The sequence below is a fragment of the Sander lucioperca genome, chromosome 16, assembly GCF_008315115.2.
Source record: "Sander lucioperca isolate FBNREF2018 chromosome 16, SLUC_FBN_1.2, whole genome shotgun sequence".
Lineage (NCBI taxonomy): Eukaryota > Metazoa > Chordata > Actinopteri > Perciformes > Percidae > Sander > Sander lucioperca.
The window spans coordinates 28,083,026-28,155,114 of NC_050188.1; the positions used below are offsets into that span (position 1 = coordinate 28,083,026).

The 72,089-nt window shown below is 40.8% G+C and overlaps 1 protein-coding gene and 1 long non-coding RNA gene across 2 annotated transcripts; one reads left to right on the top strand and one right to left on the bottom strand.

The window, feature by feature from the left end:
* Positions 1-40,500: 40,500 nt before the first annotated feature.
* Positions 40,501-42,167, bottom strand: LOC116035696. The gene is made up of 2 exons (XR_004101432.2): positions 42,103-42,167; positions 40,501-41,654 (listed from the first exon to the last, which is right to left on the bottom strand). It is a non-coding gene; the product is annotated as an uncharacterized LOC116035696 (long non-coding RNA).
* On the top strand, positions 40,504-46,097 carry LOC116035695 (cbp/p300-interacting transactivator 3-like). The gene is made up of 2 exons (XM_031278968.2): positions 40,504-40,719; positions 43,320-46,097. The coding sequence occupies exon 2, from the start codon at positions 43,333-43,335 to the stop codon at positions 44,050-44,052; it is 720 nt and encodes a 239-aa protein (XP_031134828.1). The 5' UTR covers positions 40,504-40,719; positions 43,320-43,332; the 3' UTR covers positions 44,053-46,097.
* The last annotated feature ends 25,992 nt before the right edge of the window (positions 46,098-72,089 follow it).

Sequence of the window (72,089 nt, forward strand, 5' to 3'; positions counted from 1 at the left end):
TGCTTTGAAGCGCAAACATTTGTAAAATTGGTGCTACATGTGGATGATACGAATATGAACACGTCAAGCTCGCCCGTATTGACACAGAATGGTGGCCGGCTTATGTGGCCGCCACCACAGATGCGTCTGGTGAAATTTAGGGGTCAGGCTGCTGTCTGGCTGCTGTAAGCTAAACGTAAAACGATATCCTTCTTTGTGCACGTTCAGGTAAAAACAAAAATCAATTTCAGAATTCTGAAATAAAATGATTTAATTAGCTCTATGAATGTGTACTACGTAGATGGAGAATAACATTCTGAATGGATAATGCACAGACAAGGGGCCAGGTTTAGACAATGTAAAGGTTTGTTTAGTTTTTTTTCATTGTGACTTCTGATCTTTATCACCTTCACGCTGCCAAACGTTGCTCTGCTAACTCCACAGCAACTGTCGCCTCTCTGAATCTCCATCTGTTTTAGTCCCTGCAGGCTCAGTACCTGCTGGAACAAATCAGTCTGCTTAGATAAAGTACTGCCCGACAACACAGTGTTCCTGTGTGTCATTGTTTGGTGCTGCATAACTGCTGCCCTACATTGCCTAAGTGTTTTGAAATTGGAGGTAGAAGTGGGTCACAACACAAACAGAGAGCAGGGACGCTGCCTGTAGATAATCAAGACAGCGCATTGCTGTGGAAAGCAATTAATCAAACAGTGTGCATCTCCTTCTAAATTATTTGCTATTTAACCCTGTGGAAGCATGTTCTACCAAACTTACTGATAAAAGCCATTTATTTACTATATGCCTGGTAAGAAAACAATGTTTCTATTGTTGTAGCTTTAGCAATTGTGTGTGTGTGTGTGTGTGTGTGTGTGTGTGTGTGTGTGCGTGCGCGCATGTATGTGTGCTGAATAGCTTAATGTGAATGAGTACTGGTTACCATAGCTACAAAAACATGCAAAAATATGCAATATGCAATGCAATGCCTGGCATGTGTAAAAACCAATATTATGTGTGAATGTGAGCATCAGAAAAGGTAATATGGGGGGGTGGGGGGTGGGGGGTGAAATGTGATAATTAATTAATTAATTTCCTATAATGTGTATGCTGGTAAAGATGGAAAATATGACTTCGTAGTGTATGTGTTTCTGAAGATTTAGTTACCAATGGATACAAATGGGCAGACAAAAGTAGACAATCAAAGTTAAATCACTACCTGCAAATGACAGAAAAGTTCTAGGTCACTTGAGTAACAGCATAATTGTGAAATGGCATTATTAAAATGTTGTCAAACTGTTATATATATCATGTCACATGACCATCCCTTCAACAACAGCTAGTATGTGCTATAAGAGCAGGTGATAGCATCAACCAGGGCTTCTCAAAGTCTGCATACGGACTGAACGGTAAGTCAATCCAAAACCAGACCATACCTTATGAATACCATATGTTATGTGACAGATATATATATATATATATATATATATATAGATAGATATAGATAGATAGATAGATAGATAAATAGATAGATAGATAGATAGGTAGATAGATAGATAGATAGATAGATAGATAGATAGATAGATAGATAGATAGTGGTGTACAAAAAAATGTATTCACATTTGAATTGCGATTTAAGCTCTACCGATTCAAAATCGATTCATAGAATTTAAAAAAATCTATTCATATTTTTTAATTAAAAAAAATATATATATATATATATATATATATATATATATATATATATATATTATATATATATATATATATTTTTTTTTTTTTTTTTTTTAATTGTGTCTACTGCAATCAGATGGGAAAAATAACTACATTTACATACTGTGAATCGTTTTTTTAATCGAGAATCCTTTTTTAATCGAAAATCGATTTTGAATCGAATCTTGAGCCTGAAAATCGATATTGAGAGAGAGAGAGAGAGAGAGAGAGATAGATAGATAGATAGATAGATAGATAGATAGATAATTGGGAAATTACTGTGTTACAGCAGCAAGTTACAAGGACACACACAAAGAAAATTCAAGAAATATACTAGAAATAAATAAGATAAAAAATAAGATATATATAAAAACTGAACACCTACTCAAAAATAGTATAGATAAATAGGTTTGGACTTAATTTTTGTTTTTTTACAGCGAGAAAGTAGCTTACCGGGGGTAAAAAAGTACCATATAGGTACTGGTATCTGTACAAAAGTTGACCGGTCAACATGAATGTATGCTGCACAAAAGTTATAATTAAGTTGAATAAATGTTATTTATTATCCAGACCTCTGACCTTAAATAAACCCCAATGAGGACCTTTGAGTAATATGTTTGCAAAACCCTTGGCATAAACAATCACAAAACATGACAAACAGCTTGTGACATGTACCAAGATGAACACCTGACCATGATTACGTGGTTTGAGAATGAGCAACTTAATGACTGTATGACTGATGTCACCTTCTGTCATACTAAACAAAAACAAAAAAATCCTGTTAAAGGGTACCTTCGTTTTTTTTTTTTTTTTTTTCAACATGTACCTTATTTTGCCAAGTCTTTGTGTCTAAGTGACTGATGGGAACAACAGTCTCTGAAATTGGTCCAGTATTAAGCAAGACCGATGCAGTCAGCAGCGGGGAAACAAGATACAATGTAATGTTATTGGGCAATTGCGCACCTTTAATTTACGTCCTCTAAAAGTGCTTGTTTTATACTGACAGGCTCAGATTATTATTCCAAGTTTCTGACAACATTATGGAAAGGATCCCTACAGCGGTTGACCTTTTAGTTAAAGAGTAAGATCTTTGTTTACCAGAGGTTGACCTTTTGTTTAACATGAAACAGCCCCGAAATCTCTATCCCCAAAACCACCATATTCCATTTAAAGGTACAGTAATAAAAAACACACTTCATTCAAAGTCGACAGAGACAAAATAAAAAGCCGCCTTGGTTCGTCTAACCACTGTTCCAACAATCACCACTCTGGTTTGATTTAAATAAACACATTATTTATAGATTTAAAGGTGCAGTAGGTAAGACTTCTAAAACTACCTTTCTGTCATATCTGCTGAAACTGACCCTATGTTCCAGTAGAACTACATGAAGCAGGTCATTTAAAATAAATCCAGCTCCTCTGGCTCCACCTACAGTCTGGAGTGAGAGTTACAAAAATCCACAGCTCCCTGTTCAGATGCACCAATCAGGGCCAGGGGGGGTGTCTAACTGCGTGTCAATCACTGCTCATGCACACACATTCATTCTCCCTTGTGGGGGGAGGGGCTTAGGAGACCGTTTTGGGCTTTAGCAGAAAGGGGGGAGGGACTGAGAAGTTGTAAACCTCTATATATGGGCGCCTGCTCTACCAGGTGAGCTAACCAGGCGCCCAAACAAAAAGGATCTTACTCTTTAACAAAAAAGGTCTATCTCTGAAGGAGTCCTTTTGATAATGTTGTCAGAAACTTAGAATAATCGGAGCCAGTCAATGGAAAAAACAGAACTTTTAGTGGATGGCAATGACAATGCACATTGCCCTATAGGATTACACTGCAGCCCGTTTTAGTGGCTGACGATTAGAGCGAACAGTCTGGAAATATCGGCTCCTATAAAGCAAAGTGTTATTTTGACAAGTAACAGCTTATTTACACAGCCCTCAGCTTTCAACTCCCAAACACAACACAGCCAGACCTATAGCTTCAACGTCACTGCAATCAATATAAAAACCCTGAGTGTTGAACTCCCTGCTGCGATGTACATATTTTGGTTGTGTGTGATACGTGCATGTCTAATGAGAGACGACTGTTCTGCCTCTGTCAGATAACGACGGGGAGCAGAGTGTATATAGAAGTCAAGTTGATTTTCTCGGCTGTGATTATATGCAAACAAACCTTAGCTTTATTACTGTCAGCATCACTTCTGTGATTCTGACATTTTTATGTTCTGCTTCAGGACATGCGAACAGTCCGTGTGAATATTTTATAATATATTCTGTGTGAATATTTGACATTCTTTTAGTAATTATATAATATGCAGCCTTTATATCATTTATAATCTATATTTTAATATATGTTGAATGGGGTTGTGCTATTTAAACTTACCTTGAGTGCTCGGCCAGATGGTGCTACTGTGAAGTTGATCCACGTCCTTGGGAAACAAAAACAGGTGGTGCTGGGTGACTTCCTGCTAGCTACCTACATATCAACAAGGCAAAAACTATTTACTGATACGGTTCTTCAAGACTCAAAAGGTATAATATGTAACATTTACTAGGGATTTCCCGATCAGCTTTTTTGACCCCTGATCCGATCTTTTAAACAATAAATATATCTGCCAATACCGAACCTCGATCCAATACTTGTATTTTGCTCAGACAATAGAACCAGAAGTAACCAAAGTAACCAAACTATGTCTTAAGTGCTCATATTATGGTCATTTTCAGGTTCATAATTGTATTTAGAGGTTATATCAGAATAGGTTTACATGGTTTAATTGTCAAAAAGCACCATCTTTTTGTTGTACTGCACATTACCGCAGCTCCTCTTTTCACCCTGTGTGTTGAGCTCTCTGTTTTAGCTACAGAGTGAGACCTCTCACTTCTGTTCCATCTTTGTTGGGAGTCACACATGCTCAGTACCTAGGTAAGGACTACTAGCCAGTCAGAAGCAGAGTATGAGGGCGTGCCCTGACAGTACCTAGGTAAGGACTACTAGCCAGTCAGAAGCAGAGTATGAGGGCGTGCCCTGACAGTACCTAGGTAGGACTACTAGCTAGTCAGAAGCAGAGTATGAGGGCGTGCCCTGACAGTACCTAGGTAGGACTACTAGCCAGTCAGAAGCAGAGTATGAGGGCGCTAGCAGCTAGGCGAGCATTATAACGTGTGTTCCAAAGTGACCACGTTTGTCTCTGAAGTAAAGGCTGGACTACAATAGAGCTGTTTGGAGCAGTTTGTGAACAGTGTTTTCTGTTGGAGATGGTAAGTCCCTTTGGAGTGGACTTTGGGCTTTTTACCTTTGTAAACCTATAACGTGCACAAAAAAGATATATAACACTATAAAGGAAAGGGGAAAAGCCAAAAAGCATAATATGAGCACTTTAAGCTTAATACATTTAACTTGTAGTGCAGTAAATTAATCTTTTCTCTCAACACCAGAACAGTTCTCTTTAGGATCCCAGCAAACCCCCAACCAAAACATATACAGTGTCAAGTTCCCCGCTGGACAACGGAAATTAAACTTTGTGACGCCTCTTGCGCTTAATAGTCAATCTTTGATTGTCTTCTCGTGTTAACCGATGTCGGCTCCAGGGAATAACGGTCTGAAAGCGTGGTTTCCTGGTGGAGTCACGGAAGAAGTGCAGAGAATTAGAGTAATCTGCTCCTGTATAAACGGGTGACTAAGAAAGACTTTTTTACGAGACACTCAAACCAATGGTGAGTTGCCGCGCAATCTTGGTTTGAAAGTGGCGGCATCTGGCGTCTGGCGGTGCGTTTGTGGCGCAGGGCATGTGTGATTAAAGGTAGTGATCACTACAAGCTGATGTACACGATCGGAGAAAAGAAAACGGGATGAATGATGATCCCCGATCAGTTAAAAAATGCCTAAATTGGCTCCAATTCGATACTGTGATTGGGAGATCCCTAACATGACCCATGTTAGATATTTTGTTGAGATGTCATGATGGCCACACAGCCATCTTAAAAAGTTGTAACCTCATTCCCTCACACTTTATTTTCTGTGGCTTATACAGTTCTTTTTTTCTTAAGATTGGTTCTTATATTTTCTTAAACACATTACACAGTACATACATACTTTTGTTTCAAACATTTGCTAATTACAAATAATTTACAGGACACATGGTTTTCATTTCATGTGCATATACTTAATTTATTTAGTTGACAGTGCCAAAGTATATTTTGTACGGGACACATTTATTTACTTCTGTATTGTTGGCTTCTTTCTTACAACCTTTATTTCTTTGAGCTCACCAGTGTTGGAGGTTCCACCTTCTGGGATGGTGCCATGCAGCCTGCTGGGCAAAATGGTGGCACCTGGAGCCAGAGCTGCAAAGGGTGGCCTAATTGGACTATACCGCTGCTCGTCAAGTCTAGGCATGGGCCTGTTACCTGTTTCAAGGTATGCAGACGTTTCAAAAAGTCATGGTTTGAAAACCACTAAAATTTTCGGTCATATCATTCCTAAGGTATGAGTTGTTTTTTACGAGTCGTCATGGACAGAAGGTGCAGTTTAGAAATCCATCTCCCTGCCAGTGTGCAGTGTGTTCAAAATAAAAAAAATACATTGTGTTCAATGGAAAAAAGTTGTTTGTTTTTTACCCAGACATTTGAAAAATAATACATTTATAGCTGTCATTGCAATACCGTAATACCGTGAAACTGTGATATTATTATATTATATTATCGTACCGTCAGAATCTCAGACCGGCCTATGCCTAGTCAAGTCATGGGGGGAGCTTCATTCTTTCGGAAGATATCTTGTCACTTGATACACACTGTACAAGTATTTTGTTTTAGTTAATGTTAAGTGGGAGATTAGCCTGACAAGCCAGACCCACATCCAGATGTTGGGTCTGGGAACTCACCATTGACGGAGCTCGATCCGAGGGGCGAGATAAACGGTTGTCTTTCAAATTCCCTCTGCACGCAATAGGATAGCGCTACAACCAACCAGAGCAACGAAGAAGGTAGAGGAGCTAGTTGATAGATTAAACTTTTGCCGTATCTGGTCGACAAAACTCCGAACACATCTTCCTTTTTTAAGAATGACTTCAGTGCCGTTCTTTGTTCTTTTCTCAAAGAAAAGCTGAACTCCAAGTCTGAGAGAAGAAGACTGCTGTTCCCAGCAGCAGCAGCCATAAGCCCCGCCCACCGACTCTATACACGATGTGATTGGCTTGACTAGAGTTTGGTTTTTCCATCTCGCAAGCCAACGGAGAGTGCCTAGACCCCTCTGGCTGCAAATTACATTTGCTGTCGCTAGGGTGCGGCATACATTTTTTTTAGAAATAAGTGTCTTGTTTTGTTTATGTTATTTGTAGTGTTTTATTGTTAGTTTCCCCTGTGTGTCAGAAACTGATCAACCAGTATATACTGTATGTCCCCTCTGTTTCTTCTTTGTTAGTTCAGTTGTATGTTGAATTTGTTGTGTTAAGTGCTTTGTTGACGTTCTGTTTAGTTGAACTCTTTTATGGGACCAAACTTTATCTTCATTTTAGTTTGTAAACCGCCTAAGTTGCTATTTTGTGTCTAAATAAAATCCTTACTTTTTCAAACTTAACCTGTGACTCCTCATGTCTTACTGCTTGGTCCCTCACAGTTAGGCCTGCATGATTAATCGCAATCTCGATTCACCCCTGTTCGCAATTAAATTTTTAAATGACTTCGATTTTTTATTTATTTTTTTGGGCATTTTCGGCCTTTATTTTGATAAGACAGCTGAAGACATGAAAGGCAAGCAGTTAGAGAGTGTGCTAAGAAATCATTCTGTTTTTGATACTGTACTTAAATCGGCAATTGACAAACTCCATTTCTCTAGAGACTGAAGCTGTAGCTGCAGCATGTTGATTGACATGTTTTAATGATGTAAAGACATGTTCAAGGAGTTCAGATAGAGCCTGTATCAGGGCCATATTTAATTCAATGTGTTATATGTCACTATGTTTGGTAGCCTACTGTACCTAAATGGCCAGTAAGTACTTTATTTTCTTCATTCATTGAAGCCTCTATGTTTACAGGCTTGTGGTGATACACAATGTGCTATAGGTGCCAAAAAAAATCTACAAACAAAGTTTGGTACTGCAAATTTGTTTTGTTTTGTCATGGTTCATGTGTGCAATAAAAATTACACTTAGTAAGAAAAAAAATTGTGGCAGAGAATTGTGATATCAATTCTAAGCTAAAAAATCGTGATTCATACTTTTCCCCGAATCATGCAGGCCTACTCACAGTTGTGGACTTACATTATCGGAAATGTTAAAAATGTGAGAATGATGTCATTTTATTCCAAGCTTGTCAGTTGGTTGCCTGTCAATGGTGACATGTCCCCTTTGCACATGAATCACTGTTGTGGTTGTCTACCAGAAGCTGTCATAAATTGACCTTTTATTCTGTTTTAAGCCATATTTTTACGATACACTTTTTAGATTTTGTAACTATATATTATATATCAAAAGGATTCCAAAAACACTTAACTAAACCTCCCCCTCTCAAACATGATTAGTCTCTCTGCCCAGGCTTCATAATGGAAAACGAGCCTGAATAATGTAGTTGTCTCATGTGTGTACACTGCAATAAATACAGATATCTGTTACCAGAGATAATCAGTGTACATTTGATGGAAAAATTAAAAACCAATGAATGAATAAATTAATATATAAAGCTTTATTGCAGACACAGGTCCATATAACACATAATACAGTATACATAGTATAAAAAGGAGATACAAAAACACATAAAAAATTGCATATTAACCTATAGGATACACAATAATACATAAAAATTACATATGAGCCTATAGGATATAAAGGCTATTGCACCAATGTCGTCTTAACCTAGAAGTGTATCTATAACAGCTTTTCAGAGGGCTGACGAGAGCTTCAATTATGTGGTTAATGAATGAATGTCAGAGATGAAGGTTTTTCACATTCACTTTGCTTCATAGTTGGAAGTGAGATGTTCACTCTGAACAGAAATAAATTAGCAAGTGCTAAGTGGGCAGATGTGTCTTGTTAACTAAACACTTGTAAAAATTGGGTAATGTTTTTACTGCTTTTAAATGGACTAGGAGTGCTCGTCACTGACTGGATTGCCAAACTAAAATTGCTAGAGGAGCTGATATCTCACCTGATAGAATATAATGAGGATGAGCTTCAGTGGAGGGTTTCAATATTCATCATTTTTTTGACATATAAATGTCAATTTAAAGATACTGAATGTCCGCTATTAGCAGCTTTGTTCCAAAAAAACATGAGCTATCAACCCCTTAGAAACATTAATCAGTCAAAGCTGTATTGTGCACAGCACCAACCAGGGGGCTGAGGAGCTTTGTGAAAATGACCCTCTGAAAGAGTAAAGTTTGAAAATGAGCCAGCTGAATGATGACCAGTATGTGCTAGCGAGTCTCGTGTCATCAGCATCAATAGCCAATGTGAAGACCTTCAAACATCCCAGCCGGGCGGCTTATGACCTTTCCCCAGGGATCGCCATGGTGACAGTGTGCTGAAGCAGCAGACCATACTCCCACAGCACTGGGAATTTAAAGTTAGCTTTATTATCTACATGTAAGATCTCCTAAGGCCCTCATTTGAGATATAACACAAAATAGGCAACACTGTCTGTAAATGGAATATGTCGGACAAAATCAATTGTGTTCTATATAAATTCCCAAGTTCATGGGCTTGTTAATGTGAATATACCAGATGTATTTATGATATCAATTAATGTGTGGCTTTATATGTCACTATTCTTCTCATTGTTATGTACACTAAGGCATGCATACAGTTGTATTTTAGCATTTTAAGATTGCTTACCTTCATAACAATGGACTGGAGCCAGGCATGTGGCGGTTGATGGTCAGCAGCTTTACACCTAAGCTACGGGGGCGCCCAGACATTCATGTTTTTTATTTAAATATCTCAACAACTATTGAATATATTGCCATGACATTTAATACACGATTCATGTTGCACTCAGGATGAATTGTAAAAACTTTGGTGATTCTCTGGCTTCAAAACAGTAGCCAACAAACGAGTGGGTGACGTCACAGTGTCTGTGTCCATTATGGTATGGCGCTTTTCCATTACATTTTTAGTACCTCCTCAGTGGAGGTTCCAAGCGAGCTGAGGCGAGCCGAAAAGGTGACGTGAAAGCGACAGACGGGGGTGTCCTGAACAAACCCGCTATTTTTAAACAGTTTAGCCAGCTGTTTTTTTTTTTTTGCTGCCTCCAGCTTCTTCTGAAACAAAATGTGTCTTCTGGCAACACACATCTTCGACGTTCTGTGTGTGTGTGTTGCGTTAGGTCACAGTAGTTTACTGCGGCGCTGCTTGTTTACATTCTGCGGAGGCTCCGGCAGAGCTTTCGCCGTAGCCTAACTACACACACACATGGCCGGCTCCACGCACACACCAGCGCACAAGTATAAACATCAGGCCACTTTTACATAGGCTACACAGGCTATGGAGAAAGCTCTGCGTGGAGCCTCCACAGAACTGTAAAACAAACTCAAGTGGCCTGATGTTTATACTTGTGCGCTGGTGTGTGCATCGATACGGCATAACGACCAGCCACGCTGAGGCGGTACTAAAATCTGCAATGGAAAACGGACGCACAGTGTGTCGAGTCGAGGCGAGTAGAGTCGAGGCGAGTCGAGCAGGTACCATGTAATGGAAAAACGCCATTATTGTTATACAGTCTATGGTTCAGATAGAACACAAAGCCAATTTAAGAGTTGGTAAGAGTGCATACAAAGACAAAGGAAAGACTTGATTACGAGCTAAATCGCCCCAGGGCGGTGCACATTGACACAAAGCGTACGTGCCAAGCGGCAACTCTGTAAAGTGAAGCCAATGCGGAAGCTCCTTAAAACTGCATTCTATCTAATTTCCAGCAGGGGGGTGACTCCACTGGCTCCAAAAAGAAGTCTGTTTCCATAGTCAATGGGGAAATTACACTACTTCTGCCTTTATTTATTACCTCACTAAACATTTTCCTAATGAGTTTATGGTCTCAATCGCTAGTTTCATGTCTTCTTCAACACAGCATGATGTTCATTTTGTAAATTATGGTCACATTTTTTTTTCTTCTAATAGATGATAAAGCAGAGGATGCTTTAGAGGGCGGAGCTACACGCCGACCTGTCAGTCATGATAGATTGAGAATTCATCAAAGTTAATTGGAACCCTTTGGTTGCATAAAAAAGTCTTGTTCAGCGTTCTGCCATCCAAGCTAGCTGGCTAGCACTAGCTGGTTTAAGAAAAGTTCTCAATGCTTCAGTTAACATTTAGGGACCCTTATTATGCTACCGTTGAAGTGTGGTGATATTTTGAGCCTTTTTAGTGGTATAAATACCGATTTATTTTTACTTTCCCTGAGCCTTGAATACTAGCGTTGTAAGCTAATCAGCTAGCTTAACTTGTTTCAAGCTACAAACACATTTGATTAGCATGAAAACATGTCCCAGAGAACAGAGTGGGTACACATTTGTTATTAACCCCTAGGTTCGTTTTGCGCCGGAATTGTCCTTTAAGGTAAACAGTACAGTTTAACCACATTGTGTTATTGTGCAGAGTTGTCCCCAACTCTGTGAAGTTCCTGTCTTCCTGAAGGAGTATTGGCAGTCAATTTGGCGTGAAGGACTTCAAAATTTGCTTTGCTTTCTGTCTGTTCTTAGTATTGTTAAAATGTCTATCCTCACTCATTGCTTACTTCAACTATGTAATTTTAAGAAAAATGTCATGTTGTGGTTATTATTAATACAGATAGTATTCATTTTGTCTTTGTCACAACTTTAGTGCTGTGACTCTGGACAACATTATTATGTCTACAGTTAATCTATTTTTATTTATGTTCCCTATTTCTTGCTTGTGTTTAGGAACTATCTGTTCCTACAGCCACGGATCAAACAAAGGCATATTGTCTTTAAGTGTGTACAGTACTGTATATGGATGTATTGTTGTGAGGTACGTTGCTTGGACACACAGATGTGTTCTGAATGACATGTCCTCTTGTTGTGTGTGCGGGCTGATTCGCAGTCACAGTGAGTCAGCTCTGGTGCTTCAGCTGGCTTTGAGAAAACAACCACAGATGCCTGGTGTGAAGGCTGAACATTGGACTCCTCCTCCGCCTGGACCTGTTTATTTGTCATCCCACAATGCACTGGAAAATAGGAGACAGGAGGGAGGAGGTGGGGTTGTTTAGAAGAACAACAGCAGGGATCCTTCAGCCAAATGGACGTGTTTACTTTGGGATGTTTCACTGTAATAAGAATAAATAAAAAAGGGGACTTTATTCAGCAAACAATCAAACTCTGCCTCTTTAATCTGACAATTTTTCCAAATCATAATGTCTGGGGACAACATATTATTCTCTATTAAATTGTGTACTGTTAGATGTAGTGTCTGTTAGTCAGTTTAGAGGGAACTGTGTTCCTGAACACTCCCTGATGTGATTGTTAGGTTTAAATTGGATTTCAGCACTATCTGTGTGATCTTTGCTCTTGTTTATAATCATAAAGGCCACAAGATTCAATTTGGACTCACATAGGCCTTAGAATACAACACCCATCTGACATTCATGATTTGTATTTTGTTGAAATGAATTTAAAATAACAAGGCTAGACTCTAAACACCTAGTGATCCCAACCATTATAACCATGTATCCTCTATTGTAATTGAGCAAAAACAAAGCAACCAAAGTAATAGTGGGCAGCTTGTGGAAAAACTCCCAGAGCACTGTCAACTTCCGTTTTGACTGTGTGAGACTGAGCCCCCAAAGGAAATGTGTGTATTAATAACTCCTGTTCCTCATCATTATCACCCCGGTGAAAACAAGAGCAGCAACAGCGTCATGAAAATAAGCCCTTCAGGATGATTCATTCACACACTAAGTGTGGAACAAAGCCAGCAAAGGAGCGCAAGGGGAAGTTTCTCAACACTGTTGATGTGTTTGAGGCATGGTGTGAAAACAAGAATGTCCAAGAGGACTGTTATATCCCTTTCCCACCAAAATTAGCACATATAAGCAGGTTTTTTAAACCCAGGTAAACCCACGTTAGATTTGAGAAGACGAGCATGCCTTTCCGTTATTATTTTTCCGGTATGTAAAGTTCAATGTCACAAACAAAAAAACAGGAACTAAACAGCAGAACGCAGCATGGATTCGCGTGACAGTGTTACAGTGGTTACAAATTATTCAGTCGCTCTTTTAAACTCGGTGCCGACTAATTTGGAACGATGTCCAAGCGCTGCTTGGGTGGAGATGGAAGGAATTTGAGGCAGAGATGACAAGTTACCGACGGAGGCAACATGTGCCATAGGATCGCACCGGAAAAGGGGGGCGAAAAATAGCGTGTGCACACGGGTGTCTCGAGTCGAGCCGATTGTAACGCGATTTATTCACACGAGTTATTAGCGTATGGTCTGAAAAGACCTTAAGATAGTTTTCTTCAGGGTCAAGAGTAACCCAGTGATTGTTGTCTGTACATCCTTGGTTACAGTGCAAACAGGAACTTCTATCAGATATTGCAGTATTCAGAATCTAAAAGCCGCAAAGTTGCAAATAGTCTCAGGAAGGAACTTGTTTTGGTGGAACATGTGTACGTTCAAAAGTAGTTTTAGTCGTGCAACAGAAAACTCAGATTGGACAGATAGTCTAGCTAGCTGTCTGGATTTACCCTGCAGAGATCTGAGGAGCAGTTAACCATAGTCCTCACAAATCTACCAGAGGTTAGAATTCCAACACAAACAAAACTGAACGCAACAGACATCCAGCTGGAAAGAGTGAAATCCGGCGGAATTTTCGACGGTAACGGAGCAATCCTGGAAGTGGAACGTGACCAACTGTGTTTACTGTCTGTCTCCTAAAGCATGAGAGGAACTGCAGTTCTCAACTCAGAACATATTTATGAAAAACATTAGGAGTCCATGAAAACATAACTTTTTTTTATTATTATTTACATTTTTTGACATTACTAAGGATCCGAATGTTCCAACAATATGGTTCTCATATCCCTGAAACACTGGCACTCTCTTCTATCCACTTATATACAGATATTTGTCATGTGTTGAAAACTGCAAAAAAATAATTCATCATAGAAACGTCAACATGGGCCTTATTTCACTAGTTTTGCTATCATGCCAATTTATTTTCAATCTTGCCGAGAGTTAGATGAGAAGATACAACTCCCGCGTCTGTACAGTAAATATGAAGCCACTGTCAGAAGCCAGGTAGCTTAGCTTAGCACAAACACTGGTTACAGGGGGAAAGAGCTAGGCTGGTTCTGTCCAAAGGTAACAGAATCTGCCAGCACCTCTACAGCTAACTAATTAACATGTCATGCCTAATGTACTTTTTCAGTACAGAAGAACAAAGTATAGAATATCATGTCGTACTTTTACAGGGGAACAAGACTCTAGAAAGTGTACAAGCTAAGCTAACACTGGGGTCATCCCTATGTACCCCTCAGCCCTATGTTTCCTCAAGGAATCCCCCCCACAAATTAGGCCCTGTGTGCCCTCATTTCTATTAAATGTCCCCTGCATCAAAATTAGGCCCTATGTTCCCTTGGCCCACATACCCCCCAACCTCAGTGGTATTTTATGTTTTGGATATGTGACCTTGTATTCATTTCTGCAGTAAAACTGATCATCTAGGTTTAGGGCTGAGGTCCCCTAACACTGCTAACCGTAGCTTCGTATTTATTTTGATCTTCTGATCTAATTCTCTGCAAGAAAGCAAATATGCGTATAAGCGCATAATATATGAGTCTGTGTTTGGCACATGTGGTTATGAAACAAAGGATCATTCTATTCAGCCGATATGGGGGTTGTCTGTTTTTACATAGAATTGCTTGTTTTTCTCCACAATAAATCATGATATTTAGCCTATTTTGGTATAAATATTAGCCTATTAATAATACTGTTCATAACAATTACATGTAAGTGCCAGTACTCAGTACTGGTGAGTACCAGACCATTTCAGGCACTGTGTATAGTAAATACATGTTGTTTTAGCTTAAGATGGTTGTTTTTGGCAGAAACCTGTATATATACAGTGTGAATGTTCATACTCTGAAGAATGTTGAGCACCCAGAGGCATTTGGAGGGCTGCAGCTGTGCTCACAGAACCACAGTTAATATGTAATCTGGTAATGTAAGTTACTGCTTCAACTGCCACACCTTTAGTTAAGCCATGTCCAACATAAACACAAAGTGTGCAGCAAGTGAAATTGTCAAACCATAAGATATAAAAATGTCAATTGTCTTTGGTTAATGCTAGTTACCTATCATCCTTCAATATAGCATATGCATATTCTAATGGCTGAATGTGGACTTTATGTTGAGCCAATCTTCACAAACCTTGCCAGTAGGAAGCAGATTATATAATGTGTCCACTTTTTAATTGTGTTGTTCTGACATGGGGATCAGAGACGCAGGTGGCTTTCTGATGTAGTTTGCATATTCTCTCTGTGCTTGTGTAGGTTTCCTTTGGGTGTTCCCATTTCCTCTCACGAAACAAACACATACAGGTCAAGTTAAACGGAGACTGTAAATTTCCCACAGGTTGAATAGATCAGGTATTTCCCTACCTGGCACCCAATGCATGCTGGGGCGGCTCCTTGAAATACAATCCTTGTCCATTAGTTTACGAGTGAGAAGAGAATCAGATAAACATTTTTTTTTTTTTGGTTTAGTTCATTTATTCAAATCAAAATTGAGAACAAATAAAATGTAATTTGTTTGGCTTAATTTAGTTTCATGGTTATTAATGTATTTGTATTGATTTCATCTTCTAATTTTTCTCAGGTCCAATGTCAGGGATTGCTTTGTTATGTTTGAAGAAAAAATGGAAAAAGGTCCAAAATTTGGCACAACAAAATTACTCCCACCATACAAAAAGTATCAGGCACAGCACCATCTGATCCAACAACAGGCATTTAAAAGCCTAGAAAATCCAACCAGGAAGAGAGAATTTAAAGAATGTCAGTCTAAATGTTGTCTAAACATGCAGACACCAACACGAAGTAATATAATCCATGCTCTCAAGCTATAGTAATGATGGTAGTATGTTATGAACCTGGAAGGATAATTAATTATGTATCTATCAATCCAAAACAACTCACCACCTCATTTTGGTTTGAATGCATAAAGTGCCGTGCTACATGCTTTGGCCACGGTGTTTGTGATAAACAGTCACGGCAATAAAAGTCACTGGATTGAACTGTGAGTCAGGGAGCGTCTCAGGACGCTTGGCATGTAGCACCATGCTGAGGCGTGGATCCAGGGGGTGGGGGGAGGGGAGCACCGCTCAAACTATCTGTGCTCTGCTGAAGCACACAGTAAAAAAGAGGAAGCCCAGGGAACGCAAACAAAGACGCAGCCCAACGGCTCTCTCTCACCACATTGCCAGGAAACCGGGTTGGGTTTTAGATAGAGGGGGGAGGGGAGCCGCGGAAGAGTGAAGGCAGTAGGAGGAGGAGGAGGAGGAGGAAAGGGAGAAGGAGACCAAAACCCAGCAGGTGTGCTCCGGCAGCATGTAATGTGTCAGCATGGCTCTGTGCCGAACACATTGGAGCCTCTGCACGAATAAAAACCATACAGTGAATTCCCAACAAGGTTACAGTGATGTTGATTTATCACGGAGCTGTTCATTCGCTCAGCCCTAAGCTTTGGCAGAGTCCCAGCATCCAATATCATTTGCTGCCATCCAAATTCTACACTCGCTGATATAAATGATCGAACATTTGTCAGCGTGACAACTGGTTAAACTGAGGTCGCACAACTATCAGCTCAGAGGGGAAATTGGTACAGAATGCTACTCTAATATCATTTTCAATTCAAGTTTCACTTCATCTTACTGTGTTACTGTATGGAGCCGGGCTGCACAGTCAACTGTCAAACCTGTTACATCACATTAGGAACAAGCACTGACAACAATGGATTAAAAACAAATAAAATGGCACCACAATATATAAAAAGTACTACTTGAAGTTTTCTTTAATTAAAGTGATTTTTAAATTTGTGAACAATCTTGCCCCAGCTGTACTTTGTCCATATGTCACAAAAACAAATACTAATAGAAAAGCCACTAGGGCAGAAAATGGCAACTACAGGGTTGCACAGCATAAAACTACTACTAAGTGTTCTGATTTTCATTTGTAGTCCGTTTGTAGTCCAAGTAGTATTGACCAATCCAGTTTGAGCGGGCTTTGTTTGCATACATAGATAAACAGTCTGTAATGACCGAAATGCAAGCTCGGAACCCATTGGCTATTGGCTGACAGAAATGTTGTCTGGACCTGAAACACCTACAAAAAGTATCAACACGGAGTGGAACAATGGACACCTCATGGAAGAGGAAGTCAGCCCAGATTTCCGCTGGCTACACCGGAACCCCAGAAATATTGGCCATGGCCCCCAGAAGCTAAAGCGTCATCAGAGCCAATGGGTTCTGACATTTGGGTCATGTCCTCTGTATTTCTTCTGTACATTTGGTGGTTTTAGCATTAGTTTTAGACTAGATATATTCAAATGTAGCTACTTTTAGACCAATAAAAGGTATTCTACTCCTGGAGGAGTGGAAACTGCTTTGTAACAGCATTTTTCAAAGCTGTTGACTATATTTTTGGTGTTTAGGGGGCTGCATTGGGGGGGGATTTAGATTTGAAAATTTGATAAAGATTTGAAATTATGAATAATTTAGGCTTATATTAAAGGAAGGATAATCACAGAAGGATATATGCCAAAGTTCAGTGAGGATACTGTTTCGAAACATTTTAATTTCTTTTTCAAACGCTAAAAAATTGAACAAAACACCCAAAATTCAATGAAAGTAGAGATCCGATCTGATGTTGTGCTTGCGAAGCGCGTTGTATCGAATCATCCATGTTATTTTTGGGTAATTAAAATTAGGTAGTTTAAAAGAGACCCATATTTCTGATTTAGAAATTTAGAAAACGGGTCAAATTTGACCCGAAGACAACATAAGGGTTAACAAGCTGAGCTAACCTGGTGGTTTCATCAAAACTGTGTCACTTGTATCTCAACAATTAACTACCTACAGTGTTGTTATTACAGATAGGAATAATGGACAAAACTATATACCAAAAATATCCTTTAAAGACAACTGTTACTGTGATCTAGATCTCAGTTATAATGACTGAAAATACTAGCCTCTGCTTTTCTAACAGACGCCATTACTTATCATTCACCACGAACGTGAAGTTATTTGCAACAACAATGGAGCTGTCACATGGGTGTAGTGCTGCTGTTGCAGAGGTGCCTGTTTTCCCCTCGGACAGCCTCCTTCCCCTCCCCTCCCTTCAGTCTTCCCCTGTGCTCCCTCCTCCCCCGTCCACGTGCTCTCGCTCATCTGGATGGGTATGAGCAGGGCTACTTCAAACACGTGCTCTGTGCCACCCTGCCCCCCCCTCTTACCACCTCTCTCACTATCAGCCTCTTTCCTTTGTTCAGCCCATCTTGCTCTGTGTTGTGTGATTTACTCAAGCCTGGGAGACATGTGATCACTCTGCTGGATATCAAGAACTCCAGGCAGCCAGTGTTTTTGGAAGAGGAGGAGGAGGAGGAAGAGAAGGAACAAGGAAAACAATCTGACTCAACCGGCCGACTATCAGGACATTCTGTGCGACCTGAGAACATGTAGACTCTGCCAAAAGACACTGGTTACACTTAACAGGAATTGGTCTCAAATAAAATACTCGAGTACACTACGTAGTGTACACTGGCACAGTTCCCTCGGCCTTAAAAAGGTGCCACTAATGATGCCACTGTTGAGCTGCAAGATGCAACTCAATTTACAACTCACAAACAGTTTAGTTTGCATTTCAAACAGTTTTTTTATATAAACAATAAAAGATTGTACGTGGGTAAAATAAATCTTGAACAGTACTGCACACAGGACACATATAAGGGCAAGCCACACGTGCATAGTGTGACCCTGATATTGTTTTATGACTTAATTGACTGAATAGCTATTTAGCCACAGTTGGGGCGGTGCTCTCGGGTTGGCAATGTTGGTAGGTTGGTTGGTCCATCACTTTGGTCCAGACTGAGCTCTAACAGCAGGGAAGGGTTTTCACTTATAGAATTGCGAAGAGGAAGAAGCTATTTTGGGTGAACAAAAAATTCACAATTGCATAAGAAAATGCTTCTTTCATAAAAATGTAAAGTAAAAATGTAAGAAAGAGGAAGATGAGGGACATCCGGCCGAAATGAGGCAACGGAGCAATCCCTGGACTGGAACGTCGAGGATATAGACTAATATAAATTTATATTATTATTATATATCCAAAACACATGCAATGGTCATGTCATGCATAAATGTTTTTTAGTGGTGTGAATTGTATTATGCTATACCAACAGGTGTTTCTATTATTTAGTCTACCCCATTTATATCAACAAGGGTAGGCTAAATAACAGAAACACCTCTCTGTATCATGGAATATATACTCACTTATAAAGTATACTGGTTCTTTGCAGTGAGTATACAATACATCAACAAACTCACCTGCACAGTGCAAACCCAATCAAAGCACAAATTTATGGCACTGTCAGTTCAAGTTAAGACAGAGACAGCAACATGTTTATTACAGTTATGTTTTGTTTTCCTGGAACTGTTTCACCACCATCAATAATTGATTTTACATTTTTTATGGCTGTGAGCAGTTTCTCCTTTTCCTGGAGCATTGAATTGTGGGAGAACAGTGTGCAGTATATCAACAGCACACTCAAAATCAAAGCAGATGTCGAGTGCATGCTGGAATCTATGGATTTGGGACATAGTTAAATATATAGACTAAATATAACAGAAGTGAATAAGACTCATCCAAGGGCAGCTAACCTTGGTGACTGTATTCCCCTTAAGGACCAATGGTTTCACTTGCTGTAAAAACTATTTTGCTCCCAAGTTAGTTAGTAAGTAAGTTAAGTTCCCAAAGCCAAGAACCTTGTCTGACTATGGATAGATTTTCAAGACACGCAACAATAGATAACATGTTGATGTTAACATGTAAATGTGTCACTATCAGCTGTTTTAAATAAACTATTGAAATGCAAATGAAATGGCCTCCTCTATCGGGGAATTTGAGTTGATTCAAAAAGGTTGTTGACGAGTTTTGTTTCAAGAACTTACAAGTATTATGTAAGATGTTTTGTTCTGTAGTGTCAGGCAATGTTCAAATCATACTATAAGAATATTTTACAGATACAGGTGCATATTCGGATATTCTCTTAGGATGATGAATGTTGTAGAAAATGTCTTGATTGGTGCAGAACACCAGTATATTTTTAACCTTAAGCCATCCAGGGAAAGGAGGGAATCTCTCTTCCAGTAACATTCGTCTTCATTCACATAGCTCCAAACATACACACTTCAGAGCTGCACTACTGTATTTAACCACAGCTACATTGGGGATTTGAGATCTCCACTTTTGAGCAAAATTGAAATGTTGTGTGTCAAACACTTCATTTTCTAAATTCATGGTGATTTTTTTCTGCATCAAGGTATGGTGTAAATGTCTTTATTTATGTAAAGGAAGTTATAATAGGTTTTTGGGGTGGGTTGCACTGGCCAGTTTTGATTATTGGAGATGTTGTAAACTCCCCCCGCTAATTATGCCTATGAGTGGGAGGCTAAAGGCCGTTTTATGGTCCTGAGGAGGCTCCACGCAGAGCTTTCTCCGTAGCCTACGTCAGTGGCCTGATGTTTATACTTGTGCGTTGGTATGTGCGTCGAGTCGGCATGTGTATGTGTGTGTGTGTGTGTGTGTGTATGTGGGGAGTGTGTTAGAGCGAGGGAGAAGTGAGAGAGTGACGGCGATTAGCTTCAGAGCGAGTAGCGACTCTAGAGTCATAGTGAGAGAAACAAAGTGTCTCCCCTGTTCTTTCTGACCACAGTGGGAAATCTGGAGCAGGAAAAGTTAACCCTCTCCTTGATTTCATCTTGTTTATGGAGAAGGAGAACCAGGAAATGACTCGGGGGAAATACAATGCTACCAGCCATGGCCGAGCCACGTGCGTCGCTGTGACGTGTAGTTACATTTTTCGAGAGGTGACGTCAGGCTACGGCGTAGGGTCTGGCGTAGACGCAGAGGGGTCTGTGGGGGTACGCTGTCGATTCTACGCAGAAGCATAAAACGGCCTTGTTTAGTGCCTTGCTTATGGCCATGTCAGTGTTACTCACTCTTTTTCCCACACACCTTTTACTAAGGTGTGTATCCGAATCGGCACTCGTGGGATTGCAATGAAAAATCATCCTGCGACCCAGAGAAGGATTGTCCCCATAAGCCACCACTGAAAAAGAGACAACTGTACAACTGCTGCCAGGACACCTCGAACTGCAAACGAGGTCGGTTATGACTCTTTCTATTGAGAATTTTCAATCCATGGCCTGAAAAACCCCCCCCCCCCCCCGAGCTGAGAAAAGCAATTAAAAAAACTGTGACGTCACGACAATGTAAAGTCTTTGGGCTGAGCAGGAAGTCACGGGCGAGGCCACATGCCCCGGAAGCTTAGAATTTTTTTTGCCATATGCGCCACTGAGCAACTCTCATAGGAATGAATGCTGCTCCGCCTTGAACGCTGTATCCAGGTCTTTTTATACATCCTAACTTGTCATTACCTGCACACACACACACACACACACACACTGCTTCACTACTTCCCCAGAGCATGTCATTATTGACTTTCACTATTAATCAAAAACGTGTTCCCTCATCATGCTCTATCAAAAAAATATCTACCTTAAATTTATTTAGCAGAATTTAGGAAACTAAATCAATTATATCCTAAAAAAAAAACTGGACCTTTTCGTGAGCAAATGTTTAAAGTTTAAAGAGGACACAATGAATTACATGTAGTCTTAATAATATCCAGGGACTTCCTTTAAAAAGTAACCACCCGGCAGCTTGTTATTCACCTTATCATGACTCTTCTTCTCCACAACAGTTCAGCAGCACGTCACAGGCCTCGGGGGCCGGTTGTTATCCTGGCTAAGAGCAGCCAGGCCAAACACAAGTTTCCTAACATGACCAAAGTGATGAGAGCGCAATCTAAATAACAGGGCGGAGAAACAGCATTCCAAGAGTGCTAAGAATAGCAAACTGGACCCTGTGCTCCAGGCACTAAGTTCACAACTAGTCTTAGGCAACAACAAACAAAGTGAGTCTAAGTACATTGCCAAAACTTTGCCAGGTCGATATGTGTGCTGAGCTATGGACTTTTGTAACTGAAGCTCCAGACCAAGCTCATTTAAAGGTGCAAATAAAAGTTAAAGCTTTTTAAGGTTTAAAGGTTAGGGTTATGGGGTTAGGGTTTGTAAAAGCAGGTAAAAATTATAAAGCAAGTCTAGGCGCTATATAAATACTGTGAAAGTGTTAAAATGCTCACTCCAGAGCAGAATGGGCTTTTTAGGAAAGGTGGGGCTTAAAGAGACAGGCGCTAAAACAGAGCGTGGAATACAGGTATATTCAGACAGCACGAGGAAAATAATGTGTTGTATGTAATGTGTGTGAACATTAAAGTGTGTAAACATGTTCTAGTAGAAATCCCAAATACAAGTATGACCTTAATATTCGCATAATTTGGGACCTTTAAATTGCAGGCCATAACACCACAGCAATGGCTCATTAATCACTGGAAATTACATTTTAATACATGTAGAAATTGCTTACATCATATAGAAATCTGCAAGTAAAACAGTGCTTCTAGCAGTATTTATATTGGCATTTTGAAAAATTGAACAGCTGCTAGAGGTGAAAGATAAAGTAGATAAAAGAAGAGATCTTCCGTATACCATCTACATTGATTTATCCTCCACACAGGGAGGGACGTTCATCAAAGAAAGTGACTGCGCTGAGCCTGTAAAGAGTGATTCTGGCAGCAGAAGTGTCTGTGCTGAGTTTTATTGACTTGCTGGATCTGGAAAACTGCATCCCCTACAATTTGATAAAAAAAAAGGCAAAAGCTAAAAAAGATCAATTGCATAATAGGTTAATCAGTTTTCTTTTCCATGCAGTGTCATACATCTTATGTGTGCACTGCCACGCACCACCTAATGCTTTGTCCACACCGAACATGAAGTGAATTTTTCACCAACGCAGTCAATGGATAGAGGAAATAAATATTGTAGCTGTCTGTGGGCCGTGAAATTCACTGAGCTGTGTGCGCCTCTGGATGATTTAAAGGACAATTCCGGCGCAAAACGAACCTAGGGGTTAATAACAGATGTGTACCCACTCGATCGTTCTCTGGGACATGTTTTCATGCTAATCGGATGTGTTTGTAGCTTGAAAGAAGCTAGCGTGGACCGCTGATTAGCTTACAACGCTAGGGAAAGTAAAAATAAATCACTATTTTGTACCACTAAAAAAGCTCAAAATATCACCAAACTTCAACGGTAGTATAATGAAGGTCCCTACATGTTAACCGAAGCATTGAGAACGTTGTAAGTGTACAGACAGTTTACTGAACGAAGAGCTGCGGGAGCTCCGTGAAAGGGCTACGAGAGAGAGAGAACTATCAGTAGTCAATGCCGCAACACAGCCTCGTACTTCGGGAAACTGGTGGTGTACCTGCAGACATTGTGAAGCTACGGCCACCGAACAGGAGTGTCTGTGTTGCAAGGAGTTCCCAAGAGACGCAGTGTTTTGTACAGTCTGAAGATTTCCCCTCTCTGATAAACAGGGCTGTACTTACCTCCTACTACTACTACTACTACTACTACCGCTCTCTCTCTCGTAGCCCTTTCACGTGGCTCCCGCAGCTCTTCATTCAATAAACTGTCTATACACTTACAAAGTTCTCAATGCTTCGGTTAACATGTAGGGACCCTCATTATGCTACCGTTGAAGTTTGGTGATATTTTGAGACTTTTTAGTGGTACAAAATAGCGATTTATTTTTACTTTCCCTGTGCCCCGAATACTAGCGTTATAAGCTAATCAGCAAATTGTCCTTTAATGAACCCAGAGATGACGGTGTACGGTTAACCGACGTATCTGGGACTTCCACAACCTGCACAAAGCTGCAATAGTGCGAATTTTGGCCACTGTTGATAACGGAAAGAAACGTTATCTACATGGAGCCCCTCTCCTCTTCGTCGAATATAAAGAAAATTCCTAAGGTGGACAGAGCTGCTTTATAAGCTGGACTACACCTGTGAAGAAAGAATCAACTTTGTTTTTTATTAGCTTTTCATTCTTTATTATTGGCAAATCAATGCTAAAATACATATGTTTTATGCTGGGTTTGTGTATGTGCTACATTGGAAACAAGATAAACCCCAATAAAAGAAGCAAATACAGATGTATCTTGTATCTAATGTATTTGATGTATTTTGTTACTTTAAAGGAACACGCCGACTTATTGGGAATTTAGCTTATTCACCGTAACCCCCAGAGTTAGATAAGTCCATACATACCCTTCTCATCTCCGTGCGTGTTGTAACGCTGTCTGACGGCTCCAGCGGCAGCAGGCCAGCACAGAACATGCAGGTGAATGGTTCCAGTAATCCTACTGCTCCCAATAAGTGACAAAATAACGCCAACATATTCCTATTTACATGTTGTGATTTGTATAGTCACAGCGTGTACAAATAACAACGTAACATGAGACACAGCCATCTTCTAACCGTAAACAAACCGGGAACTATATTCTCAGACAGGTTTGCTGCAAAGCAAATCATTCCGTCCAAGTACTATATTCTTCCGCCTGAGAATATAGTTCCCGGTTTGTTTACGGTTAGAAGATGGCTGTGTCTCATGTTACATTGTTTTTTGTACACGCTGTGACTCTACAAATCACAACATGTAAATAGGAACATGTTGGCGTTATTTTGTCACTTTTGTCACAATTCGGAGAAGTAGCATTACTGGAACCATTCACCTGCATGTTCTGTGCTAGGCTAAGCTACCGGTGGAGCCGTCAGACAGCGTTACAGCACGTACGGAGATGAGAAGGGTATGTATGGACTTATCTAACTCTGGGGGTTACGGTGAATAAGCTAAATTCCCAATAAGTCGGCGTGTTCCTTTAAGATAAAATAAGATAATTGGTTAAAATGACAGGTCCTATTCATGCAATTATTTCATCACATACGTGGTGAAGGGACATAATCTTCACATACTTATACCGCATTGCCATTCACACCGACACATGGACGAGGGTTAAACCTGCAGAGTTGTTAAATCAGTCAGTCGATGCGTGTTCTCAGCCCTTCACACACCTGTCCATTATCTAATTGTTTTCATTAGGGAAGGGAATTGGAATTGAATATTATTGACATGTAAACATGTAACCAACTACAACATTTATCTTTATATCTTTAAAAAAACAAAACAAGAGAAAGAGAGAGAGAGAGAGTGCAGAGTTAAGCGTGATTTATGCTTCTGCGTTAAATCTACACCATGGCTACACAGAGACACGGACCCTACGCCAGACCCTACGCCAGACCATACGCCGTAGCCTGCTGTGCACCTCGTGAAAAATGTAACTACATGTCGCTCGGCCGTGGCTTGATAGTGTTGCATTTCCCCCGACTCATTTCCTGGTTCTCCTTCTCCATAAACAACATGAAATCAAGGAGAGGGTTAACTTTTCCTGCTCCAGATTTCCCACCGTGGTCAGAAAGAACAGAGGAGACACTTTGTTTCTCTCACTATGACTCTAGAGTCGCTACTCGCTCCGAAGCTAATCACGTCACTCTCACACACACTCCCCACACACACACACATGCTGACCCTGGTATTCTCTTAACCCATTTAGGCCTAAAACGCCTGCTAAAAAAGGCCTTATAAGTACTTTTCTGTAAACCCCCTCCCAAAACCTAAGGGTTTCCAAAAACCTACTAAACGCCTACTAAAACCTTAATTTCTCAGGCTCTATAGCAGATAAAAATATGGAATAAAAAGCATTTGAGAGCTTACTTCTTTGGCTTTCAACTTGACTGACTTGCTTGGCCATAATCTTCAACTGCATTTTTTTTTTTTAAATCAATAAACAACAAAAACATCAAGAATATTTTGAAAATCAGTACAGATTTATTTTTATTTCATTATTTTATACTTTTGAGTGAACATCATTAGGAGGTTGAGACTGATGGGAATGTCATTAATATTGCAGATATTTTGTCATAAAAGTACTGGACAAATTACTGAAAAAAAAAAAATAACGAAGGAAAAAAAATAATAATAATCAATATAGATATGCTGGACTTTTGTGCTGCTTATGGATGTTCGAACGAAAGAAAAACAGCAAAGGATAACATTTCGCAAGTGAGAATGTGTTTTATGATATATATGCCGCCTTTGACCTGCAATCTGAGCTCCAGTGGCAGCGGGAGGCGGAGAGTTCCATGGCCGGCGGCAGCGTCTCTTCCCCCGGGAAACATCGCTCGGATCCACTGCTCTCTAACTACGCGATTGGCTGGTACATCAAAATCATCTTGGATATCATTTAAATCTGGTCCTGTATCATCCTCCGTAACTTCATCAATATCACTTCCTTCACTTGAGTCAGCCATGACGGATCGGTAGCATGGTATTTAAAAATGTCGACCAAAACCATAGACGGTAAAAGAAAACGTGCTGTACGTGTAGGCTTATTTCGACCAATCACAAAGCATTTTATTAGTCACATGTGTTTTAAATAAAATCCCTAAGCATCTCTGTCACTCATCCTATCAATATTTCAGCCAATCACAGTGCATATAATTGGCCATGTGCCTTGAAAAAGATGACACCGCTCAAAATGACGCAGATGCGTTTGCCGGGCTTAATGGTGACTACGCATAGATGCGTGATCCGGTCTTAAAGGTAAACACACACAGATGTGTGATCCGGTCTGAATGGGTTAAGGCAGTTACACACTAACCAAACAGCCGACCGTCGGCAGAAAAGGCAGTTGGACTGATCAGTCTCCCCGAGTCGGTCAAAAAAAGTGCCTCGGAACACACCAAAGCGAAGAGACGTAATACGTCTCCATAACAGCAGGCGACGCTAATCTGTATTGTCGCCCAAAAATGAAAACCGGCAGCTGATTGGATGAATGAGTCACATGGGTTTGTTTTGTCCAGAAATTCAAAGCCAGACTGTCATGGCGGCTTGTTCAGAATACGATCTCATATTGTACTAAAATAGTTCAATGAAACGTGTTTCTGAAAACATTTTAAGAGAGAAATAGGCCGTGCAGTTGCTGAATCTGTCTTCATTTGAGATCGACAAAGGTCAGTTTAAAAGATTTTCGTCAGATTTTGAGAGACTCTAGTCACGCTCATTCCGCTCGCTGTTTCTCTGTGAGTCCCGACTGCCCTGTCTCCAACTGAACACGTCAGGTCGGCCAAAATGAAGGAATGACGGCCCTTCTGACGGACGACGGCACGGAACACACCGAACAGACTCGAGTCACCGACTTCGCCAGATTGTCCAACGGCCGATTATCGGCCCGGTGTGTAGCTGTCTTTAAAGAGATTGACGCACACACCAACGCACAAGTATAAACTTCAGGCCTTACGTAGGCTACAGAGAAAGCTCTGTGTGGAGCCTGCGCAGAACCATAAATCACGCTGTAGGCGATGAGAGAAAACAAAAGCCTTAGACTGAATTTGCTTATGTAACGTCATTCTGTGCAATTCTATGGTTTTGCAGTATGAAACTACAATTGCAGACTGGAGTGTGAAAAATGACAACACAGGAGGTTAACCTGTGACAGTAGTGTCATATGAATGAGTCAGACACAAGCGTAACCAACGTTTATTAGACAGACGCCGTACATTATGTCTGTCTTCTAACAGCATCTTCGCCATTCTCTTGGAAACGTATTTCAACAGAGGAGACCATGCAGCAGTGACTCATAGGGCATTAACACAACTCACTATGAACAGACAGTCTTGAGTATAAACAGACACATTGTGCCACTATTATTACACTGTAAAAAAAAATCCCATCTGAGCAAGTAATTCAGTCAGTATTTACACTGAAACTGCCAAAAACCCACTTCCTGTTTTCCCTGTTGTGTTAAGGCCTGATCACACCAGCTTTTAAAACGATACTTTTTTTTTTATGGCAAATTCAATTAATTCCAGTGGAATTGCAGTGATTTGTGGATTTGCAAAAAAAAAAAAGGTAAAGTAAATCTGCATTCATTTTTCTCTGCATTCACACTAAAATGTGTGCTTGGAATTGGGCAAAAACGCACTGATTTCAAACTTTCGAAAATGGCAGACTTCCTGTTGCATTAAGGGTATGGTTCCAATGACGTTTTTTGTACTTCTTGATATGATACATATGTATACCAGATTTCGTAAGTCTACGTAAAATGTACTGCAGGGGCTCAATTCTTTAATGTTTGTAGGGGGCGCTAGCAAGCCATTTTCACCAGGCCTGATACGACCGCCAATTTTGGTGAGTTTTTGAGTATGTTAAGCCCCCTCAAAAAGAATGATGGAAAGAAATCCAGACATGTATGATTGGTATGTGGGCTAACACTTTAAATCAGTCAATACTTTTTTATAAACAAGGTCTGTTGGACCTTGCTGTCAGCTCCTATTGGTATCAGATATGAGTTGTGTCCTAGAATAGATTTGAATGGTCATCCAAAAGAATCAGACGGAAGCAGTGAAGGCCCGCAGTGTCAACAGAGCCACAGGCACTTATCAATGTTAAACCTTATTTTTCTCAATTTAAGTGAAAATACAAGTGCCAGTAGGGATGTGATCATTCTCAACAGGTCCTTTTCAAAAATGACCCACATGACTATTCCAAAAATCGAAGAAATTCAATAATTTAGCAGCTAGCTATTTTGGTCCAGGCTATTTCTGAAAGTTCTAGAATTTCCGAAAGTTGCATTACTGATGCTTGAAATGTTTGAGTTTGCTACAATTTGACATCTCCGGTCTCTCTTTTTGCATCTGATCTTGAATGTAATGAAGCGTGCGATGAAGAGCGAGCTTTACCACATGCCGTTCGGTGGTCTAACAGTTAATAGGGGACCTCTCTCTACACTACACAGCGTGTACATAACGCACTACTAATAAATATGTTGCGTCGATCTCAAGAGCTTTAACGGTTGCCGAGAAAATTGAAGGACAGACCGACAGAGACTCCTGCCATTTTAGTTACATAAGGAAAGAGTTAATAGGATCAGACCTGATCTTGGCAGGCAGGGCTTGTAAAGGTTGTCTAATGGGTGTTAGGGGTTGGTGTGTGGGGATGGGGTGGGGGTGTTGTTGGCCAAATGGAACTGCTGGAGCACAACACAGCTCACACCAAGAGAACCAGGAATCTGAGAGCCGACCCTCCCCCTCCCATGCAAACACAGACATTAGGGGAGAAACAGCACCTCCAGCACCCATGCATGAACGCACGTGGTTGCACACACACAAACACCGACTAATAAAACAACATATGCTCCTGTTTCTACTACCTGGAGCAGCAGGTGGGACGCCCCTCCCTACTGAGGATAGCAGGAGGAGGGTAAGGGAAGAAGAGAGGAGGCCCCCTCTATTGTTGGACACTCAACAAGGAAGCGAAGACTGTGGTTAGACGGATAAAGGCTCATATTGTCATTTTTGTCCTCTGTTGATGTGATGGTTGGAATGCACGTACATTTTTCAATTCCAAATCTTTTCAATCAGGTTAAATATATGCAACATTATTACGGGTTGAATCACGTGTCAGCAGTGGAGGTTTAGTGTCTTAATATTTTATTTCACAGAGACACTTGTATAAGTGAGCTCAGTAATGGTTTTTTAGTGTTTTGTAGGGCTGGGTACCGAATTCATTTTTAGGCACCGACCGAATTGCCTCTAAAGTATTGAAAATGTTCTCCTCATTTAATACCCAATTTCAATACCTAATGAGTAAATCTCATCAGCGTCAGTGAGCAGCATGCTATACCAAGATCTAATAATGCAGCTGATTGGCTGTTTAACATCACGTCATAGAGGCAGGCAGCGCCGGATATTATGGCGATAATCAGGTAAATGATCTGCCGTTGATCCAGACAACATATAATGTGAACATGCCGTATGATTTGGGCATTGGGCATTGATTTTGTTAGTTGTGGTTGTTTCTTTTTTCAGCATTATTAAAAAAACATTTAAATAGCATCCTAGCTCATAATGTATAACATTAAATTAAGCAGGACTTCAGCCTCCTATCTGTTTTCCACAAATATCCTATGTAAATATAAAACCCAAGTCGACACACCAGCTAATTACCACCAAGCAACTTTCACTGTTGTGTTGCTACAGAATAGAATAATAAAATATATCCTGACTGATGTACTTAAGAAGTTCCCATTGCATAGACAAATGTGAAAACACCTGTAATCTTCTTATTGATCATAAATGTCATACACAGACTGTCTAATGAATATGCCACTCATACAGCTCAATGACTTGTGAGAGGCTGTTTGAGTCGCCGGAGTACACATAGAAACACATTTTACTGTACCTAAGAGGCAATTTATTCCAATGACCTTTTTACAAATCTATTTCACGACGCTCTCTGTCTGGATGAGGGCAAGTGGCAGAGCGGGGGCTGCAGCTCGTGCACTGGTCTGTTGTGATTACCTCGTGTGTGGCTTTGCCCTTCTACTGGCAATAATTGCCTTTTGCAAAAACTGCATTAATCATGTTGTGACAATACATAAAGCCCTTATTGGAATAAGCATTCAAAGTAGAGACAGTGTAAATGGAGCGGGGTGGACTGCGGGGGCGGGAAGAACGGGGAACAAGAAGCAGTGAGTAATATGAAACCTGGATGTGTACGGTGTGAGGGGGTACAACAAGTAAACGAGTAGGCTTCATAGAAAGAGAGAATTAGTGCTGTTGTTGTCTTTGTTCTAGCAGTTGCACATAAACAAATGACATCCAAGCCGTCCTCCTACCTTTGCATAGAAGCTGTGGTCATTACATAATGTGGCACGCAGTCCAAAACACTTGACAGCATGTGCTGCGAAAGATTAGTATGTAGGACCACAGAGTCATGAGTAATGATCAATAACCAAGAGAAACAGTTGCATTGGTTAACTGCCAGAACACATTTTCTATCTCGCTCGGACCAGCAAGTAACTCTCAGACAAGCAAATGAGGTCAAATAAGCAGAGTAGTCTGAAGGGTTGTCACATTATTACACGCAGCCATGTCTGATAGCACATGACAGCGTTCAACAAAGCAGTGCAGAGATGACTGATGTGTTGTCTTATAGAATCTAGGAACATACTTGTAACATTACATGTAGAAACATGCATTTAAAAATTACATTTAAAGGACACCTGGTTGAAGCTGGCCCCCCATGTCATCCAAAAATTATTAAAAAAACGATTGAGACCATTTTGGGGAGATTCGGACATTAATGGGGAAAAATATTTTTTACGGCACAAACCGGCACAAACGTAGCACAAACGAATAACAGTGTTTTTAATAATTTTTGGATGACATAGGGGGCCAGCTTCACGCAGGTTTAAAGGACAGGTTCGACATTTTGAGAAATATGCCCACTCGCTTTCTTACCACGAGCAGCTGGCTAGCTTAGCTTAGCACAAAGGTGATGCTAGAATGGATGGTCCGGAGGGACGGGCGAAGGTATGACCCGCCTCTGGTTGGTTGATTGATTGGTTAGGTTTTAGTCTTAATCAACGGAAGGTTAAAGCCTGACATCCGGCGGGTAAGATGTCAGACTTTGACCCTCACCTTTCGCTCTCTCTGTGTCGCCATTCTTATAACCCTTCGCTATGGGAAACAAAAAAAACAAAAAAACTTTGAGCTAGCAAGCTATATGCTGGAAATGGCAAGTTTTGAAGAAAATGGATCGTGCAATAAGGCAGGCCTGCCTGGTTCTTTCAGGGAATAATTGTAAAGATTTGCAAAGAATATGTTTAGGGCATTTCCTTTCTAACTGGGAGGTTTTGGGACTGATTGGTGGGATTACTGTGGACGAAGTACACACGGAGATACACTGGTAAGACCAAATTGCGTTTAATCATGTCTAAAGCTAATGTAAATAGCTCACATTACTGTATTGTGTAAACCGTTAACTTCATTGTTTTTTTGTGGCATTTTCTTTTGCGGGGTGCAAATGTTCCACTAAAACAAGTTCCGTCCCGAGACGATTTAGCAGAGCCATCATCGCTGCGTCCGGAGCTTAGCGCCGCCCAAGACGATTGTGATTGGTTCAAAGAAATGCCAATAAACCCAGAGTGTTTCTTTTCTCCTATCCTAGAATGTACTGTATCTGTCTTGTAGCCAGACCTTACTCCACAGCGCTGTGGAGATAGGCCCGGCAATGCGAGACTCGTTAGGTTTAAGGCATGAGGAGTGAGATTGGTTAAGCTTAGGGTAAGAATATCAGGTCAGCCAATCAGAGGCAGAGTAGGGCGCATCGCTGACTGAAAAACCACAAATTCAAAGTCCAGCTGTATTTGGCAGAACAAACAACATGAGCCTGACCCAAGAACTGCTGAGAACAACTGCTAATTGCAAATAAATGGATGAGGCTGTTGCCGCAGATCAAAACACACAGCGTTGACCCAAAAGAGAACAACCAAAAAACACAATGGTCAAGTGAATAACGCATTAGAACGAGCCTGGAAGTCTGGCTGACTTTAGGGGCCCAAAAATAGGACACATTCCTCTGCAGCAGAGGGTGTGTGAGTGTGTGTGTGTATGTCAACAGGAATACATACCAAGCTCCTGCTGAGGGGGTTTGACTTTCTCCACACAGGGAGGGAGGCCAAAACAAAAGGACTGGCTGGTTTGTGCTCGCTCCAGAGCTGGATGGAGGTGGTTTGATTTCATTGTGCTGCAAAGAACAAGGCATAATGTTTATAACACATGCTTCAGTAGAGTGTACTGTAGCTTTTGCACTGAAAGATTGTCAAATTGTACCTTGTAGTTTTGACCAATGTAAATAAGGTCAAAGAGGATCAATAAATACGAACATTAGTAAATCAAAAAAAAAAATATTGACTGGGAAATTCATACTAAAAATAAACGTCCTATTTATCATCTGAAAAGGTGTGGACATTATGGACTTTTACAGTAAAACCTGGAGGAGAACTTTACCTCTATCTTGACTAAATGACTGTAGCTACCTGTTATCCCAAAACGAGCTATGTCACTTTTGCTAAACAGCAGCTACTGTTGGTATTTACAGAATACATGCATACAGTATTAAATTATATTTTATCACTTGTTTCATCACTAGCAATAGTTTTCTTGGGGCAGAGGACCCAGGGCCCAGACTCAAGGTGCCCAATTAAGGAGCCCATAAATTCATTCCATTCTTTCTTTCCTATTTTTTTAACCACAAATTTAAATCTCACTGTTTTTTTGTTTTTTTTACTGATTTAAAACACTCACTACTGTATTCTGCAGGGCAGAATATATATATATTTTGCCGTGGGCTTGGGCTATGCACCTGCCGTCTTCCTGTACTGGTGTTCCTACAGTGTTGTCTGTCTGGTACCCCTTGAAGGGGCCCCTGGCCTTTGAACTTTGTTCAGCAGAAAGATTTTATAATTGATTTAGTTTGACATAAATGAGTCTGTTCCATACATTTCAGAATATATTTGACATTTGAATTAGCGCTGACAGAATGTTTTTAGGTATGGTTGGCTCCACTGTGCTACAGTGTACAGGGCTACGCTTCTGCTAAATGGAATGAGAACAAAGAGTAGAGTCATTGGCATGTTAGCCAGCATGAAACAGAACCATGGACATCTAAAGCTAGACATTAGCTTGTATTTGTTGTTTGAGGAACTAAACAATCCATTTTCTTGGAGTTTAAGAGAGAAAAACATAGAGCTAGGTAAAGAAAAATATATTGTTGTGTGCATTTATTTTTGTTTGTGAGAGTAAGAGATAAACTAGTTTAGTGTGGTGGGTTTATGACTGTAAAACTGTGCTGCTAATCTCAGTTTAAAGGCTTAGCTGTTGATGTTTTAATACTGTCAAATAGTTGACAGTGAGGATGGTCATTTTTCACAGAGTAAAATCACTCTCCTTGTTACTAAAGAGATGTTGATGTTGTGCCCGCAGATTACTGTGTGGATTACAGCCTTGCATGGCCTCTTGTTACTTGGTTGTAAACTAGTGTTAAAGGCCAGTAGCACCAGGCTGGGTGTGGGGATCCTGATGGGAGTGTATCCACTCTGTTCAACGTTGACTCCTGCAGCAGCACCTGTGACTGGCAGACAAAGGATAGTAAAAAAAAAAACTACATTGATTAGCAGAACCAAAGATATTGTCACTTTGTTTTTCTGCATTCTTCTTTCTAGTCAAAACCTGGGGCTTACATTACCCACAGTGCAACTCAACCGTTTTTACTTGCATTTTTTGAGTTTGTGTTATGTGATGAATGTGAAAATGAACTGCTACCTCCTCTGTCAGCTCTAGCCACTGAAAAGAAATAAGCGGAGAAATGAGGCCAATTAAGTCAAGCAGCTTAGCTCGTTGAATATTAACGAGAACTGGCACAAATCGAGCTGACTCTTCCTGCGGGCTTTCTATACCACGCTAGAATGGCTTGAAACAAGGTAACCACGGCATTTCTTTCCACAAAAATGTTACAGAGTCCATGGTAGAACGTCAGACATGACCACAAAGTAATGAAATATGTGTGGCAGGGCACCTTTAAGCCTCTAGCCTGCTAACCTGATGCGCCAGATGGTTTGTTAACACAGGACCGTATGAGAAGCTGTCTTTGGAAACTGGAAAAGGGCAGACACTTTCAAAAAAATACCTGGCAGGTGATTGAATGAGCGATCTGTCTATCACGTCCGCCATTGTTGTTTTGAACAGTCGAGGACGTCACACACACACACCTTGGTCTATATCCACGACATTTTACTTCCGGGATTGTTCAGGTGCCGGCGGAAATTCCGCCAGATGTCCCTCATTTCAGCCGGATGTCCATTACCTTCCTCTTTCTTTGTGTTGGCATTTTAACAGACGTGTATAAAGTACTAGAGACCCAGACTTGAGTAAAAGTACAAGTGTTCTATCAAAAACGTGACTTGAGTAGAAGTTGAAGAGCTCTTTAAGCACCACACTTAAGTGGAAGTACTTAAATATTCAACATTTTTTGTACTTAAGTATTGCAAGTAGTTTATTTAAAAATGTACTACTGAAGTAGGGTTGGGTATCGTTTGGATTTTTACGATTCCGATTCCATAGTGGAACCGGGTTTCGGTACCCAACCCTATACTCAAGTACTGAAAGTAAAAGTACAAGTATTGTGTTATGTAGCTATTAAAGAAAGAGAATGAAAAGTTCAAAAGTTTGAATATCATATTGTTTATATTATTTCAAATGTTTAGCCTAAAGGACACTCACAATTGCTTTGGCTGTAGCAGCAGTACAAGGACAGGAATGTACAACACTGCAGCATGTCATGAACTGCGGGTAGCTAGTTAGCTAGCGCTTACTGATAGCTCAAGCTGGTGTGCCATTTGTGTATTATGTTTGTAACTTACCTTGATATGTTTCTTCAGATTCGACGGTGAATTTTTGAAGGCCATTATTTCGCAATCTTTCAGGAGGCAGAGTAGGCACTTCATTCTATATGAATTGTCTTTCACTCCAACAAATGAAAACATGGAGTCTAAGTAGGGCCAGGGGTGGTCTCCTTCCTCACCCTCACCGCCACGATCACTTGAAGTTGAAGGTGTTGAAGGTGGTGTTTCTGGTTCTTCCATCTCGAAACAAACTAACAAAGCTCAAGTGTTCTCAATGCAGGCAGGCAGCAGAGTGAAAGGCAGAACGGGAGCACGCGCGGTCTTCTTATAAGGCAAGGCAAGGCAGCTTTATTTGTATAGCACATTTCAGCAACAGGGCAATTCACAGTGCTTTACATAAAACATTAAAGAGCATTTAAAAACGATGAAAAAAAGACAAGAATAAAACTGACAGTGCAGTATAAGAAATTAACAATTATTTAAAGAAAGGCAACATCAAAAAGAAAGGTCTTCAGCCTTAATTTGAAAGAACTGAAAGTTGCGGCAGACCTACAGTTTTCTGGTAGTTTGTTCCAGATATGTGGAGCATAAAAACTGAATGCTGCTTCCCCCTGTTTAGTTCTGACTCTGGGGACAACAAGCAGACCTGTCCCAGACGACCTGAGAGGTCTGGGTGGTGCATAGTTTACTAGCAGATCAGAAATGTATTTTGGCCCTAAACCGTTTAGTGATTTATAAACCAGTAGAAGTATTTTGAAATCTATTCTTTGGGGCACTGGAAACCAGTGTAAAGGCTTCAGAACTGGATTGATGTGATCCACTTTCTTGGTGTTAGTGAGGACTCGAGCAGCAGCATTCTGAATCAGCTGCAGCTGTCTGATTGATTTTTTAGGGAGACCTGTAAAGACACCATTACAGTAGTCAAGTCTACTGAAGATAAAAGCATGGACAAGTTTTTCCAAATCCTGCTGAGACATAAGTCCTTTAACCCTTGATATATTCTTAAGGTGATAATAGGCTGACTTTGTAATTGTCTTAATGTGGCTGTTAAAATTCAGGTCTGAGTCTATGACTACACCAAGATTTCTGGCTTTGTCTGTTGTTTTTAACATTTTCGTTTTAAGCTGAGCGCTGACTTTTAATCGTTCCTCTTTTGCTCCAAAAACAACCACCTCGGTTTTTTCTTCATTTAATTTAAGAAAGTTCTGGCACATCCAGTCGTTAATTTGTTCAATGCACTTAGTCAGTTTTTGTATTGGACTATAGTCCCCTGGCGATAAGGTTATGTAACTTTGTGTGTCGTCCGCATAACTATGGTAACTTATTTTGTTGTTTTCCATAATCTGAGCCAGTGGAAGCATGTAGATGTTAAACAGAAGAGGCCCCAGAACGGAGCCTTGGGGAACTCCACACATCATATTTGTATGCTCAGATACATAATTACCTATAGACACAAAGTAGTTCCTATTCCTTAAGTAGGATTCAAACCAGTTTAGTACTGAGCCAGAAATGCCAACCCTCAATAAGGGGGTTTGAGGAGTGTTGGACGGGTAAAAAAGAAGGGTTGAGATTTCTCATCTCCGCTCTGTGGTCTCCCATGGTCAAATCTTTGCTCAGGGCTGTGGTGGATCCCTGCCGCACTTTGTTGTGTCTTCCTCTTGTTTTGATTCATCTTGTCTCGTGTCCTTAGCCGAGGGAGCAGATGTGTGGCGCAGAAAGTAAAGTAGGCTAGAGGTGAACAGCTTTACTTCTGGCTTGTTAAGGAAAAGTCCATCTGCTTTAAAAAGATGTCTGCGGTCCCAGAAGATGTTAAAAAAAGATGTTATAGGACAGCTTGATGGCTTGATTCACTCAATGATGAGCCAGCTTCATCAAACCTGGTAACAGAGCCATCTACCGCTCTGGCAGTGATGATGTGGGTTTGGAATGATTCCTAACATTTTTATAATTGTAACGAGCAACGATGCAAAGTAAGAGTAAAAGTATTAAACTCATCGAAAATATGTACTGAAGTAAAAGTGGAAGTAGAAAAAAAAAATAATACTCCAGTAGAGTACAGACACAGCCTTTTAGTACTTAAGTACAGTAGTGAAGTAGTTCTACTTCGTTAATATACATCTCTGCATTTTAAACTCCAGTGGATTTCTGAGGACTATGGTTAACTGCTCCTCAGATCTCTGCAGGGTAAATCCAGACAGCTAGCTAGACTATCTGTCCAACCTGAGTTTTCTGTTGCACGACTAAAACTACTTTTGAACGTACACGTTCCATCAAAACAAGTTCCTTCCCGAGGCTATTTAGCAGAGGCACCATCATTGAGTCTGACACTTATCACCGCCCAAGACGATTGTGATTGGTTTAAAGAAATGCCAATAAACCAGAGCACGTTTTTCTCCAATCCCAGAATGCTGTGTGGACTAGCCAGATCCTCCTCCGCAGCGCTGTGGAGGAAGGTCTGGCAATGCGAGACTACACACACATAAACCACGCCGTAGCTGCTAGTAGCTCCTCACCGGACGCTGATTGGTTTGCCTGCTGCTGTTAGACACAAACGCATTACTTAAAGCCTGACAAGATGAATTTTAGTGTGATATTTAGTGTGATATTTATCGTGATATCGCAAGAATCCAGCTGCTGTGCAAAGTAACTAGCATGCAGCACCAACTGATCACTTTAGGAAATTAATCAGACTTCATACAGCTCCCTCTGGAGACACTACATGCTTTATACAACTGTTATGCAATAGTACTCCCCAACACCTGGAAACACACATTGATGTGTAAAATCGCCTTATCTTTAAGAGAGCTGGATACAGCATGGCAATTTATTCTTGTGCTAGTTTATTCCAGTGGCCAACCGTCGTACTGTGACTTAAAGTGCTCTTATTATTAAGAAATCACTTTTTCTGGGATTTGGGGTGTTATTTTGTGTCTCTGGTGCTTCCACATACATACAAACTTTGAAAGACTTTGTGTCCTGCCTTCAGTCTCCGGGTGAGCTGTTCAAAATCTACAAGGCTTTCTACGTAACTAGCCGAGACGAGGGGCCTAGGGGGCTAACGATAGCTAATGCTAGCTCGTTAAAACACGCTACAACACACATGAATTCGCCCTTATCTACAAAATAAATTGTATAGAACTACTTACATGTCCCTGTTCTGCAGGTATTCCATGCAAAGTTGGAAGTGCGCCCTCATTTAGAAGAAGTCTCCCGGCTAATCCTGCCTTGTACAAGCCAAAGTTGGAGAAACAGCTAGCTAGCTCATGTAATCCTTACCTAGCTACTGAGCATGTGCACCTGACAACAAATATGTTACAGCAGTGAGAGGTCTCACTCTGTAGCTAAAACAGAGACCTGAACACAGGGTGAAAATCTCTGCAGCAATGTGCAGTACAACAAAAATATGGTGTTTTTAGAAAATTAAACCATGTAAACCTATTCTGATATAATCTCAAATTGCAATTATGAACCTGAAAATGAGCATAATACATTTAAAATCCTCTGGACCAACATTGTAAAAGAGACATCTGTAAAACTGTTGACAAGACACCATCACCTGCAAACAAGGTTAATTATTACTTTCTGTAACGTGAATTTTTAAACCATGACGGTTTAATATGTGTCAAACTTTACCTACAGCCTTGAAAAGCAATTTTAGTACTATTGACCAAGGGGCATTTTATTGCTTATGAATTTGACTTTTTATTTTTACTTTCAAAAATAACATAGTATTGCTTTAAACCCCTGAAAATGAACTAAGCTAACAAAACATGTTGGTACTATTTAGAAAACCCCCATTATATGTTATTTATATTATTAAAGTATATAATCATGAGATGTTGTAAATTGTAATTTCGGTAAAAATCCCCAGGACATATCGAGGATGTCCTCTTGGGTAATATCATACCATTCTGTAACTTGGGTTTTATTGTTGGGAATACTGATGTCATCACATTTTTGGTTTTGGCTCCTAGTAGACTTGTGCAATCCTGTCTTCTAAAAACAACATAATATACTACTACACCAAGTGGTTTTGCCTATACATGTTGAGGGGAGTGTAATTGCTAAATCCATGAGGTTGTTTCTTTTATACCTGTATGGATTTTTTTTTGTACATTACATTTCCACCCGACGAGTATTCGATCCATCTCCCATTCACTTTAATTGAAGCCAACACCTTTGCATGTGTCTGCAGCCATACGCTTACTAATAACACCCTTCTTTCCATAGACCTGCAAAGAAGCATCATTGGAGAGCCACTTTGGTTAAGGCTGTACTTATCAATATTATATTATAACATTGGATCACATGAATGCGTGTAATGTGAAAGGAGTCGTTCATAGTGACAAACCCAAAGAGAATTATCACCAAACATTTAGTCTTGCATTGCCAGACCTTCCTCCACAGAGCTGCCGAGGAGGGTCTGCCTAGTCCACACAGCATTCCTGGATGGGAGAAAAACGTGCTCTGATTTATTGGCATTTCTTTAAACCAATCACAATCGTCTTGGGTGGCACTAAACGCCGGATGGAGCCACGGAGCCACTGGAAAATAGCCTCGGGAAGGAACTTGTTTTGGTGGAACATGTGTACGTTCAAAAGTAGTTTTAGTCGTGTAACAGAAAACTCAGATTGGACAGATAGTCTAGCTAGCTGTCTGGATTTACCCTGCAGAGATCTGAGGAGCAGTTAACCATAGTTCTCAGAAATGCACTGAAGTTTAGAACGCCAACACAAAGGAAGAGGAAGGTGATGGACATCCATTGTTTTCATCCTACATATAAAGCCTATATAGGCTGTCGTCAATTAAAGACGTTCTTAGTCCACTAACACTCATATGATTTTGTCGACTAATCGATTAAATTGTGTTTTTACCAGAGATGGACTCATAGTCTTTTTTTAGAAATAATTAATTCAGCATGAAAAAAAACATAAAAATGACTAACGTCTAAAGAAATCTTAGTCGACTAAGACCAAAACAACCGATTAGGGGACAACCCTAGGCTATATATATGTTAAAATAATATGATGTGAATATATGATGTGCCAGCAGCCTGAAAAATCCTTCCCAGCTGCACTTTCAGTTAAGAGAGTGTGGTTCATTACGGATTATAGTGTAAGGGTGATGAAGGCTGCCGGCGGTGAAATCTTCCCGGGACACACAGAGCGCGGCTCGGCTGAGCGGGGCTCTGCTGCTCCGGTGGATCAGCGGAGGTAGTTAGTGAATGTTTCTTTGCACAGTGATTAAGGGGGAGGACCAATGGCAACAAAGGAGACGGAAAGGACGGTAGCTCCCCCTCTCTCTCTCTCTCTCTCTCTCTCTCTCTCTCTCTCTCTCTCCCTCCCTCCCTCCCTCCCTCTCTCCCTGTGCTTTATAGATGCATATAATCCCTGAATTGACCCAGAAAACAAACTCCTCCGACTGCCGAGACGCCGCAGAGTTTGTATCCGCCGCAGGGCTGCATGTAGCCGGAGCATCAGCTGGAGAAACAACCCCAGCATTGATCCAACTTCTCCGTACGGACGGACTCGACATTAATCCATCGGGTAGGTGTCGTCTTCTGTTACTCACTAAACAGGTTACAGGTAGAGAGGCTGCACTTTCCCTTTGTACTGCTGGTTATTTAATATTCCTTTACGTAATAAAAAAAAAAAAAACCCGCTGATTACATTATCCGATTTCACCTTGTCACATTGCTTACTTGCAGCGTTAGTGCCTGTTGTATTTGTGGCATCGAATGTCAATCCCCGAGGATAAAAAAATAGCTTAAGATAAAAGAAGGTTTCATGCTTGTGTAATAATGTCAGCAGTTATTATCCTCCCTCAGACTATCTATTTACAAAGTGGCATTTGGCTGAATGGTTATCCAGATCTGCACAGAAGCTCCACTGATTATTACAGAGTATAATTAGGTAACACAAGAGAAGGATTTGAAGGAGGATTTAGGCTATTGGGGAAAGTGTCTTGTTTTATCAGCACTAAAAAGGCTTGAATTGCCACAAGCAACCAGGGGCACCACCAGAGTTCAATTTTGGGGGATTTAAAAGCCTCAACTGTCTTTGTTTTTCACAGACAGAAGGAGACATTTATTCGATTGCTTGCTCTAGCTGGCTGTCTTTTCATGATAATCCCATTAACGGATAAAATAATGCCATTGCCATCAATTTTAACAAGCCAATCACGTTGACAGCAAATTACAATTTCAGCTTGGATGGGGTCTGTTTATCATGTGTAGGTTATCTTTTAGTTGATGGTCTTTTGTAATGACTGTGTGAAGACAGAGGCAGTGTGCTGTGTGTTGAGGGGGGAGAGGTGTGTGTGGTCTGGAGAAGCATTCCTCTGCGTCCTTTTGGCTGCAAGGGTATTGCTGCCCTCCCTCGTCGGTGAGATATCCAGCGGGAAGTCTCGGATGGTGTCATTTTGGAGCTTTGAGATGGACACTTTCAATGTGACTGGGAGCGTTCAAATAAAGAAAGAGAAACTGGAGGAGGAAGGAGAGTTTCAACAGAGAGACAGGGCTTGTTCTCATGCGATTGTTTCAAAGGGTTACTCCAGCAATTTAGTATTGCACTGCTATAAAATGAAGCGGACTCACAAGAGTCTTTATGGAAGCAGAGACTGAGATATCATGACTTTAAGTATCAATAATGGGCCAAAATCCCCAAAACACTAGATCCTACTTTTCCTATAATGCATGCTAGTTTCTTTGGTTAGACCGTCCCTGCTTCCTAAATGCTTACATCTGTCAATCCCACACCTCCAGTTAGTAATGAAGACTTTATATAAAATAACACCCATAAAAAAAAGCCCAATCCAAGACAACCCATCAGGGTTAGGCTGGGCGATAGAATGAATTAGATTAATTCAATTTTGTATTTTTGAGTCTAAATCATGAAAATGGAATCATTAAACATGCACTAAAAGGTTACCTTGAGTTGATGCTAGCGGGCTATGTCAGCCATCTGCAGTAACAACCGTCCAAAGGGTACTTCTGCAGTTGTCAGGGGGTATGTGGAAAGATAATAGAAGAAAAAAAAGATAAATTATCATTTGATTAAAAGAATATATCCACATATTAACATTAAGTCAACGGTAACACCTGAACACTACATGCAGTTATGTAAGAGTGTGTGAAATCTAGTTAGCAAGCGAGCACAGAATTACAGGTAGCTAAAAGTAATGAATACATGGTATAATAGTTAAAAGTAAGGATTTAACTGTTCAAATAATTAGCTTAAAGTAATGGAGAAATGGTTAAAATAGTTAGCTAACAGTAACGTGAATGGATAAATGGTTGAAACATTCAGCTTTACTCTAAGTAGCAGTAGCCTAGCCTTGAGTAGTAGTCTTACAATTGCTAACCAAACCAACGTTAATATTGAGAGTTCAATTGTATTAAAAATAACAATATCCACTTTTATATAATAATTAATGTTACATACATACAATACATTTGGAACATACATTGGGAATCGATGAAGGGGTGCGTGAGTTCATCTGACAGGGCTGTGGGGGGACCCTGGACCAAAAAGTTTGTGAACCACTGCTGTAGGTGGCTAGCTGGCTCTGCTATCTGAATCTAACCCTGCATTTATGAGACTGAAAAAAGACTCCATGGCAGTCGATGGAACAGTTAGTTTGTCTAGCTGCTGGGTCGCTAACACTAGCTGGCTGTAAATATCAGGTTCATGCTCTTTCAACAAACACAAACAACAGGAGCAAAGAAATTCATTTTATTAAAGTGGATTCAAGCAACTTGTACTTATGTATAACAATAACAGCCTTGCAGGTGCTGCAGGTCTTTATGATTCTTGCTTAACTGTCTTATACTATATATATACTATATATTTAGGCTCTCTTTTTGGGAAAAATAAGAAAACTAATAGTGATTTGTCCAAAAACTTGGAAATAAATTTGATAATATGTTTTGGCCATATTGCCCAGCCTTACTTCAATGGCATTATTCAGGCTGAGTAGCACTAGAAGTAGTAGTAGTAGTGAGGAGTAAACTAAACTTCATGTGTAAAGTGGTGGATTGCTCCTTTAAATTCTGGGTATTTTAAGTGTATTTAGGTTGTAATGACAAAGGGTCGTATAAAAGAGCATCTAATTTGATGTGTTATATGTTCCCACATATGTTTTTCAGGGCGATAGAGGCCATGGCTGAACACATGATGATGCCCATGACCCACGGCTTCAGGATGGGCATGAACGGACCTCCGCAGCACAACGGCCAGCCCGGCATGCGCACTCTGCCCAACGGCCAGGTGATGCACTACGGCAGGAACCCTCAGAACAGCATGGAGGCTGCCATGAGACAGAGGCAGGGCATGGTGGGACCTGGCGGGATGGCCGGCCCTGTGAACGGAGTTCCCATGGCCAACCACCACCACCAGATGATGTCTGGAAACATGATGTACAATGGCCAGGGTCCGCAGCAGCAGCAGCAGCACCACCACATGCACCCCCAGCAGCAGCAGCAGCAGCATCATCAGCAGCAGCAGCAGGGTGGACACCCACAGCAGTATCTCCCTGGTAACCTCACCTCTCAGCAGCTTATGGCCAGTATGCATCTGCAGAAACTCAACACTCAGTATCATGGACACCCGCTGGTCTCAGCCAACGGCCACCATATGCCCAATGGTGCTCAGTATCGGGTGGGTCCGGCCCAGCTATCAGGCATGCAGCACATCGGCGGCCCTTTGGGACTAAACGGCATGGACATGGATCTGATCGACGAGGAGGTTCTGACTTCACTAGTGCTGGAGCTTGGGTTGGATCGCATTCAAGAGCTGCCCGAGCTCTTCCTGGGACAGAATGAGTTTGACTTCATATCGGACTTTGTGTGCAAACAGCAGCCGAGCACGGTGAGCTGTTGAGCGAAGCGTCCGGAAGCCGGTCGGGTTTGTTTGGACTGGACATCACCCCCCCAAAGAATGACTGAGCGGTCACAGTAGCACAGCGAGAGGAGACAATCTCTCTGTTCTGTTTGGGTGTTTCTGTGTATTTGACAGTGTCTAGTACACCCTCACACTGACCTGCCTGTGAGTTGATAAAGAATTGCGAGAGAGAAAACGCAGCAAAAGCACCAGGTTTCCTTTCTTTGAGCCGGATCTGTCGTCTTTGGTCAAATGGAGGCATCTGTCTGTACCCATCTGGCCCTCAGCACATGTGCCTGCATTGTCAAGGCTTTGGGATGATTGTAAACTTAACAAACACAATGGGGGAAGGCCTGGAAAGACTATCCATCTGGGTCTGCTAGATTTTGTGGCATCCCAAAATCTTTTTAAGCAGCAGGCGTTTTACAAATTTATAAAAGGTAGTCCTCTGAATTTGTTTATACAAGGATGAAGGGATTAAGAACAAGTTGTTTTCTTTCTGACATGCATGTTGAAGGCTGGCTCTTCAAAACTGAGTTCCTACAAAAAAATGTACACATTTCCTTGAAGAGCAGGAGAGTGAGGTTGTGCAGCATTCCTGGGTGATGTGATGGGGTTTACCTTGGTTTGGTCGGGGTGAAATGTGCTACATTGATTCTTCAGCTTTCAGCGTCATTTACCTGACTCTGATTTAAATCTGCAATCATTAAATGTATCGCATCTGTTCCCCCTCTAGTTAACTGTGATTGAATCATTGCCAAAGTAGCGCATTGCTTAGAGTGTCGGCTTAAACAAAGCATTTACCTGTAGAAAATGACTTGGAAGTCTCTGTGCTCCAAGAGATTTAGATGCTCGTTGCAAGCACATTTTGGGTTACTGCTTCGTAGAATTGCTTAGGGAGGGAGAAACGTGATAGTATCTATGAGAAACGCCATAACTGTGGCATGTTGCAAGATCCAACAGAAGCCAAACAAAAAAAACAGCCATCAGAGGGTGAAGGTGTTGGTGAAAGATCTGAGGTGGAAAAAACAGGATTGGTTTAAAGAAAAAAGAAGTGCACGATTGCAGAATTTGCCTCTGTGTGTTGTTTGTGTACGTCTGTGTGTGGTCAGTGCAGTGAGGCATTTAAAACCCACTGAATGGCCTCCTCCTCCCTACCAACCATGGCCCTGTGTGCTGAACATGATTGGAGGCTGAGCGGGGGAGAGAGGGGTGAGAGATTCTGATGTGTGGACACAGCACTCCCCGGCAGCACTTAGTTTAATCATTATTTAAATCTGCTACCTGTGGCATTGATTTCACTCGGCAGGAGCGAGGAGCACAAAGCGTGCAAAGTTGTTGTTTTTGCCATAGATCAGCTTACTCTGCTGCTTTTCTACTGATTAGATTTAAATTACATGTCCTCACACGCTAGTCTTAATTGAGGTCGGCTTGCACATTCTCCAATGACTCAATAATTATAAAAACGGACATGTTCTGTGGCGTTTGTTTTTGTTTTGCGCAGTTGGTAATTAGGTTTTTGTCAAGGTTGCTGCTTTGCCGCTGCAGGCTGGTTGAGAGAGAACTTCCTGCACTCATAATGCTATTTGTGGAGCTGTCATGAGGGGTCAGGGCTGCGCGAGTGCACTGTGTTAATCTGTTCCAGTACAACGGCGCTGCTGTCCCTGACTGTCTCTCTGGAGATCTGCCACCTCCCAAGCTCTCGACTCAAACAACGGGCTTTGAAAACGCTGCTGTAAAAGGCAGAAACCGCTCACGCTCTGTTTCACTTCATGCCCGGCAAACTGCAGCCGGACAAACTCACGAGCTCACTGTTGAAATGAAACATACTTCTGGCCTCTTATTATTGCTATATCAATAAGCGCAGCCTTCTTGTGTATTGTATCTTTGTACTGTAGACTAGAGGTGAAGTTGATCTAGACACATTTAAGGTACTTTTCCGAGAAACATTGTCAGATGTAAATGTAAATCAGTGGCTGATTTTGATGTGTTGACAAGAGATTATATCCTGCTTTTTTTTTTTTTTTTTTTTTACAAACGAGTGTGTAGATACAGTATGAGTACACCAGTGGTTTTTGGGTGCGGGGCCTGAAGCTTTAAGACCAAGTAGACTGCATGTTAAAGCAAGCGCAAAGGGACGCCACCACTTTTCCACAAAGCAGCTGAGAATGTACAGTCCAACACATTGTGGGAACTTGTCTTAAGATGGTAGATAAACATGTGAGATTGTACTTCTTGTTCCAAATTACACATCATTCATTTGGGTAAACCCCTTATTCAAACCCCCCTACCCCCCCTCCACCCCCGCCCCCCTCCCTACTTCTTTCCCACTTCCCCCAAAGCTTTTGTAATGTTATTGATTCTATTTTAAGAAAATGTATTTATTTTCAAATAAAATATTTATTTAAAGAAATGTTTTCTTTGTACGTACAGTGATTAGCCGTCATAAAGAGCACAACGTGATACATTGCAGCTTTGTCGAGTCGCAGACTGTCGAGTCCCAGTCAAGTCTCGAGTCCTTAGGGTTCCAGTCTGAGTCCAAGTACGAGTCACCAAAGAAGAGTCAAGAGTCGAGTCCAAATCGAGTCACCATTACCTGAGTTTGTGTCCGAGTCGAGTCACGAGTCCAAAGAATAGCAACTCGAGTCCGAGTCCAGGACTCAAGTATCAAGTATCACTGCATAAAACACATACAAGTAGTCAGAAACTTCATTTAACTTCCGAGTCCTATTACATCAATGCTCCAGTACGATTTCATAAATCCTCGAGTTCGAGTCCAAGTCATCAGTGCGCGAGTCCGAGTCGAGTCACGAGTCCAGAGAATAGCGTCTCAAGTCCTCCATCTCAGGACTTGATACATGGATAATACTATAATGTTGCTTTCTACTTGTGTTAGCAGTCTGAACCACCGAGGCCTTGACATGCTGTCCATTCATCCTATTTGAGTTTTATTCTCTTGTTGACTTCTCGACTCCCAAAAGAAGTGATGAGCAAACACAAGAGCAAAGTACAAACTTCTTATCCTAAACAGTCGTGAGTCAGCACTCTGTCAACACAACGCTGGACCCACAAACATGTTTTTAAGTTCATTGTTTGTATTATAAATAGAAAATTTGACCTTTGAAAAACATTGCAAAGTGACAGCAGTGAAGTCATGTGCTGATTAGTTACCAATAACAGCGGCTGTATTCTAATTTTTTTTTAACTATTTACTGTGATGAAACACATATCTGTCTACTGTCTTGTTTAGGGACGCCGGTTTTCAAAAATCTATTCCAAGCAGTTCACTGACTAATCAATCATCTGAAATGACATGTCTTTTTTTCTTCTAAGACCATATAGTGCCGTCATCTTACTGGAGTAAGAGCTCACTGCGCATCTCCAGCTAACAGTGGTGGGATGTAACTAAGTACATTTACTCAAGTGCTGTACTTGTAAGTACAAATGTTGAGGTACTTGTCTTTTCTTTTCATGACACTTTCTACTTCTACTCCGCTACATTTCAGAGAGAAATATTGTACTTTTTACTCCACTACATTCATCTGACAGCTTTAGTTACTAGTTACTTTACAAATTAAGATTTTTGCACACAAAACACATGTAGTTTATAAAATCTGATGTTTTATTCTAAATGAAACTAGCCAACAATATAACGGCTACAAGTCCAGCTGTGCTGATGATGATTAGACCATTAAGCACACCTTTACACTTTCTAAAATGGGAGGAAAAGTTGTACTTTTAATACTTTAAATACATTTTCCTGATGATACTTACATACTTTTACGTAAGTTACATTTCCAATGCAGGACTTTTACTTGTAACAGAGTATTTTTATAGTGTGGTATTAGTACTCTTACTTAAGTAAAGGATCTGAATACTTCTTCCACCACTGCCAGCTAGTTTAGTTTTACCATTAGAAGAACATTTCTGTGGGGATTTATTGGGGAAAATTATGAAAGCGGTCTCATTAAAAGTCTAATTAGCTGTGCAGTAAAGTCACATTAAGGAGACCTGAAATACTCATGCTGCTCTACATGATGTGAGTCAAGGCAGCATTTTGTCCTTGAGCAGTTTTTAGGCTAAGCCATAGCCAAAATGCTGTGTCTCCCCCCCCCCCCCCTCCTTTTTTAAAGTACAAACATTTTAAAGAAACCATTTTTATATTGGCTACACGATTAAAACAAAACCGAGATCCACTCCACACAGGTGTTCCTCAGGGTCAACAAACCACACACTAATGAAACCCAGACTAGTAAACACAGACTGCAGTCACACACATGAGAATTTGTGCACTTTCATTACACCTGTAACCACTTGTGTGACACATGTGTTGCATTTTTAAGCAATATATGACAAGTAAAGGAGGAACATGTGAAATCAAATCAAATCAAATGCAGAAAGAAGAAATATGTATGAAATAAGTAATGAGAAAAAAGTGAGAGAAAACAATTGAAAAAAGTTAGAGGTAAGGAAATAATGAAAAAGTGTGCCATTCATCTAAATGTGATTCCTATGTGCCATTTTCCGTGAGTGCTACTATGGCGTCTCACACCTGTTTCCTGCTGTGAGTAGAATGCACCACTTACTGTATCAACACTTGCAACTTCAGTGCAACTTGCAGTTGTGCAGCATACTAGAGCCCCTTTCACAAATGCACTGCAAACCTGAAACTATTTAGACATTACCTAACAGAGCGGTATAAGAGAAGGCAAATATCCAAATTAGTTGGATCGGACATCAAATCGTCAGTGTAATGTCTTATTGAGCCCAAACTGTGAGAATTCACAATTGATGACGTTATTATCGACTCAAGCATAACCGGAAGAAGAAAAACACTCAAGAGTGAAGAAGAAGGGTCATTTACGGAGTATTTCCAGTAAATGAGAATGCGTCTGACACAGACAATCTCCTGTTGTGTGCTACATGTTTGAAACGGGAGTTCATATGTGAAATAGGCTTAGGATAAATATAAGGGTTTTGGTAGTTAGCCGACTGTTTTCTGAACAATGGCTATTGGGGCCAAGAGTAACAATTTTGGAATAATGGCAAATGATAAAATAGTAGAATACCATACAGGGCCGTAGTGGGACTCATTTTCAGCCCTGGAGTTACATGCCTTAGACCGGCCCACTTTACTTGATGATTGACTATATTAAAATAACGTAGTTAAAACTTTAGTATTTACGTCTGCAATAGCGCACTGTTCTCTACAGCCTTGTAATTCAGTGTATTTTTGTAACATATCACCATTTCCAATTCAGCAACAAAAGTGTTGCTGCATCTTTACAGCACAGTGATAACAACACTATCAAAATCTAATTTGAATATAGATCAGGTCTATACCATACTCTTCATAAATATTAATTCTTATAATATTCACTCAATGAGCAATCCTACCTGCTCACTCTGGAGTTCTGGGCTCATGGCTGCTGCTTGGCCCTTCATTGTCACTGCTAGCAGCAAACTGGACTAGTGTGCAGTAGACAGCTGCTGCTGAGGATCTACAAGAAAAGGTTTGATTCATAAACATGAACGCTGGTTTGCAGGCAACGTTGTATTATGTTTAGCACGGGCGCTAGCATCCGAGTTGCCCCTGATGCTGCGCAATTGGAGTGTAAATGTGTGTGAATGTTTATCTGATGAGCAGGTGGCACCTTGTACGGCAGCCTCAGCCACAGTGTGTGAATGGTGAATGGTTCCTGTACTATGTAAAAGTGCTTTGAGTAGTCGTTAAGACTATATAAAAAACAGTCCATTTAAAACAGTCCATCTTGCACTGCTCGTAACTACTACAGTATAGCTTACCCGTCTCATCTTCTTCATTTGGCGATTCACTCTCAAACTGCGAGGAGGAAATGGGAGCACCCAAAGGAAACCTACACAAGCACAGAGAGAATATGCAAACTACATCAGAAAGCCACCTGCGTCGCTGATCCCCATGTCAGAACAACACAATTAAAAAGTGGACACATTATATAATCTGCTTCCTACTGGCAAGGTTTGTGAAGATTGGCTCAACATAAAGTCCACATTCAGCCATTAGAATATGCATATGCTATATTAAGGGATGATAGGTAACTAGCATTAACCAAAGACAGTTGAGATGTTTACATCTTATGGTATGAGAATTTCACTTGCTGCACACTTTGTGTTGGGAAGGGTTAGCCCTCCAAATTGTCTGAACATTCTTCAGAGCATGAACATTTATATATGTACAGGTTTCTGCCAAAAATAACCATCTTAACCGTTGTAAGGTGTTTGGGTCTGTGGGACCTGTTTTCAATGTTTGCTAAAAGAAAAATGATGCTATTTATTATTTCTTCTAACTCAAACTCATTGGCCTTGGCTCATTTTCTGTGAAGAACATAACAAATAACTTATTTTCAATGACTGCACACGGTACAACCCCCCCCCCCTACACATACCTATTACATATGAGGAGTTCAGGTCTACAGGACCCGAGTGTAATAATTATAGGTGCTATGAAACTTAACTGTGTCCTCCTCCTAACTGGGCCTGCTGTGTGTGTGTGTGTGTGTGTGTGTGTGTGTGTGTGTGTGTGTGTGTGTGTGTGTGTGTGTGTGTGTATGTGTGTGTGTGTGTGTGTGTGTGTGTTTGTGTGTGTGTGTGTGTCTGTGTGTCTCTGTGTGTGTCTGTGCGTCTGTATGTGTGTGTGTCTGAGTGTAGGTGTCTGTGTGTTGTCTTTCTGAATGTTGTCTTTCTGCACCTGCTATTCCCACACAAAGTTACACAATTACATTGCAAGAACTTTCACCTTTTTTTTGATTAAGTTCTAAGAAATAAGCACCAATAGTGATCAAAAATCTTGTTTCAATTTTTATACCTTATATTATAATTGAATTTCCTTGTTTTCTCATAAAAAAACAAAAATGATCATATGATCATAAATGTGATCTCACAGGGGTAAATGGCAAATATGAACCATAAATGATGTATGCATCATTGGTAATTGAGCTAAAGTAAACATCTGTTTTTACATAAATTGTTATGGCTGTATTGATTTAAAAGCCTAATAATGTGGTGGGTCCACCAGACCGGGAACATTGGCTGTGTAACAAAAATATGAACACCACACAAGGGTTAAGCTATAACAACATGTTCTTCTGATTAGCCAATCCGGGGCTGATACCATAACAGTGTATAGTGAGTATGATAAGCTGACTGTAATGTCAGTTACACAGCACTTACATTTGCTAAAGTTAGCCAACATCAGGTATGACCACAATCTGCTGTTCATACCAGGCCAAGTAAGGCTGTAGCAGCAAAACCAGTAGGCGTTCAATTGAGCAATGGTGCTTTTTGCTGCTTAGTAATTCAACGTTTCATTTGTTCAAGGAACGATGAGTTATTTCTTCTGCTGAAAACTGTATAGCGTTAAATGTGTGTCACACACACAGATAGATGACACCAATGTCATCTTGTTTCTGCTGTGGTCTGTAAGAGCTCCACAAATCTGTACAAACTTAAGTTTGAGCACAATCCCAAGATAAGCTTATCTCCCCTAAATATAAACAGGAAACTGTAGCATTGGGCCACTTCCTAAAGCAAGGCAGGGAGGTTGATATCCACTCTCAGAATAGCCCTTCTGGCTGTAAGCATACCAAACATGAGAGCCTGCTGGGTCTCATATGGTAGCTCAAAGGCCTACTCAGGGCAGCCCATGAAATCAAGAGCACAGTCAAGGGTGATTTTTTTCTCCAATTATTAGGCTGGCCAATTAAAATATTTTCTTTAAAATTAATTTTAGGTGCAACCAAAAATCGATGACTCAAAGCCCGGTCCATGTGGATGAAATATACGGAATCCTATTCAGATTTTTTTCTGAAAATGCATAACCTGGAACTGTATGAGCTCACTTATTCCTTATCTTCATTACATTACAAGACATGTCATTTAGCTGACGCTTTTTTTCCAAAGCGACTTCCAATACAGGGCCCTATCTTGCACAGCGCAAAGCCCGACGCAAGTGTCTTTGCTAGTTTAAGACCGACGCAGTTGTCAATTTCTCGTCCAGCGCCCGCGTTGTTTAAACAGCAAATTCACCTGCAGCCATCTTTGCGCCCATGGGCGTGCTGGTCTTACAGGGAGGTGTGTTCAGGTGCATTCTGGGCGTATTGCTAGCTTGAGGCAGCGGGAAGTGATCGCACCATTGACCAACAAAAACCTGGTCTAAAGTCAATAACGCAGCATTTCATTGTTATTTTAACAGCAAATTAGTAAAATGTGCCTAGGCTCGTGGGTCCGTGTACTTGGCGGCCAACGGATTTTCGTTTTGAAAGGAAAAAAACAAAAACGAAAAACGGCCAGTTTCCCAATTACCATTAGTAAATAGGAAAACAAAAAACGGAAACAACCCATTATTCGTTTTTTGTTTTGATATTAAAAAACGGAAAACGAAAAACAATCTCGTTATCCAATTGTCTTTGATGTATTTGTAGATGGAACTCGGAAATTAAAATGTGTGTATAAATCTTATTCCTTTGTCAGTACCAGATCCGTACCGCCTGTAAAATCCGTTCTGTGCACTGCCTGATCAGTTCTACGCTTGCGCGAATACCGGCAAATTTCACAGCTCTATGCACGCATTGGCGTAAGGATGTTTGGACATTCCCGGTTACCGGAAGAAAACATTAGACAGTGACAGTAGACCGTTATGATGGCAGAGATGAAGTTTACAAGGTGTTTGCTGGAGTTGCCTAAAGTATCTGTTAATGATATACGGAGGGTCGTCTGGCCATCCAGTACAACACCATGTAGCAAATTAAATAAAGGCTTCAAATTTTACGTTTCATCATTTCTTTGCAACTTTGAAGGTAATTTGTTAACGCTAGCTAGCCTGAGCTAGAAGCCTTGCTTTGGTGTTTTAAGTTATGACTCCGTCCTGCTTCAGGTTAACCATGCTTTTAATAAAGTTTAAGCATGTGTATACCTCTCACTTCATGTGTTTGTACTTTTATGAAAGTATCGGGTAAAACAGGGCTACAAATGAGATGTGAGAGACCAGCTAACTCCTAGCAAACTATTATGTAGCTCAATGCTGGACATTTCACCCCTAATTCCAGTCACTTTACTGTATTTGTATTTGTTTAGTATTTGGTTTAGAAGCCTTTATTGGTGATTTTTACGGTACAAAGTCCTGCTACATACGTACATAGCTAGCTATATGCTCCGCTATGTCGCGTTAGCATGCAGCTACAATAGTTAGCTATGAGTATGCTAATGTTAGATTGTAGTGGAACGAAGCAGCACTTTCTAATGTCAAAAATCACAGATAAAGGCTTCTGAACCAAACACTACACAATCGGACATGTTTCAGCAGGAATGTGACCCGGAATTGGGGAGAATTTAACAACATTGCCAGCTAAGATGACCGTTAGCATGTAGCTACTATCTACCATCTTCAAAAGGACACTTATGTACGTTTACACTTCATCGCATTAATAATAGACAGTCTATGGTTATTAGTCAAGACGAAGTATTAAAGGTAAAAACATTAACGTAAACAACACAACAACGATGTCGCTACACGGTTTTGGATCAGTGACAAGTTTCGAATGTTTGTAGCTATGACTATTGTATAATAAAGATTTAATAAAAAAAGATTTAATAAAAAAGTTGTAATGTTTGGTCGTAAAGTGTTGACACATGGTACAAACCGTAAACTGTAAATCGCACAGGGACATTGTTAGTTTTCTACTACGTAATTATGCGCATGCACAGAACGGATCTTACAGGCGGTACTGGCCAATAAATGCTATTGAAGGGCGGGTCTTGGCATGGCGGGAGTAACTTCCGGGTCACGAAAAAATACCAATGCAAAATTAAGGAATACGACTTATACACACGTATTTTAATTTCCGAGTTCCGTCTACAAATACATCAAAGACAATGAGATTGTTTTTCTTTTTCCGTTTTTTAATATCAAAACAAAAAACGAATAATGGGTTGTTTTCCTTTTTTGTTTTCCTATTTACTAATGGTAATTGGGAAACTGGCTGTTTTTCGTTTTTGTTTTTTTCCTTTCAAAACGAAAATCCGTTGGCCACCAAGTACACGGACCCTCGTGCACAGCACACACACACTATGCTTGTTACACACACAGGGACGTGCAGCAGCACACAAACATACAAAAGATTAAAAATAAAAATATTACGGTGCTAATCCGCCATCAAAATAGCAATTCTCCAAGGTCCAAATGCGCCTGGCTTTTAAAGGTAATGGGAGATGACACTCTGATTGGTTTATTGCAAAACACCCCTCTGATTAATGAAGACACTAAGTACAACCCTTTTGAACCAAGTGCCCGGCACGCGGACCCTTTTTTCCGCCATCAAACTAACAAAAGTGGATTTGGACACACCCTAAACGCACTTGCGCCAGGCGCTTCACACCGTGCGCTTAGATCGTTAAAATAAGGCCCTAGGTGATTTTAGCCATATAACCCTTCTTCCCAAAGCTCGTCTGATACTTTGCTGCCAATCTCCTCTGTGCCTCCATAGGCTATCTCCTGTGTGTTTTGACATGTTTATGATACTTCATATTTTTCTGAGTCAATGAATCATTAAATCATTTCCCAAAATGTTGAACTCAGTAGCTCAGTTAATAGGGACTAGGCTTGGGAACCGGAGGGTGGCTGGTTCAAGTCCCTGTACGGACCAAGTATGGAGTGTGGACTGGTAGCTAGGTGCCAGCTCGCCTCTAGGGCACTGCTGAGGTGCCCTTGAGCAAGGCACCGAACCCCCAAACTACTCCAGGGGAGCCGTAACCTACTACGGCTGACCCTGCGCGATGACCCCTCTGAAAAACTGCATGTGTGTGGTGTAGTATCTAGGAGGGATATGCAAAGAGATGCATTTCAACTGCCTCGTTTGAAAAAAAAAAATGTTGATTGACCAATAATGCTTTCTTTCTTTGTTTATTTGTTTCTCTTTAAACTGGTCACACTGTTCACTATGAAGTAAAAGAGAAATCCACAAACCATAGAGTCACACCTTTCTGTGGACAGTGTACACAGGAATGTGCCATATGTTCCCTGACTGTGTTTTGTAAAATATCATTCTGTCCCTTTCTGTCTTCCGAACAAACTGGTTTACTTCAAACAGTACAGCGTTACTGTCAACTGCTTCTGCGTTTGCAACCATCTCTTAGCTCCAATCTCTTTGTTATGTCTGCCAGCCAAGTCTAATCCAGGACACGAGAGCGGGCCTGGCACTGCCAAGTCCACCTGCTGGGACAGCAGGGTGGCTCTGCGGGCCACATCTGCTCTGACATGGTAATACTTTAAAGCACTGCTGACAGACCCACAGCACAAGATGCTGATGTAATGGCCGGGTACAGCAGAGTCTGTTTTAATAAATGCTTTTTTAAATGTGAGAATAGGTTCTGTGAGTCATAAAAGTCAGAATGATTTAAGGATAACGTCACATAGATAATTTACACAACAGTCAGTCTGGCCTTTGCAGCAATAACAAGCACACAGTGACATGCCCAGGCGTGTCTAGGATTACCATGTCTTGTTTGCTTGTGTACTAAGGAAGAATACACCAACATGCAATTGAAGTATTATGTGAATTTCCCCATTGTGGGATTAATAAGGGATTTTAAATTTTTGAAAGTAGTATTACTATAAGTATCTTGTTTTTAAGATTATTTTTTGGGTTTTATTTTTTTGATATTATTAGATAGTGATAGATAGACAGGAAAGGGGGGGGGGTAGAGAGAGGGGACGACACGCAGTAAAGGGTGGCATATTGAGTGTGAAAGTATATTTACTTACTAGTTACTAGTGGTGTATGATACTGCAATATTTGGTATTGATCCGATACCAAGTAAATACAGGGCCAGTATCTGAATGCATTTTTATGACCTTAAGTGCTTTTGTGATTTTACCTTTGGATTATGAATTAATTTAAACCCAGGCCATAGTTTTCACATGCTTGAATACATTTGTTGTGTTACCACTGTATCTTACAGCCTTTTTACAAATTATACAGCTTGCTGTTGTTTCATCTTCGGCCTGAAAATATAGCCACACGGCGCTCCTCTTCCTCTCTGCCATTCTTCTGCCCCGTCTCTGTCCTGTATGTGTGTGTGTGCTGCTGGCCGCCACCGGGCCTGGCTGCTTGCTTGTTTGCCTGGCGCCACTGAGTCACGTGACATCAAATCAGAAGAGGGGGGAGGAGGAGCAAAGTGTACCTGCTCCGCGCTGTGACAGGAGCGGTATTTGAAAGCAGCGGTCAGCCAGGTTGCCTCTCTGATGAAATCGCAGCGGTGCATACTGGAGAGAAACTGAAACTAAAGTATTGATCTCATTACGCTGGTATTGATTAATATCAATACCAACGTTGGTATCGATATTATCGATATTTGGATCGATCTGCCCACCACTGGTAGTTACGTTTTCACAAAAAACAGAAAAGTTGCAGAAAATAGTTAAAAGCTCAGGGGCAACAAGCTAGCAATGGTCCTTGGGTGATTTATTTTTGTCGTGCAATGGTTATTGTTTTAAAAAAGGTATAGTACAAGTCAGTGGCGCCGGCAGGATTCTATTTCATAGTACGCACAACAACCGCCCGCCCGGCAGAAATCAGCTGTTCTTATAATATTTAATGTGTATGTGAGTGTGCTCCTAGTGTACTTTTATCACATCATAATGACCATGAAAATATTTGACTGAAGCATTTTGTAAGAGAGAATGGGGGGGTGCTCTCAGAGCAGACAGCTGTCAGCGAGCCTGTACGGAGATATGAATAACATGATTTCTCTGTGTGCCATGTAAACATCATATAATATCAAACGAATATGATCAAAACGGGATAAGCTTCATAACCGCAATATTCATGTCCATGTTAACACACATGATTCAAACAACATGCTAGCTCCGTACGTGGGTTTAGTGATACTCAGCGTCCATAGCAACCAGTTTATCTACGGATCGAGTCAAAAAAATGAACATTCTGATTAATAGCGGATGGGTTGTTGGTGAAATAAGGTATAATTAATGAGACAATGATGACTGTGAATAGAGCAGAGAGCAGAACAGAGCTGCTGTCGGCTGCTGCTTCTTGTGCACATTTACACATTGTTATCTTTAGATGCCTTGCATGTCTCACAGAAAACAATTTACACAGTGCATACAGGCTTACAGCACCACTGGTACAAGTTTATTCTAATTACACTACACCACAGGAATAATGGACCTTTAAGTATATTTATGTTTATGTTATTTTTTTAATGTCAACGTCTCGGGAAATACACTTATTGGCTTTCAAGACTTTAGATGAGAAGATTGATACCACTCTCATATTGGGTGTTAGGCACAGAGCTGAAGTCAGGACACCCCCAACCGGCACCATCAGACACCGCCTACCCAGACCCTGGGTCTGTCCGAGGTTTCTCCCTAAAAGGGAGTTTTCCTCACCACCCAAGGTTTCTCCCTAAAAGGGAGTTTTCCTCACCACCCAAGGTTTCTCCCTAAAAGGGAGTTTTCCTCACCACCCGAGGTTTCTCCCTAAAAGGAAGTTTTTCCTCGCCACTGTCACACTAACTGCTTGCTCTTGGGGGAATTACTGGAATTGTTGGGTCTCTGTAAATTATAGAGTGTGGTCTAGACCTACTCTATCTGTAAAGTGTCTTGAGATAACTCTTGTTATGGTTTGATACTATAAATAAAATTGAATTGAATTGAAGTGACATGATTAGCCTAGCTTAGCTTAAAGACTGGACGCAGAGAGAAACAGTCAGCCTGGCTCTATCCAAAGTTGTCACTTATTAACATGTAGTATCTTGCCTGTATCCATATTGAAACAGAAAATTAAAAAATGACAATTTGTGGTTACATAAAAAGCTAGCGTGAGAACTTTTTCTTGGCGAACCCTGGGGCTAGATGATTGCAGTCTTGTAATCACAGTGTGCTTTCCAGGTTTGGTACCATCTTGCCTCTACCTTTACTCAAGCCTCTAATGATCACTGACTGGTAACCCTACTAGAGACGCTGAGTGCTATAGGCAGTTAGGTAAACTATTGTATTCCAAGAAATAGTTCCAACTGGTGAACCCCCCCTTGAAGCAACGTTTATGTGCAACCACTGATGGAACAAGGTCAAACAATATGTTAATCCCAATCATGTGACACTGTTTGCCCCAGCCCAGTGTCTCCTTTCATAACCACCAGTTAAATACCTGGTATAGCAGAGGACTTTAGCACTTAAACACAGCTTTCTGCAGATTAATGATAGTTCGGTGTGACATCTTTAAATGTTTTGTTCCCCAGTGATACTAAACTGCTAAAAGCACAAGTTCAAAATAAAATCCAAGATGTCACTGTTTGTAAAGGACAGTACAAGACAAGAATACCAGAGAATGAACCTCGCCCTTTCCCAAGCTCCAATGTCATCAGCTGCACATTTTCCTGTAAACACTTTTGACAGTCACGGTAGATATCATTCACTTCTCTCTTGCCCTAAAGCAACAGTGACGCATACAAGTGTCCACCTCAGTGATTTGTTCACGTCTGTTTTTCACTCCAGTCCTATGAGTCTCGCCGTCTGAGAAAGTTGGCCTCATCGTCATTACCTTGCACTCTTGCTCACCAGATGACGCACCTCGGCATTCTAGTGAAAAGGGCACTGGGTTAAAGACAAAAGGAAAGTAATGATGTACAAGTATCCAAGGTATGTGCAACAAGATTAATGTACAGTGTAAAACCACATTAGAAATTGCTCAAGTTTTATTTGGAGACTTGAAACCCTGTCTTTTAAGATCCATTTACAGATTTCTTTTTGCCCCAATACAAATGATCATCGTTTGATAAGTCAGTCTCTCAGTTAGGTGATCTATTGGTTCATACAGGACTTTGGTCCTAAGCTAAATATGTCGACAATCACTGGCCAAATTGTCATTAAGCCTAGTATTATTATGATCCTTGATGGTTTTAGAGACCCCGTGACCTTTCATATTTTCCTACTCTGGGCCAAGTTGTCATAACTACTCTCCTTTCTACGGAAGAATCATAAGAGATGATTTCCTGATCTTTTCTTTAGAGCCACCATAAGCCCAGCAAGACTAGTCTACAGCCACTAGGGGCCCTGTGAGGTTGTACTTCCTGCTGGCTGGCCATCATGAATAACAACTTCCCATGGTTACTGACTTGGTTTACCATGTTAGCATGCTAACCTTTGCTAATTAGCACTAAACACAAAGTACAGCTAAAGATTAATGCCATGGATGCCATTTTAGTTTATGACCAAATTAAGCCTTAATTAATTAAATTAAGGCAAAGTATGACCACCAGATGCGCTACACAATATGTAGAAGAAAGAAAGAAATAAGAGACATTAAGAAAAACATGGGTGTGCAAAACTTTCTTAACACTACGTTAGTTGTGTAGAGTCTCTGAGCATACAATGCATGTAATTAGCACTTTTTTAAAGTATATAATTGTTACCCTGACAGCCTTATGGTTGAAGGCCTAGAAACCATCAAAAAGAACATTCAGGGTGGTGTGCGACTAAAATCATGATTGCAGAGAGACATCTTCTATAGGCCACAGCTTACCCAGTTGTAGTTGTTGTGATATATGCTTGCTCAGGTGTTTGCAATCATCTTGTATCTACAAATGGGGAAACTGTGTGCTGAGGGCTACACCCTGAAGAAGGCTGTTTGTGCCGCCACGCGTGGGTTGTTACTAGAGATGTACCAATACCAGTATCGGAAAAGCCTCCAATTCTGCATAAAATGCTGGTATCGGCAAGGACCCGGAGTTTATGCACCGATTTGATACCACGTAATTTAGCGCCAAAGATAACCTACTTTAAAGGCACACTATGCAAGATTTGTACCTTAATATAACAGCTTCTAAGTCATTTCGATGGTAAACAAACTCGTAGTAGGGAAAATCATCCCGATAGCAAAGCAGGGAAGGGCGCCGCTGAGAAAACCAGCAATGCAAGTTTGGGAGGTGGCGCCCCGCTAAATCTCGCGAGAATCCCAAATTGCTTTACTACTATCGGTTCTGCGAACATCCACTACACCTGCTAGAACCTTTTGGACATCGGTGACCAGCACCAGATATCTATTTCGATTGTCTTTCATTATACGCACAACATCCCAGACGACATACCGCCGGGCTCTCCGTGGATTGTTGTCGGGTCCAGGAGGCGGCGCAGACGGAGGAGGGAGAGGAAGCATAACCGCAGGTCCGGTGTTATGCTAAGGCTAGCATAGCACACAAGTCACGTCTACTGAGCCTGTATCTCTCCAATGCCAGATCCCTGGTGCATAAAACGGACGACTTGGAATTACAACTCGCTGGAAATAGCTATGTTTGTGACTGCTGTGTTTTGATTATCACTGAAACCTGGCTTCACCCGGGGATACTGGATGCTAGCATGCAGCTAGCAGGTCGCACTCTGCTCCGCTGGGACAGGACTGAGGACTTCAGTAAGAGCAGAGGGGGGGGCTCTGTATGTACGTGCATGAGAACTGGTGTAATAACGGGACAATTATAGATAAACACTGTTCCCCTGACCTCGAGTACATGTCTAAAAGATGCCGGCCTTTTTTTCTACCGAGAGAGCTAACAGTAGTGATCGTCACGGCTGTGTATATTCCACCAGACGCCAATGTAAACACGGCGCTCTCTCTCCTGCTGAACACCATAAAGGAACAGCAGCGGACCCACCCCGACGGTGTTCACATAATCACAAGAGACTTTAATAAGAAGACTGTACTCACGACATTTTATCAACATATTAAGTAAACTTGCTTGCGTTCTATGTTGTATGTTGTTGCACTTGCTTGTTGCATGCCAGTTTTTTATCACTTTTTAAAAAATGGCATCCATGGCATTATCACTTTTTATTTCATTGTCTTTGTACTTGTACTCTGCACAATGATAATAAAGTTGAATCTAATCTAATCTAATTTACGAAGTTGTTGATTCATCCATTGTTGATAATAAGACCAGTCCTACAGGGGGGAGGGGATCAGGCTGTGAGTGCAGAGACGGCTCTGTGTGAGTGGTATTTACGACAGTTACGTTAAATACAAGTACTCCACAGCGACTCTAGTGGTAGCGGTTTGACAAAAACGGAAACTGCATAGTATGCCTTTAAAGTAGTTTATTTATGTTCTTTTTCCGTTATGAATTCTACGGCGACCATTATTTGTGTTTGTTCATGTTTCACAAAGAGTTTCACAACAATGATAGCAATCTTATATGTACGGGGTAAGCAATATTCAGCTGTTAAAACATTATAAAATATGTATTTTTTAACACACTCATATTGGATCAGTTATCGGTATCAGCCGATACACAAGTACAGGTATCGGAAACGGTATCTCATGTTACTCAGCTCTATTAATGTATTAACAATTTCAATATTAAATGGCAATCTAAATAAAGTTTTTTTTTTAACTTTTTGCCGGAAGAGTGCCTTGGACCTTTCTTCTTTTTTGAACTTTTGTGTTACCTTCCATTATCTGTTTGAACTTATGAGTAATTCGGACCTTTTCTATTCTAAAAAATACTCCTAATAAAATTGAATTAGTCGTGTTCCCAAAGGATTTTATACAGTCACTTGCTGTGACTGAAGATCTGTCTGTCCACAGGCAGAAGGACAGACAATCTTATGTTCTTCTTTGATAACTCCCTGCCCATTCAGGTGCAGCCATGACTCAGACACAAACATAATTGCAGGTTTTTGTACACATTAGTATCACCTGAAGGTGCTGTCTGATCATTATACCTAAACTGGAACTCAAACAAATACCTTCACGTCAGTGAATCTACTATAATGCGTTGTAGATTTTAAGTAAAAATGAAGGTTTGTGGAAAATAACACAAATTGCACATCGAGGGACCCGCTGGGGATGGATTATTTTCTCCACAAATTGATTTGTCTTGGTGATCCAATCAGCCCATTTACCCAGTGAAAGAATGAGGTGAGAATGGTGTGAATAAATAAGAGGTAAAGTTAAAACGCCCAGTGTGTATATGCCCAAGGCCATGCATACAACGCTTAGCTAATCACACAATGCTTTAAACCAGTTTTAGGTGGTGACGCATTGGAGGAAATTCTGTCATTTTCACACAGTGTAGCAATTGTAGCCAAATGTGGCACTGCTTTTTGGTCGCAAAACCCAACATATTGTCTGTGTTTGTGAACACGCCAATTTGGATTTTGTTGTAAATTCCTGCCAGTTTAAGAAAAGCCAAATATTCAGCATGTTGCTGTTCTGTTCAATGTGTGCTGTTGTGAATATTACATACTTGAGAAGGTGCTAGCACCCTTGTCAGAATTAAATCAGGAAGAAACAACATTAATGGCACAGTGAGTTTGTTTGCATGACCACAATTCTCTGATTAATAAGTGTCTCCAGTTGGGGAACACTGCTCATTAATATACTGTGCCTACATTGTGCTTCTGCACTCATTAAAAAGTGATTCACTACATTTTTGCTTCATTTTTTTAATTAAGGATGGCTGTCATGCAAACATGCAAATACAAAAACTGTCAAAAACATGCTCAAAGGGTTCTTTTGTTCCTGAAAAACTGGATTTCCAGGTGGTTTCCAAAGACAGACCACCCTATATGATTCAAAATGTGGCAATAAATACACCACACTGATCACAGAAGGCCAATGAGAGGCCAATGTATCTTGTCCAATAGAGAGACACAAGTCCTTGGTGACATGGTGAAATTGAAATCCTGGCATGGCTGATTGCTGAAGAAGTGGAAGCACCGTAAACAGGATAATCCTGGGTAACAATTGGGTCTTGTAATCAGCAGTTGCTGAGATCTGGGATCTGGCAACATTTCTACATCTAAGTCCAAAGTGGCAAGAGACACAATTGTAAACAAGCCGAAAGTGTATCTAGATTCCCTAAACCTAAACAAATAGGTTTAACTGAAAAGTGAGTGCAGCCATACTGTTGGTTATAATCTGCAATTGCAAATAAAAAACTGTGTGTCCTGCGGCAAGTACTGTGGGTCAAAGTTAAACCAGGAAGTTTTCCTGTAAACTGTGATGGACACTTACAACGTTATGACAGTTTGTAATTATAGTATTAATCCTACTTTTTGCCATTATTTTTTCTTCTAAATAAATTTGGATAACCTGTCTGATCGATGGCTGCTTGTGTTTCTTGTCTGACCTCTTTATGTGTTTGCATTTTAATATCTCAGCAATTAACTTGTTTAGTACAATGTCAGGGTAAGGAATAGGAATCAAAACTAAATCAAGTTGTAATAAGAATTTTAATACCAGCGGCTAGCTCCAAGAAAACACATCTGTATTGGAGTGATTGGGAAAACCCCTTACTTCTTAAAGTCAAAGTTAGAATACATGTTTCACTAATTTCACTTCCTATAATGAGTGTTATATAGGTGACTTGTAAAGCTACTCTTAAGTTGAGCCTCAAAGAGGGGTCTTTTGGGGGAAATTATGCTTCATTGACAGGTGTCAGGTGTAGAGTATTAGCCTATCACAGCCTATGGCTGTTTGTTTACCCCAAATTAGTAGTTTTCCATAATACTTAAAATATCTAGTCCCGGTAGCTGAAATTGAATTTAAACCCAAATATTCGGAACATCTGCTTCGGAGAATTGTAGGGACACAATTTGTACATATTTTCTGCAGTGTATATGTCCAACACATTCTCACTCCCAACTCGTCACATACAGATGCTTGGTCAGAACCCTTTGGTGTCATTTTTCAACTTACATGGTATGGTTAAGTTTAGACAACAAAACTACTTGGTTGGTTTTGGAAAAAGATCGTGGTTTAGGTTAAAATAAGTATGTTGGTTACATAACTTACGTACATGAATTTAGTTAAGTGGGTTACGTACATAACCTACGTGAGATAAGTTACATACGCAATAAACAACCTAAGTAATAAAATAAGTCAACGTTGACTTTTGGTTTCACACAGGACATGAACATTGGTCTCCTGAAAAGTAGTCTATATTGACGACGTATAATTTCTGGGATTGTTCAGGTGCCGCCAGATATTCCGCTGGATGTCCCTCATTTCTTTGTGTTGGCACTCCGGTGGATTTATGGTTAACTGCTCCTCAGATCTCTGCAGGGTAAATCCAGACAGCTAGCTAGACTATCTGTCCAATCTGAGTTTTCTGTTGCAAGACTAAAACTACTTTTGAACGTACACGTTCCAACAAAACAAGTTCCTTCCAGAGGCTATTTTGCAGAGGCGCCTAGATGATTGTGATTGGTGTAAAGAAATGCCAATAAACCAGAGCACGTTTTTCTCCCATCCCAGAGTGCTGTGTGGACTAGCCAGACCATCCTCCGCAGAGCTGTGGAGGAAGGTCTGGCAATGCGAGACTACCTGAAAAGTAAAAGTCCTGTGTTTGTTTTAAAGATAATTTTTTTTGGGCTTTTCCGCCTTTAATTTTGACAGGACACCTAGGTGAGAAAGGGGTAAGACATGCAGGAAATTGTCACAGGTCGGATTTGAACCCTGGACCTCTGCATCGAGGCATAAACCTCTCAGTATATGTGCGCCTGCTCTACCACTGAGCGAACCCAGCCACATCCTGTTTGTTTGACCCATCCATCCACCTCGACCTCCTCCCTAAGCGGACTTTCGCGCTCTTTATATTACATAATCTCACAGTGCCGTGGTCGAGCAGTTGAAAGCCCGGTGCGTCTCATACAGACACTAAAGGGTGCCTTTGTGTCAGTATCTGATGCTGAAGGCCACTGACCACACTGGTGTTTTTGATGAGCTGGGAGTAAGAGTGGGTTGATATGTCACACTGTTCCTATTAAAAGAAAGAGAAAGGCATAATAATTGGAATGTCAAACTTGTCAAAGCCATCAAAAAAATCACATACATGTAATTGCGGTTCGAAACTTGAAACTGATACTTGGACATAATGAATAAGTGCCATGACAAGAATAGTATTTTGATCACTTTGTTTAAATTTTCGTTTTTTCCGTCGATGTATCTTTAGTTCTTCAGCTTAAAAAGATCCGCATGCAGAATGGTGTCATTTAGACAATGACTGCAGCAACAAGCTGCAATTGTCCTAATAATAATGTGGACTGGGCTAATCTGGTCGAAACAAGACATGGTCTGGGTGCTTGGGGAAATGGGATTTGTGTTTGTTGGTGTGATTGCATGCCAACACAGATCACAGAGTGTTTCTTCACACTGCCGCAAACTCTTTATTACTATAGACGTGATTTCATATTAAAATAAATGCCCATCTACTACTTTCAGTTGATCTAGCATACAGTATTTGACTAAAAATGACTTCATGGAAGCTTTTTACATTTGATTTTAACAACTAGCTGTTTACTTTCTAGGATGAAACTCTTCATTAGACTTGGCGCTTGGTAAACACCCATGTCTTGCCCAAGTAGAGACAACCATGATGAAATCACTACGACCTCATCAGGGTATTTTATTTTTTCAGATTTTTGAAAGCTTCCTCTATATCCACAGAAACTAGATTGTGTAGTACTCCCTGTGATGAGTAAACTAAACACTGATTAAAATGGCCCTGTTATCATTGAAGTACTTGTTACCCTGAGTTTGTGCTGATGGAACAAAGAGAAAACAAAGAGTCATGGTATCTGGGATGGTTTGTTAGATCTACGATATTTCTTATCATACCATACACACGTCATTGGTTTCATAACATGATTTCTGATCTGAACGTATAAAACATGTAAAGCTTATTTATTATCCATGAAGAAGCAGGAAGTTCTCAGCTATTGAGGTGACCCAGTGCAGCCTTGTATGATGAAGGGAATGTGTGAAAAAGTACACTGCAGTTGTGAAATGTTCCTAAGAATTGTTCCACTGGCTTTATTTTAGTCTCACACACACACACACACACACACACACACACACACACACACACACACACACACACACACACACACACACACACACACACACATCACCTCATACAAAGTCTTCAGAGAACTTTGCAGTATGTTCAACATTTATTCAAAATGTCACATGATAGAGATAAGTGGTTTAATACAGATTTTTATATTATGGTCTGTGCGAATACTCAATTCTGATTGGCTGCAGGGTGTACATTAAAAAGAGATATAGGGAGGTCACATGAGCAACAATCGCATTGGTCGCTCAGGGCTAGAGCTCCTCACCCACCTCTGTATTTTCATTGAAAAATCAGTTCTATTTTTTCTTCTTCAATCTTTTTATTTGTTGCCACAGTGACTCAATGAAATGCCTGGAGGCGCAAAAAAGCAGTTCTCGTTGTCATCTACCAGACACAGAAATCCTGGTATGGCGGCGGCTAACAGGACTACTGATGCTGGCGCGGACCTAAACATGGAAAACGTTAGCAGAAATTGATACCTCACTGCAACATATCAGGACAGAGCTTGAGAGACAGGGAGCTACGGTACGTGAGCTGATGCAACGAATGGACAAGACACAGGTGGATAACAGGCAGATGAGAAACATGGTGAGTGCCTGTGTTGATGACCAGAAGAAATTTGAGTATAAGCTAGCCGAAATGGAAGACAGATCCCGATGCAACAATGTACGCATCACTGGACTAAAAGAGGGCAGCAAAAAGGATGACCCAGTTGTGTTCCTGCAAAAGCAGTTACCGGTGTGGCTCCCCTCCTTACAGAACAGGGCTATCATTCGAGATTGACAGAGCACACAGAATCTACAACAAGTACTTTTTCAGGTGTTTGAGATATCAAGACCGCCAAGCAATCCTTCCGGGGGCAAGACATATACAGCAGAAAGGCCCGATTCGTGATTCCAAAGCAACACAACGCTTTAAGCCTGACTACAGCGCATTCAATGTCCAGCGACACCAAGAATTTATAGGAGCTCAGCGTAAGCTACGTGCTAAAGGCGTCTCAAACTTCCTTATTTATCTGGCCACCCTGAGAGTGACACACAGAGGGAGAGTGATTACCTGTTCATGTTAAATATAAGAGTTCACAAGACCTGTTTCGATTAACCTGTAACTTTAGACAGTAGGGACAGTTTTGAGCTGGAGTTTTGCGCAAGCTGCGTTTGATGTGGCCACGTATGAAGGTAAATATGGTGCAAAAAGGGAGAGCTTGTAGAATACAATGTGAGAACTTGCAGAACAAAAAATCTGAACTTGTATGTTAAAATTTGCACTTGTAAAAATTTAATTTGCACTTGTAAAAATAAAATTTGCACTTGTAAAAAATATTCACACACATGTGATCTGAATTTGAAGTCATACAAAGAAAAAAAACATGAGAGCTTGTAAAAAAAATCTGAACTTGTAAGTTGAAATTTGCACTTGTAGAAAATGTTCACACACCTGTATTCTGAATGTGAAGTTACAGAAAAAATATTCACAAATGTGTAGATTGATATTTACATGAACACAATGACAGCTGCAAACTTATGATGCAACATTTACTCCTATACTTTTTTTTACTCTGGTTCATTTTCCATCACAACCACAACTCAGTGATTACAACCTCTGGAATCTGTCACTGCAACTTCACATATGTGCTCTCTCGCATCACAAAGTGGCCAATCTGCGCACCTCGACTTTCACAACACTCTTGACGATACATTTGGTGCAAAACTAATTTGTACCTGTGGACTTAGGCTGTGGAGCTCTGAGCCAACAGAACGGGAAAAGCCTTCTTATATACAGTCTATGGGAAAAGCAGGGTTTCTATCGCCAGATGAGGGACAACTCTGTCCGGCTTATTTATGTAGCATGGAAACTTGGTGGAATAGCATGCTAGCGTTAGCTAACTAGCAGCCAGCCCGCTTCTAAATAAATACCTTTTAATTGTCTAAACACTTTTTAACAGTCAAACTAAAACACTGGCGGTGAGCTCCACGGCCTGCAGCCGCAGACGGACCGTCATCAGTGGGTAACAGGTGCCAAGTTTCGCATCCCTGCCGAGAAGTTTTGGGACAACATTTTCCACTGTTCCAAGAACCCAAATCCCCAGTATATCCACTTCAAAAAATGTCATAGGACATACTGGACTCCTCAGAAGAGATACGTCTCTAAAGTCATTCCCACTCCCTATTGCACGTTCTGTCAACCTGAACAAACTGGAACTTTCCTGCATAGGTGTGTGAACAGGTGCAGGAGTTCTGGAATAAAACATCAAAAATATCTGAGGTGATAGGATGTCGAGTTCCTACTGACCCGATTGTTTTGTTACTTAATGACGACTCTAAATTACACCTGCTTGAGAGACTATAAGTATATAGTATAAAACAGTGATTGGCGTATTTTCTGGACATAGTTATGCTTGAGCTCTCTACAGCAATGATTAACAAAGCCAAATTATCAACTACCAGCCTATGGGAAAGCGCAGCAGCACAAATATAAAACAGACTTAATGACCTCAACCCCATGAGAGGAGAGTGATTAGGCAAGGTGTGGTTTCTGTTTGTTTGTTTGTTTTGTTTTCCTCGAGACCGCAGAGGGTGGGGGTGGGAGAGGGTTTTTGTTCTTGTTCAATTTGTTTTTCTGTTCTGTGCGCCATCTGACATTGCCTGTCAGGTATTGTGGAATTTGCTTTGTATGTCTGAAGGTGCTAATAAAAAGTTGATCGCAAAAACAAAGAAGAGATATAGGACACCTACTAATGACTTCCGGTCAAACTGACTGTTTACCATTCTAAATTAATGCGCTACATTAAAGGAAGAAGAAAATCTGAATATTTTATTTCCAACACGGAGCGTAGTCCTACAGTGCCTCATCCTCTGAACACCACAGGATGGCGCTAACACTAAAGCTGCAAGAAGTTACACTGCTCCTCTGAACTGACCTTGTTTCACAGCGATCATCTCTCATCCCGTTCACTGTTCAAGTCTCTACTTCAGGTTGCGGCCGATAGTACACATGGACAATTATTTGTTTATGAAAGTCCTGATATTGATTTGGGCACAATGACATGGCTGGATAGCTAGCTTGTCTTGTTGGTAAACATACTGTCAAGTTATATTTACTGATTGTCAGCCGTACACAATGTTATTGACATTAAATTGTGCAACCATGACGTTTTCGCTTTCTGGCTTGTAGCTGTCTGAGCCAAAGGGTTCTATGAGCTGAGCGGACTAGAAATATCTGTATCTACAAAGTCTGTCCTATTTACTGGAGCAGTAGTCTCGCATTGCCAGACCTTCCTCCACAGCGCTGCGGAGGAGGATCTGGCTAGTCCAAAAGCATTCCTGGATGGGAGAAAAATCTGCTCTGGTTTATTGGCATTTCTTTAAACCAATCACAATCGTCTTGGGCGGTGCAAAGCGCCAGACAGAGCCACGGTGCCTCTGCAAAATAGTCTCTGGAAGGAACTTGTTTTGGTGGAACGTGTACGTTCAAAAGTAGTTTTAGTCGTGCAACAGAAAACTCAGATTGGACAGATAGTCTAGCTAGCTGTCTGGATTTACCCTGCAGAGATCTGAGGAGCAGTTAACCATAGTCCTCACAAATCCACCGGAGGTTACAACGCCAACACAAAGAAAGAGGAAGGGGACGGACATCTGGCCGCAAAGAAGGACTTTCGGCGAATTTACGGTGGAGTGTCGTGCGTATAGACTACTGGAGCAGTGAACAACATTTGCATTGCATAAAAACCATATGAGATGGGAATGATTGTTCCAGGTATTAGTCATATTACAAAACTTTAGATTTTGTTTGTAAAAAGCATTAAATTATAAATGAATGGTCTTAAAAAATGTCATTTTGCAAGTGACCATGGTTAATAAACTGGAGGAGATAAACTATAGCCTGAATTTCCAGTTCTTCATGCACATTACATGGTGTTTATATCAGTTCCATACTATCTATTATGTAAGGGTAAATGCCCTTCGAGGTGTCCCTTGTGTAGTAACTAATGGACTTTAGCGGAGGAAACTGTCCTCCACCGCCGTCGGACAGTTCTGGCCTCTCCATCGTCCATTAATTCCTAATAATGGACACCTTGACGGGCATTAACCCTTACATAATGGATAGTATGGAACTGATATAAAACCGATATAAACACTTTGCAATGTTTATGGAGAATAGGAAATTCAGACTATAATTTATGTCCTCCAGTTGCAGTCAGAGGCAATGAAGAAGCACTATTTGCTCTATGAGCCTTGAACTTGGGAAGCATTTTCACATGCATAGTTAAACATGTCAATATTTGACATGGTGAGGCTTCTGCAGGCTGACAGGGCTTTCAGGTTTGAATTGTCTGATGCCATAATGGTATCTCAGCACCCAATCTTCTATCAATATTCAATCTGAAATATAATATATACTCACATGCTTTAAGACAACCATCACATTATGCTGCATGTGAATCCTGGTGGGAAGGTTCACGTTGACTGTGATTTGACTATCTAGACATTGTTAATGGACTCTTTCCAGGACGTTCTCTGCTTGTGTAAAATTAGTCTGTATTAACCCTTACAGTATGTTTAATGTGATCTAGTCTCTTAGAATGGATGTGAACTATACCTGTAAAACAAGTTTGTATTATCACCAAACATCTGTGACATCTGTAGCCTATTACTACAGGAAATGTAGCATCATACAGTATGTCCACTTTGATATATTTCTGGAGAGAAAAATGTCTCTTGAGACAACTTTAGAAACCCAGTTTCATGAGCAAAAGGAAAGGCATGACAGGTGTTTTTCTACTGATGGGTGCATTGGACTGATGCTCTTCTGGTTCACTGTGAAACTAACATGATCTGAAACATTTAACTGACACTTTTTAAGCCACTAACCTTTTTTGTTTGTTTGGTGAAGCACATCGCACTATGCAAGGATCTTTAATTTGGAACTTACACAAGCATATGTTTTGCTTTTCCAATGCACAGACAGACAGGGCCATTTTAGGCACAAGCAAGCTTGGCGGTCATTGAAGGCGCCATCAGCTGGAGGCACGCCAATATATATAATTTCATAATATATAAACCCTTTACTACTTTTTATTCAGTCATTCATCTTCTACCTCAAATGTTACTACATGTGTGACTGTGAAGTAGTGCTAACAGCTCTGCATCACCATCAGGTACTTCTGGGTCTGGTACTTCTTGTTCTGTCTGTTTTGTTTGTGTGTTGGAAACAAAATGCACACTGTGCTACCGTCTTTGTGCTTTAGAAAAGCTAAGCATGGTTTACTGTTATCTGTGTCCAAACCTCCCCTTGTCAAGATGCTGCTCTTCACTTAAGTGGACCGCTCTCTGAGAAGCACTGAGCAGCACTGCCAAACAGCGAGAGAAAGAAATCCAAACTTTCGTTCAAGCCTCCCTATTGCTTCATTTCATCTTCAGCCAGAAATCGCCACGGTTCACCGGGCACAATTTGGACCATGGCCATCTCCTTGGTTTCCTAGATTTGCATGGCTGTCCAGACGTCAGCAACCCTCCCGCCTCCCCCCTCCTCATCCCTCCACCAGCTTCTACATGCGTCAGCAATCATCCTCCCCCCTCCTCCTCTTATCCACGCTGTCTCACTACAACACCTCAGCCAGGCTTCAACAGCACACTGTGTCCTTGAGGACTCACTAACCATAGGCTCCCCTCCCCCCGCCCATGCCCTCTCTTCTCATTCTTATTCAACGTGTTTACATGTGCACTAAAAGTTCAGCTATAATCCGTTTGATACAATACTCTGATTTCTGCCACTAAACACCCCCAACCACAGGTTATTGTTGTTCAAATAGGATTGATCTGAATGACAATAAGCTAATTAACAGATGAGGATTACTGGTCAGTCTTCTAAATGTCTCTGGCATTAACACACCTCACGTCTGATGTGTCTCTGCTCAAACAGCAGAATAGTTAGTGGTGGTCAACCAATAATAAGTAAATTCATTACTGAGAAAAACAATGAACACAAACTAGTTCCTTTCTAGTTTTCCTTTGCCATTAAAGATGGGTCATGTAGGATAACACACAATAACCTGATTATCAAAGAGACTCTTTCTTAGGAAAATTTGGTTAGTTTAAACTTTTAATGAAGCATATCAGCTATTTTTTTTATTG

Excerpts from the sequence above, each read along its gene's own strand:
- LOC116035695 (XM_031278968.2), top strand. The coding sequence starts at position 43,333 with ATGGCTGAACACATGATGATGCCCATGACCCACGGCTTCAGGATGGGC.